Source organism: Diaphorina citri, unplaced genomic scaffold (genome assembly GCF_000475195.1).
Source record: "Diaphorina citri unplaced genomic scaffold, Diaci psyllid genome assembly version 1.1 scaffold798, whole genome shotgun sequence".
Classification (NCBI taxonomy): domain Eukaryota; kingdom Metazoa; phylum Arthropoda; class Insecta; order Hemiptera; family Psyllidae; genus Diaphorina; species Diaphorina citri.
In genome coordinates this window covers 18,067-90,155 of record NW_007378230.1, presented here as the reverse complement: position 1 = coordinate 90,155, position 72,089 = coordinate 18,067, and the positions used below count along the sequence as shown (strand labels likewise).

At 33.5% G+C, this 72,089-nt stretch overlaps 3 protein-coding genes across 4 annotated transcripts in view; 2 read left to right on the top strand and 1 right to left on the bottom strand.

The window, feature by feature from the left end:
• Positions 1–577, top strand: part of LOC113468632 — a 2,757-nt gene extending 2,180 nt beyond the window's left edge. For both annotated transcript variants that reach the window (XM_026825713.1, XM_026825714.1), the window contains exon 2: positions 1–577. This exon is cut by the window's left edge. In XM_026825713.1, the coding sequence (XP_026681514.1) occupies positions 1–192 (192 nt within the window). In that variant the 3' untranslated portion in view covers positions 193–577.
• A 16,902-nt stretch (positions 578–17,479) lies between these two features.
• On the bottom strand, positions 17,480–28,683 carry LOC103512152. The gene is made up of 2 exons (XM_008476906.2): positions 27,951–28,683; positions 17,480–17,761 (listed from the first exon to the last, which is right to left on the bottom strand). The coding sequence occupies exons 1-2, from the start codon at positions 28,678–28,680 to the stop codon at positions 17,736–17,738; spliced, it is 756 nt and encodes a 251-aa protein (XP_008475128.2). The 5' UTR covers positions 28,681–28,683; the 3' UTR covers positions 17,480–17,735.
• A 9,487-nt stretch (positions 28,684–38,170) lies between these two features.
• On the top strand, positions 38,171–67,131 carry LOC113468631. The gene is made up of 6 exons (XM_026825709.1): positions 38,171–38,258; positions 39,320–39,525; positions 41,627–41,789; positions 41,902–41,939; positions 46,967–47,129; positions 67,112–67,131. Exons 1-6 carry the CDS (start codon positions 38,171–38,173, stop codon positions 67,129–67,131), a joined length of 678 nt encoding a protein of 225 aa, XP_026681510.1.
• Positions 67,132–72,089: the final 4,958 nt, after the last annotated feature.

Below are 72,089 nucleotides of genomic sequence, written 5' to 3'. Positions count from 1 at the left end.
TTTCAATCGGTTAAAGATGTATTTGAAACACCTATAAAGTCATCACGACTTCTTGAGTTTGTGGTTGATGAGATAAATGAAAACTTAGAAGTTTGGAAACTATCAGATTTGCTTGCCAAGTGTATAGTGTTTACAGTACAGGGCAAGAAGTTTGCAATTGGGTTGGCTCACACAATTAGTGTACCTACATGAAAATTTTTAGTAGATGTCTATAGGTATCCCTATTTTTAGGTTTATGTATTTCATTTGTTAATTCTGTTCATACCAAACTGTATAATTTTCTGTATGATACTATAGGTCTGTCTATATATTTTTTTTTTTTTTTTTAACATAGGTGAATATTATTGTTATACAAGAGGCCCAGCTTAACCAGACAGTTTTGAAATTTAAACATCATGAAGGGCAAACATTTCTTAGTCGATATGATACAACGATCTCAAAATCAACAGACAGTAATAATTTATGACTGAGATATTCATATTAAAAACTGTCAGGTTAAGCTGGGCCATCCTGTATATGTTATAAGAAGTAGCTTCAAAATAAAAATAAAAACTTAAATTGCATTTTGACTAATAATTTGAATCTCTAAAAAGTACAAAGACTGTATTTATGTCACATCCACTCATTTCACTGAATTACCACGAGGCATTGATGTAAAAGACTGTAGTCAAGTCTCATGCTACGCACATCACATTGAAATGAGGGACTTTTCTAATTAAATTCTTGTGTGCGGAGTCCAGTACGTAGGACTATTTCACCCTATGCTACGCACATACGTACCTAATGTAAACTTAGTGTAGATTTTCTGAATTAATTCACTCGTGGCCAAAACGTTTCTACAGTAAATGACTAGAAGGTGATGAATCCGCGTTATTTCCTTCTCTTCTCGGGAATTCATCTACTGGGGCAACGTGTTGTCCACGAATTAAGTAAGTCAAACATTGTTAGTTGTTAGTAACTCACTGTTGATTATTGTTATTGTTAGGCTGTTAGTATTAGCATCAGGACAAAAAACTAATGTATACCTATCATTTACAGGTGATGTTGACGGGCAAATCCTACTCAACGGGTTGGAGGTGGAGAAGAATCTCATGGTCAAAGTGTCCGGGTTCGTACCCCAGCATGACCTAACTGTCGACACGCTCACGGTTCACGAACACATGACGCTCATGGCGCGACTCAAAATGGATCGCAACCTACATCATGTAGAGAGGGCACGCACAGTGGATGCACTACTCAAAGAGTTGGGACTGTTGAAGTGTAAGAACTCCGTACTCAATGTTTTGTCGGGAGGAGAGAGGAAACGAGTCGCATTGGCCGTACAGGTGAGTCAGGACTGTAGCCGAGTGGTTAAGATCACCGACTCTCAACCTAGAGGTAGTGGGTTCGAATCCCGGCCAGGGCGGAAATTTTCTAACCAGACTTTTCCGTTCTTAGATAGGCATGGATGTAAAAGAATGCGCCTTGAAGTAATGAGAAAGCGGAACCGAGGAACAATCATAAAAAAAGGTGAGTCAGGAACTTTGGAACAAATCAACTTTGTGACATAATATTTGCATCTAATGAAAAATACAGGAACGAAAAAGAGGAAAATAAAGAAGATATGGAGAGGAATGTGTTGAAATGACGACAGAGGGAATTTCAACGCATGCCTATGATGATCTAATGTCATTTCATTAAACATATAGGGAGAATGTATTCCTCAGAGATAAGTTTCTGATTTCACTATAGAAATACAATGCCAGAACCTAGAACCAAATAGTAGTCTTATGTTTGTGACAGCTAAGAATTTGGTATACTTTCATCAGAAATATTTTTCCATTAACTGTTGAGCCCAATAAAAAGGATTGAATTTCATTAGAAAAGAGTGACTTTATTATGGATCATTTCATAAAATGGTTTTGGTTGAGTAACTTTTTCATCATGGTTCAGAAACCTCCATATCGGATTACTTTTCATTCTTCGCACATGTCAACACGCTATTTTATGTATCTAGACGAAACTGATATGATATCAATGACCAACACATCAGGTACTTATTAAACACTTGAGTTCATAAAACCTAGGTGCAATGTAATTTCAACATGCAACTTTCAGTCAAACCAAGTAGAATCAAATTGCACGTTTAATTTACAAGATTTTGATTTATTAAGTTAAAAAAAAGCAACATGTACTTCACATAACAGAAAGAATTAAGTTAAGTATCTAATTAAATAAATAAAAAAAAACACTCAATTGGATTAAAAAAAAATCAAAATTTCGAATTTCCCGCCAACTTTACACGCTCATGAAGGCTCTGTGTTAAGTTACCACATCATTTTCTACTTGCCAAGAACATCTTCAGAATGGCCTATCTCAGCCCTGTTCATAACCACGGCCTCTTCTGTAGAGGAGGAGAACTAAATGTCAGTACTTCAGTAGTTCAGTACTTCAGTAGTCAGTAGTGAGTAGTGACAGAACTGTACTGATTGACTTTCTGCATGTTGAAGTTGAAGGATTATAAAGTTCCTTCTGAAATAAAATTGTTTTTTTACAATTACAATTTACAATTTAGGTACAATTTTACAATTACATAGTTCGTTTTTACTTTTTTAAGTGCTAATCATTAAAATATGTGACTTTTTGACTTTAAAATTGCTATTTTTAAAACTTCATAAGAAACACTCACTCCTAAAGCAAGTATCTTCCCTCTTATAGAAGGATTTTTACAATTTTTCACAGTCGTGCGTTCTAGACAAGTACCTACCGTGAATATACTATCTCAGGGGTTCCCACTGTGTACTGTGTACCACCTGACACCTCAAGGTTCTTTTGCCATACCACCAGATATCAATTTTGGGTACTTGTGCAGAAGTCACGGTACTTGTGCAGAAGTCACGTCCATGGAATATTGCCACCAAAGGAACTGGCTTAAACAAGCAGTGTCCAGTGTTATTGGGTGAGTTTGAATACTCGTTGCATAGTCGAATCAGTTAGGGTTTGCAGTGATGACATCATTCATTAAACAATTAACCTCGCAATGAGTATTAAAACTGTTGCGGTTGATCATATGTTAGGGGTATAAAAAAAAATAATCTGAAAATATTGAAGAAAAAGTAAAAAAGACAAGTTTTTATAAGATTTCCTTCCATTCAAATTTCTGAAAAAAAAAAAAAAAACAAACAAAACAAAAAAATGTAAACAAACCGTATCAATTGCAAAATTTGAAGGTTGATCTGGTGAGCTGAATGGTTATAACCGGTTAGAATGAGTATTCAAACTCATACGGTGAAATGAATGACATCACACATGTAAACAATGAGTATTCAAAATTTCAAACGACATTATTGGACCAAACGGTTCCAACCGGTTGGATAAAATTAGTAAAAAAACTTGCCCATTATAGGGTTAGGTTAAACACAAGAAGGAGTTTTCATAGTGTTATTATAGGGTTAGGTTAAATACAAAAAGAAGCTTTTATTTTCCACAGATGTGACTTCTGCATAATTACTTACCACATTTTTTCTTTCTTTGACCCCACTGGGAGTTGAACCTGGGTCTCCCACATGCAAGATGAGTGCAGTGACCACTACACCATGGGAGCTGACTATAATATCTTTGTTTAAACTCCAAACTAAACAAAGAAAAGCTCCTTTTTGTATTTAACCTAACCCTATAATAACATTAATAACACTATGAAAACTCCTTCTTGCATTTAACCTAACCCTATAATGTAAATGTAAATTACCCTATAATAACACTGGGCACGTGAGAGGTTGGTTACTCGGAGGGGAACCCCCACCCCCCCCCCCCCCAAAAAAAAAAAAAATTAGGCAAGAACCGCCTATGGTAGTAATATGCATGGTGTTGGTGATGGAAATTAGTGCCCTACACTTGAATTTAGACTATGCTATCACACTAAAGATTGGCCTCACACATTTGGAAACACCTTCCCTCCAACACAACCAGATGCTTGAGAAAAAGATTTCTTGTATCTATTAATTTAAAAACTACCATTTTTTCAATTCAATTTTTCTTCAACTTTCCACTGAAACCCATTGAATTTCTCCTGATAGAAAAGTACCCCTTATTTTTACATGGTTTTACTTAACTTGAGATCTCTGTTTGTTTTTGTACTCCATACTTTCATTATAGTAGAACCTCGATTATTTCAACTAAGTAATTGTGAGTAAGAATTAACTAAAATAGGTACTTACCTGCCAGAGCTATATTGATTTTTTCGCATAAAAGTTGGTTTATTAATTATTGCTGAGAACTAAAACTAAAGTTACCTATTAAAACTAAAGGGAAATAATGAAATATACGTACGATGTAGGTACAATAAAAAACAAAAACATAAATTCGATTTAATAAAAACAAAATCTAGGCGCACGCCGCGCACCGCACGGCAGTGGCCAGCCAAGTTCAAGTTCCGGCCTGACATTCGATTTAATAAAAACAAAATCTAGGCGCACGCCGCGCACCGCACGGCAGTGGCCAGCCAAGTTCAAGTTCCGGCCTGACTGTCTGTAGATGTTGACGATCGAAAGATTGTCAAATTCAAAAATGTATCTATCTTTTTCCAACAAATTCAAAAGGGAATAGCTAAAAAGGATTCCTAATTTTATCATTTTCATACGAGGTATAAATTTATAGCTGATTTTTCAAGCAGACTATGCCTTTCCAATTGTTTAAGGACTTCATTAAAATTTAGCAAATCCTATAAGTATAAATACCATCAGATACCTATTAAACAAGATTTTATTACCATACAAATTGGCTGACTTCTAATATTACTTTCATAGCAGATTAAGACATTATCAATCAATTTTTTCTTATTTGCTTGGGGTATCACAGTATATTACTTTTTAATTAAATCAGCTGCTGAGAACTTCATATAAAAAATCGACTTTAAAATGAATTTAATCTGTTTTACATTGTGAACGTGTTCCAGGAGATGTCATGGGTGTATTGATATAGTGTAAGCGCTGCTTTAGTCTTCATACAGGACTCCCAAACACCTAAAACTCAATATTCAATCGAGATTTGCTAGTTCCGGAACTGCGCTTATAGCCCAAATGTATCCAAATTATGAACACGACGCAACAAGATGTATCTAATGCAGAAGAAGCGGAAGTAAAGCATTATCTATTTTCCCGTTCATCTTCAATCCGTTCCCTATAAAATTGGGGGTTAAATAACGTAACCCAAGCTGAATAGACAGAACAAAGGAGCACCGACCAAAAAAAAATCCACTATTTAAGACGATCTGGCCCTGTATTTAGGGAGATTTTTTTGTGTAAAAAAACACTTGAAATCTCTATTTACTGAAAAATTGATAGAATAATTTACAATGGGATTTTTATTGTCTATGTGTGAAGTACAATATCACGGAAATTTGAGAAAAAAAAATCTATATGACACTATGTCCCCAGATCCCACAATGCTCTGCAACGGACGGTTATTTCTCTTCAAATTATTGCAGTATTGCTATGACTATTCTGAAATTTAAATATAGCTGATACCGTTCAAATGTTAAAATTACAAGGTATCCAAAGGAGTCATCACAGTAAATCACTTTAGTAAGTGGGGTACTAGATGTTGACGATCGAAAGATTGTCAAATTCAAAAATGTATCTATCTTTTTCCAACAAATTCAAAAGGGAATAGCTAAAAAGGATTTATATAAGATGATTGTGTAGGTAGACGTTGTGCTCATAATAGTATGTAAACAATGTGATTGGTACTAGTACTTCTAACTAGTTACTAAAGACCAAGCGCCTATTTAACAAATAACGAAAATTTTCCAAAAAGTTGCCAAACACCGTCGTCCCCTCAAAAGAGTAAGCAGTAAAGAGATTAGGGATCACAGATATGTAATAGCCCCGCAGAACTTGAGAATATTCCTTTATTTCCTTCCTTATTTTGGGGTGAAAAACGGGGTTAAATCATCGCGAAAAAAATGAGATCAATTTTCAAAATAGTATAGGTTATACGATGATTATTTTGTTATATGTTCCGCTCGTTTGATTTTGAATGCTAATTTGATCAGACATACCTATTATGTATGTAGATAGTGTGTAACTATACAATGTATGTACATATTACGTCTGCGTCCAAGTTCTCAAGCCTGTGTTTTTATCCAACCTGAAATTCATAATTCAACAATTTCAAGACTGAAAAGCCTCCTATGTAATTAGCAAGAGTGCAATGATATTGCAGGAATATGAAACACATTGATCATAATGCAATGATACTTCTGCTAGCACCCGTGTTGCAGCTATTATTGTTGCACCTTTCAGTCCGAACAGGTCAGACTTCGTCTTATCTGGCCATATTCCAAGTTCCAATAGCTATTTATACTCTAGTGGGGTAAATAAACATGTCATATGGAGAGATTGGCACTTATTCTAGATGTTTTGATTTGAGTGAATACTAGTCAGGCCATGTCAATTGTCAATAATGCCACAAACCTAGCTGACCTATAATGGGGAATGGTAAAAAAAAGGTAATCATTGACGGAGCACCTACTCAAAGTGAACGAAAGATCATGCCTACCTTCATAGGGAGTGGATATGTTATTATGTTGGCAAAATGTGTAATCATGTTGTTTAGCACGTCATCGTTATAAGTATTGTGGATTTCCATTGGTACTAAGAAGAGTGTCAATGTCGCATGAAGTTTGCTGCGAACATTGTTTGTGCTAGTGAACTAGATTTTTGGAAAGCCAGCACTGAGGGCTGCACATAATTTACTCTTATTTTTACAAGGTCAGATATTCGATAGTGAAGTATGCAGACAATTATATTTTCTAATTTCCAACTTAATAATTACTTTACTTTCTATTGCATCATGTATTGCAAAGTATGGTTTTTGGTAGGACAAAAACAATTGAGGGAAATCAATGCGCCACAATTTTTATTGAAGCACCAAGATTCAAGTATTGCGGAGAGCGAGTATTTTTTAGTGACCCCTTTTTTTCTCACTTTCCCTATTACTATTGCAAATACTTTAAAAAAGGGTGAAAAAATAGGACAATACTAATGATGGAGTTTTTTTTTTATGTGAAAATAAAATCCATCTTTACACTCCGAAATTCTACGTTCCGAAATAATTAGAAAACGAAAGTAGAAATTGTTATGAAAGCTCACGTTCCATTTGTGAAACATCTCTGTTTTATTATCAGACTTTTTAGATTTTTTATTAGTTCTGCTCAGTCCTCGTATCATCAGTCTAACTAGGAATAAAGATTTGATATCCCAAGAACTGGGAGAAGGGAGGAACGTCCAGGATTTGAAGAGGTTGCCCTCTACGAAGAGTAATAAAAAACATCTTTGGTAGTTTTTTTCCACAATCAATGCTTCCTAATTAATAATTACCTACTCGTAGGTACCCTACATCTAGGGTCAAATTATGAAAAAAGACCATTTTGGAGTCAACATATCAACATGCCCAAGGTAAATTTTCGCACGTTGAAAGTGTTCAATAGACGCACTTTAAGTTAAATACCGAATTATTGCAATCCTGTGCTCAGCACTTGCTCGACTGCAAAGGACATCCTTATATTTGTTCATAAATACGGGTGTGAGGGTTTAGGAGTTAGGACAATAAATTCTTCTTGGATATTATTTGCTGTTGCTACCTAATTTTAAGGTAGCGGAAATAGAAAATAATCATACAAAAATAATGTCTCAACAATTCTATGGTAGTTTCTCCTAGGATATCAGGAACTTCCAATACTTCCCTATGCAGTAGGGGGTTTAGGAGTTAGGACAATAAATTCTTCTTGGATATTATTTGCTGTTGCTACCTAATTTTAAGGTAGCGGAAATAGAAAATAATCACACAAAAATAATGTCTCACCAATTCTATGGTGGTTTCTCCTAGCCTAGGATATCAGGAACTTCCAATACTTCCCTATGCAGTAGGTATAGACTATAGAGTATACAATCCCATAAATCAAATATAATTACAAACAGTCCTAATACGTGATATTTTATTCCATAAAGATATAAAGAACGTGAACCCAATTCATACACACAAGATTAGGAGAAAAATAGAAGTATCCAAATCCACGTACCTATAACAAATCTAAGAATACGTAAGTCTTTTTTGATTCAGCTTGATTTTTAATAACGGGATATCAACATAAAAAATCTATTATTAGCTTTAAACTTATTTAATTAATTAAAAAACAGAGAGCTATAAAACCACGTCCGTTCACTGAAAGGCGACGTTGCCAACCGTCTGTTTTTTGATTCAGCTTGATTTTTAATAACGGGATATCAACATAAAAAATAAAAAAAAATTGTTTTGTCGTTTTCCTTTTTTGCAAAAATTACCTTCTTCCCTCTTTCAAGCTATTCTTTAATTCTCTCGATGTTATCCATTTTAAATTGTTTTTAATAGAGGCACTGGGACGTGCTTTCCTCTTGGCAGTGAAGTTGAGATTTATAAGTAGCGGAGTGTTGTGGAGTGCAACATCACATCTTTTTAGAGTGTGAATATGATGGAGAGACACAATTGCATATTAAATATTAATTTACAATTTCCTCCGACAGGGTCGTGTGTGAAGACCTGGTCAACTAGAGGCTGAGTGGATATATTGGCAAAATGTGTAATCATGTTGTTTAGCACGTCATCGTCATATGTATTGTGGATTTCCATTGGTACTAAGAAGAGTGTCAATGTCGCATGAAGTTTGCTGCGAACATTGTTTGTGCTAGTACAGGCTAGAGACGTGATGGAGAGACACAATTGCATATTAAATATTAATTTACAATTTCCTCCGACAGGGTCGTGTGTGAAGACCTGGTCAACTAGAGGCTGATTGGATATGTTGGCAAAATGTGTAATCATGTTGTTTAGCACGTCATCGTCATAAGTAGGTATTGTGGATTTCCATTGGTACTAAGAAGAGTGTCAATGTCGCATGAAATTTGCTGCGAACATTGTTTGTGCTAGTACAGGCTAGAGACGTAGGCAGGCAGGCACTTACAACAAAATCAATAAATTGTCGAAGCTATTGAGTTTTTCCCGTAAATTGTTGACAATACTTTACTTTAATGAGGGCCCACAGTGGCAAAGAGTAATTACCAGTGGAGTTAAGAATGATGGTGTGCGTATGGTATGATCCAGGTTCTACACTGGTGGCATGCAATCAGTTTCCGCCAGGCTTTCTTCCATTTCCCTGTATGTCTATGACCACCGCCACCAATCAATCAAATGCAATCTGATGCAAATTTTCTGCTAGCAAAGATATTGTAATACGATTGCGACACAAAAATGAGCTAAAGAAATTATTATTGCCAACTCAGGATATCACGTCATTCTCAGATTCAGCGTCGATTTTTAAATCTTTTATATAAAAAAAATCAAACATGGTAACAACAGCATATGTACGCGGAATATTGTATCAGTATAATCAGTTTCCGCCAAGCTTTCTTCCATTTCCCTGTATGTCTATGACCACCGCCACCGATCAATCAAATGCAATCTGATGCAAATTTTCTGCTAGCAAAGATATTGTAATACGATTGCAACACAAAAATCAGCTAAAGAAATTATTATTGCCAACTCAGGATATCACGTCATTCTCAGATCCAGAGTCGATTTTTAAATCTTTTATATAAAAAAAAAATCAAACATGGTAACAACAGCATATGTACGCGGAATATTGTATCAGTAAAATCTATAGCGACGATTTTTATCAAATAAAACAATAATTTGTATGCTTCTGTTCATTGTTTCTATTTATTGATTCTGGAAAACAAAACTACCTACAACATTCAGCATACAGCTAACTATTACGTTTATCATATAACTATTGGTCATTTCCAGGGGAAGTGCTCATGTTATATTATGGCAAGTATTAGTCATGTTGGTACTATCGTGTAATAAATCACAATAAAATCGACTCTATTATCACCATTGTACGTATACGAGTACAATATCAATATCTTCTATTTCCAGGAAATTGGTTTCTGAGGAATTTGCTGGTGTATTGCTTACTAATAGTTTTCTTTTTAGCTCACGAGTGTTTACACATGTAACTTGTTATCTTCATCTGAAAACTGCTTATGTTAACATTCATATTGATCACATTGTAACTAGGACGATGCGGCTAGCGGCTACTGACAAACAAGATAAAGAACAAAAGATACCCCGAGAGATAGAGACAAGGCTCTTGCTGAATGACAAAATGTTCTCTGATACACAAGTTAATAGTCTCTACACATGTGTCAGTATTGATTTCATTGTATTAGCGATTTAGCGACAAAGCGGTGTACATCAGAATTGACATGGTAGCTTATGTTAACATTCATATTGATCACATTGTAACTAGGACGATGCGGCTAGCGGCTACTGACAAACAAGATAAAGAACCAAAGATACCTCGAGAGATAGAGACAAGGCTCTTGCTGAATGACAAAATGTCCTATGATACACAAGTTAATGGTCTCTACACATGTGTCAGTATATATTTCATTGTATTAGCGACAAAGCGGTGTACATCAGAATTGACATGTTAGTGGACATGGACATCGTGACTTTGTTGACAAATTAATGACAACAACCTTTTAGAAGACTGGTGAGCTTTGACTTTACAAATGGGACATTTATAACCTATTACTCCAAATGAATAAGCGTTTACCAACTTTTTACGAAGCATGTGAGTTGCTGTATCACAATTTTAAGAAGGTACGGTAGGTATTTTTATCCTGTTGGTTAAGTCTGTCAGTTAAAATTTCAGGCAATCTACACAAGAATTGTGATTGATTCATGAGGATCACAAACATAAACTTGATCCTGATTTTCCATCTCTAAGCTTAGCTTCGTGTGAGTTGCTGTATCACAATTTTAAGAAGGTACGGTAGGTATTTTTATCCTGTTGGTTAAGTCTGTCAGTTAAAATTTCAGGCAATCCACACAAGAATTGTGATTGATTCATGAGGATCACAAACATAAACTTCATCCTGATTTTCCATCTCTAAGCTTAGCTTCAGAGATAATCAAGATCCACATGTCAAAACTGACACATAAGCTGGAGTTTTATGTGGTGTAAAGCCACGAGGCACTCCCATACCTAGTTTACCAACCTAATTACGCGATTAATTATTATGCATAGAATAAAACAAATATTTGCTTTAACCATTAGAATGGAGCTTGTTCCCAAGTTAATAGACTTGTTAGTTATTAGAATTACCGACATCCATATTAAAACAAATATTTGCTTTAACCATTAGAATGGAGCTTGTTCCCAAGTTAATAGACTTGTTAGTTATTAGAATTACCGACATCCATATACAGGTTGAACAAGCTGGTAAGATAGATAAAGATATCTCTACTGTACCTAACAAGTATTGTTAAGAAAATGAAATGAGCAGAAGTTATGAATTCTATGTTAAACCGTTAGTTGAGTGTACTTAAAAACACCATCATGAAGTGTGTTAAATACCGAAGGATGTAATGAATAAATTAAATGATCTTTTACTTGATTGTGAATTCCATCATGGATTTGATTATAATCGGCATGGTCCGATTCTCAAAGTAAATGCTCATTTTGAAAGGCTTGAAAATGAAATTCTTATTGGTTATAAAATCCTTCACTTTATTAATATTTTTCAATCATATGCAGGGCGAGTGAAAGAATAAAATTTAAATGAAGGAACAGGAACCTTCTTGTTTCATTAAAATAAATCAAAAAGATCAGAAGAAGAAATTTAAACAATTACTAATTGATTTTAATCACAGTTTGCTCATTAGTTTAAATAAGCATTTGATTCAAGGAGGGGTCCATCGGTTATAGGGGACGGCTGAATTAAAGCAATGCTGGAGATGTTGAATGGGAATGTGGAAAGATATTATGGTACTCAGGGAGACATGGACCCGCATCCTCCGATGAAATCAACGCATCTGATTAATTTTGATTGATAAAAAAGTTTATATCAATGAAAACTATTTGTCCCTATTTGTGTGAAAGTTTGAAAGGGCATTTGGCCTTGTGATAACAAATTCAGACGTTAGGAAGGTAGTTTCAGTACAGGTATATGTCAAATCATTTCCTTCAATGAAAAGGCGGCAGATAAAACGATGCTATACCGCAATTACCTTCTAAATGACGATGACAATTTTTTTTTTTTCATTTCTTACAAGTGAGTATCGATAAATAAATCGATATAAATAGTGCCACTCCACACTCCATCAGTACCTACCATTGCCTGATCTGACTTTACTACAGACGATCACGTAAAGGACATTTCAACGAAGGTAGAAATACTTGAAGATATGAACGCACGATCTTGAGAAATTATCTAAATCCAAAGTCTACTTAGCGTTTATTTTCCCTTAGTGAAATATGTCAAGTGTCTTTAACATCTCTTCTATATGATCTTGATAGCTTATAGATTCAATACTGTCCTACTACTATAGACCTTCACTTTTGCACCTAATACCAAAATAACTAAGTGGATATTTTGCCTCTAATAGCACTTATTACATGTTGAGTTTCAGGCACTAAATCACTAGATTCTCATCGTGAGTATGAGTGTTGTGTACTTTTGTGATTGATTCTGACATCACTATGACTTGTCTGTTTCCAATCATTTACATGCCATATTAATTAGGGTGAAACAATTTAGGGAATAAGTTCCTGAAAATCTTCATGTTTCAATATGTAAAGTTGTTGAAGGCAAGACAAAATCTCGTTAAGTGGAGAACACAGAATCCAAGATTCTCTACAATTCCATTTTGAATTGGTTCACAAGGAGTTGGGTTAATATCCAAGGATCTTATGAAATATAAAAGAGTTATACCTAGTGAGTGCTGCAGACGAAACTGTTTAAAGGACTACTTTCAATATGTAAAGTTGTTGAAGGCAAGACAAAATCTCGTTAAGTGGAGAACACAGAATCCAAGATTCTCTACAATTCCATTTTGAACGGGTTCACAAGGAGTTGGGTTAATATTCAAGGATCTTGTGAAATATGAAAGAGTTATAGTGAGTGCTGCAGACGAAACTGTTTAAAGGACTATGTATCGAACATTCTCAGATACATGCGTTTATACAAAATGTTCCAGAGTTCCAGACACAAATTGAAAGACTAAATAAAAATCAAATAAAGAAAAGAGTTCAGAAAAAAAGTACATTTCAGATATTGTAGTGAAACATTTTGATGTGTAATGTAATGTACTTAGAACTGGGGCTCTTGAAAATGGAATGATCATTCTCTCCAGAAACTTTACAAGAATACAGGGTCATGTATAGATGGGGGGAATTTTAGGTGTAGATAATAACTCAGAGAGAGATCTGAAATGTGGGAAGGTATCAAAAACGGAAGGGGTGATCTCAGAAGATGATCTGAACAAAGGGAGTTTACTGTCTCATCCTGGAAGTATAAATGGGGTAAATGAATGAAGTAATTATCAATCTTACCTATAGGTATGTTGTTTATTTTTATCTTCGGTGACAAATTTCCATCTTAGAGACGAATAGAATCCGTTATCTTTATTTGAATACTGCTGAACTGTTCCTCAGTATGAAGGTTTAACAGAGTTTCTATAAAAGAACTCGTTTCGGATCTATTCACACCCTGTACTTATGAAACATTTTGACGCTCAGAACTCATAATGTTCAAGTACGTTGCGTTCTTATTATTATCATATTTTTTAATATTTCAATAACGAAGCAGAAGAAGAAAAAATACTGAATCAATAGTTAAATAGTTTTGACAAAAAAGCACTTGAAATCCTTTTTTAAACAAATAAAACGAAATGTTGAAATGTTCCCAAGCTTCAGACTTCAGATCTTTTCAGTAATGAGTGAATTCCAAACACTAGGTATTATATAGTTAAATAGTTTTGACAAAAAAGCACTTGAAATCCTTTTTTAAACAAATAAAACGAAATGTTGAAATGTTCCCAAGCTTCAGACTTTAGATCTTTTCAGTAATGAGTGAATTCCAAACATTAGGTATTATTAGGTATATGTATTTTAACCCTTCTGCAGCTCAAATCACCATTTTTTAACTGTTAAAAGTGATCAACTTTGATTCTAGTGTGAATCTAAGGCACAATTTATACGCAGGTATTATATGTATTTTAACCCTTCTGCAGCTCAAATCACCATTTTTTAACTGTTAAAAGTGATCAACTTTGATTCTAATGTGAATCTAAGGCACAATTTATACGTACGTAGTTTCCTAGTTATTGAGATATCAACATTGAAAATGAAGTTAATAGGTACTAGGTAGGTAGTTTTAAGTTTGTAGATAGGTAAGTTTCTTTTTTTACGAGTTAGGTAAGTTTATCTTAATTAATTAGATTTTAGGTAAATAAACTTGTAATTAAGCCTAATTAAATTGGACATTAAATGAATCACCTGTGAAGGCAAAGCACCATTTTTCACTGAATTAAGACATTCACATAAAAAATTGTGAAAGAGAAAATTATAAAAATAAGTAATATTCCTCAAATAGGAAATTACTCTGGGTTTGCCTTATAATTGCCTCACAGATTAAGGCAATAAAAAAGCAAACTTAGAACTGGGGCTCTTGAAAATGGAATGATCATTCTCTCCAGAAACTTTACAAGAATACAGGGTCATGTATAGATGGGGGGATTTTAGGTGTAGATAATAACTCAGAGAGAGATCTAAAATGTAGGAAGGTACCAAAAACGGAAGGGGTGATGGTATGTTGTTTATTTTTATCTTCGGTGACAAATTTCCATCTTAGAGACGAATAGAATCTGCTCATCTCTTTCACCTAGCCCTGTATTTCTACGTAGCTACCCGGTTCATATAGCAGATTTTCTTATGTGAAATTTATTTATTTTTCATTTTCAATATTCAATTGCAGGAAAAAAATAATTTTCCATTTTGATAAAAGTACATTTTCTTTCTTTTTATAAAGAAAACACAACACACATTTTTTTTCCTCAAAGATTTATTTTAAAATTATAATGAATCTATTAAAGATCAGCCTGGTGGAAAATTCTCCCTTTTTTATTGGATTTTCCAATCATATACGTTTTACCTGGTTTCTGAGTAGGTAGAGAAGGAGTTACCTACTTATGGGTCATACAGAATAATAGAAGCTGGATTCTTTAGCTAAAAAGTTAACTTTGGAAAGTTCAGGGTGAAATTTTATCGTTAATATAGGTCGAAACATAATGTATATATTTAAAGCTTGAGTACCTACCTATACATACGAGTATATCTACGATCTTTGGAAAGCCATCTGAATGAAATCAGCGGGAGCTCTGCAGCGGCTATGGGAACACTGCCAATGGGCTCGTCGTTAGATGAGATGTTTTATTGTATATTGAGTTGATTGTTTAAATACATATTTTTCCTGATATGGGGGTCGAAACATAATGTATTTATTTAAAGCTTGAGTACCTACCTATACATACGAGTATATCTACGATTTTCTTGATTACTTTTAATTATAAACCTACCTTTACACCTAAGTGATCTATCATTCTATCAACTACACAGCAAATACACGTACCCAAGTACACGTATAAAGTATACAGAAATGTATTTAATCGGTTGTAAATTACATTCTTCGCAAATGTCCTTATGTACGTAAATGACATCTCATTCCGTTTAATTCTTACCTAGGTACCTACATAAGAAATATTGTTGTACCTTCATGTACATAGCAATAAAAGTCCTGGCTATGTGTAGCCAAAGGTTTTCAATGTTCATTTGTACACACACAACATATGGGTAGGTAAGAGTCTGCTCAGTACTAGAGTGTGAGACATTGGGTAGGTGAATTCAGTTTTGAGTAATTCGTAGATAAAGCGATGAAAGAAATGCTGAAAGAATTAGAAGAAAAATTAGTGGATGTGCCAAAATAACCAAATTTCAAAACACGTCATGTTGACTAAAATAGCGGGGAATAACATAGGATGAGTGTAATAGAGATAAAAAATTAGTGGATCTGCTAACCAAATTTCCTGACACATCACGAGTGAGATACAGAGGAAAGAGTAGTGGATGTGCTAAAAAAACACCAAATTTCCAACACAAGATGAGTGAGCTACAGAGAGGACAAATTAGTGGATGTGTTAAAACCACAAAATTTCTCAGCACATAATAAAGTAGTGTTGGAGGGAGAGAGAATTGAGGAGTGGATAAAATTAGGAAGGATTTGTGGTTATTCAATGACCTTTGTAATGGATTCAGACAAGCAGAAGAAAAAGTCTTGGAAACACAAAAGTTCTGGTACTGAAGAGGAATGTGTTTCTATGCATTTAATATTGACATTTTTTACGCAATATAAAAAAAAGCTTAAAAAACTGGTTGTGTTGATTATTCCAATTTTTTTTTTTCTACAAGACGCGTCTTTGTACGCGTCTCAGCCTGAGTTCAAGACGTAAGAAATATCGAGGAACAGAAAAACCGATGGAAATTTGTTTATTCTAATCAGACGCCTACCCTACATAAATTTACAGAAAACTTCAAACTGTGGGAAGAAAAATTGTTTCCCATTTGAACATTTCTTACTGCATTCGTCTGAATTGGAGAACCAAAAGTTCTTAATTCCCTCATTTTTTTATCCCTTTTATAGAATTCCAAAGAGGGTTTGTTTTCCGAAAGTTGTAGTTTTAAGTTTGTAGATAGGTAAGTTTCTTTTTTTACGAGTTAGGTAAGTTTATCTTAATTAATTAGATTTTAGGTAAATAAACTTGGAATTAAGCCTAATTAAATTGGACATTAAATGAATCAACTGTGAAGGCAAAGCACCATTTTCACTGAATTAAGACATTCACATAAAAAATTGTGAAAGAGAAAATTATAAAAATAAGTAATATTCCTCAAATAGGAAATTACTCTGGGTTTGCCTTATAATTGCCTCACAGATTAAGGCAATAAAAAAAGCAAACATTTTTATGATGCTCGCAGTGTTCATCTTAGTTTAGACACTTATCACTGAGACTCACATATTCATAATTCGCAAGGAATTCAAACACCTATTACAACCCTAATTAATGGTGAAGTAATTAAAAAAAGATAATAAAATATTACCTAGATAGGAAAAGGAATAGTAGGTAAGGTAAATAAATACCATGTTTACGCAATGAATCTTCACAATTAAAAGTTAAACACACAACTAGTGATTTAATTTAACTGCTATTTACCACATATGTAAAATACCCACTTATGGCATTTCAAATATGATTCTAACGAATGGTAAATATTCAGGCTATTAGAATCATACCTAATTACCCATTTTAGATAAATCAATTCCACTTTTCTTCACACGTGGATTCCCCTTTTCTTCTGTATATATGCAGAACTTCTTGTGAAGACAATCAATTGAAGCAAATAGTAAGCAACTACTTCTGACAGAAGAGCCCTGAAAATATTTCCTCGTTAACCTTTACATTGAAAAGAACTACACAGAACATTCTGAAGCCCATGATGACATGTAAGTACCTTCAATGTACTAATCTTTATTTCAAAACCATAGGAACTCACGACTTTATGCGAACAAAAGATTTAACGAATAGCAGCAGATTTCCATTATCATCTTTTCGAATAAAATTCTCAATAGCAGATAAAACATACAATTCCAGCTACCTATAACTATATCAACAAAACCTTCATCGCAATGTACGCATCTGAAAGAGTCTTTACAACTCATTGAGAATGGCATATCCTTGAAATTTTGAAAACTCTTTGGAATTCACACCTATTTCATTTGTTGTCGAGATCAAACTTGCTGCCAGGACACTCATCATTGTCATGAATATGTAATGTGCAAATCCTCTGGAACACAAACATCATGTTTACTTTATCAGTCAAGTAGAGTTTCAATTGAGAAGATATAAGAATAACAGTCGAGCATATCAGTCACAACAAATATTAAGGTTTTTTGTGTTGTTCAGATTTTTCAAGGCTAAAAAAACTTGAAATCACGTACGTTATTCGACCAAAGCAAACCACATGCCACACAGCGTATGGTTTTTACCAAAAAGTAACGTAATTTTTTTTTCTCATCAGCATTCTTTCACACCACATGTGTGCCTGCGATTATGTTTCTTCAAATGTGTTTTCTTTATAAAAAGAAAGAAAATGTACTTTTATCAAAATGGAAAATTATTTTTTTCCTGCAATTGAATATTGAAAAATAAATAAATTTCACATAAGAAAATCTGCTATATGAACCGGGTAGCTACGTAGAAATACAGGGCTAGGTGAAAGAGATGAGCTTTTTTGCTTTGCTTCTTGGAACAGCCATGACCATAGCTTGAAGGTCATCTTGTATTCTTATGTGCCGAGGAAATATTGTAAATGATTCAATTGTGTTAAAAATAAATAAATTTCACATAAGAAAATCTGCTATATGAACCGGGTAGCTACGTAGAAATACAGGGCTAGGTGAAAGAGATGAGCTTTCAAAAGATCTTTTGCTTTGCTTCTTGGAACAGCTATGACCATAGCTTGAAGGTCATCTTGTATTCTTATGTGCCGAGGAAATATTGTAAATGATTCAATTGTGTTGTTGAAATGAAGATACAATGTTGGTACATGTACATATCTGCAATTTCCTAAAATTCTACGTAAAGAAAAAACACACGACCTTGAGGAATGGTTGGGAAAGTGGTTTGAGGAAATCCAGGAGCTGGCAAGACAGAACATTATATTCCAAAGTGAGATCTTCTCAGCATTAGCCACCAGGAATCGTGCTGACACCACATATGAATGAACCTCAGAAGAATGAAGAAGTCGAAGGTGCCAATGCCAATAGAGATATCATACCTTCTAATACCGACTTTGGTTAAACACTGGATAAAATATTGTATGCTTTATTCACAATCCATGCACACATTAGAAGAAAAGTACGTACGTATATGGTATGAGAAAAAATTCTATTCAATAAAAAGTGGAAGGAGCCATGTGGAAAAAAATCTTTTATTTTTCATTATTTTTCTTTGATTTATTATTTCCATATTATAACATTCGATGTTAAAAATGAATACGTTCCTATAAAAGTAGGTACTAAGTGGTGTAGGTATTTTTTCCTTTGCCTCCCATAAGAAGAAAGAAATCGCGAAAACACTTGACTGAAGAAAGAAAATTGGGTTTGGTAAAATTAAGTTGGTATCGAGCACCGGTCCCCCAAAAAAGAGTAGGTACTTAATTTTCTAAACTCAGTGAACTGGGAATCTGGCACATAGAAGCCCCCTCAGAAATATCGAAGTACAATATTTCTTTCACCAAGAGGCTAGGTATGTACCTACATACAAAATTTTGATGCTAATATCTTTATCAAGTGCCTAATTTTATTTATTTAATGATAATAATAATAAGATCCCAAGTTATCCACCATCAAAGAATTTCATGTATCTATTCCCTTTGTTGATAAGGGAGTTGGTCCAAATTACCAAAGTACTCGTACACCAGAACTAGAAATTGATAATATCTTTATCAAGTGCCTAATTTTATTTATTTAATGATAATAATAATAAGATCCCAAGTTATCCACCATCAAAGAATTTCATGTATTCATATATTCCCTTTGATGTTGATAAGGGAGTTGGTCCAAATTACCAAAGTACTCGTACACCAGAACTAGAAATTAACCAGACATACCTATTATGTATGTAGATAGTGTGTAACTATACAATGTATGTACATATTACGTCTGCGTCCAAGTTCTCAAGCCTGTGTTTTTATCCAACCTGAAATTCATAATTCAACAATTTCAAGACTGAAAAGCCTCCTATGTAATTAGCAAGAGTGCAATGATATTGCAGGAATATGAAACACATTGATCATAATGCAATGATACTTCTGCTAGCACCCGTGTTCTCCACTTAACGAGATTTTGTCTTGCCTTCAACAACTTTACATATTGAAACATGAAGATTTTCAGGAACTTATTCCCTAAATTGTTCCACCCTAATTAATGTGGCATGTAAATGATTGAAAACAGACAAGTCATAGTGATGTCAGAATCAATCACAAAAGTACACAACACTCATACTCACGATGGGAATCTAGTGATTTAGTGCCTGAAACTCAACATGTAATAAGTGCTATTAGAGGCAAAATACCCACTTAGTTATTCTGGTATTAGGTGCAAAAGTGAAGGTCTATAGTAGTAGGACAGTATTGAATCTATAAGCTATCAAGATCATAAAGCAGAGATGTTAAAGACACTTGACATATTTCACTAAGGGAAAATAAACGCTAAGTATAGACTTTGGATTTAGATAATTTCTCAAGATCGTGCGTTCATATCTTCAAGTATTTCTACCTTCGTCGAAATGTCCTTTACGTGATCGTCTGTAGTAAAGTCAGATCAGGCAATGGTAGGTACTGATGGAGTGGCACTATTTATATTGATTTATTTATCGATACTCACTTGTAAGAAATTAAAAAAAAAAAATTGTCATCGTCATTTAGAAGGTAATTGCGGTATAGCATCGTTTTATCTGCCGCTTTTTCATTGAAGGAAATGAACTGTCATATATCTGCTCTGAAACTACCTTACTAACGTCTGAATTTGTTATCACAAGGCCAAATGCCCTTTCGAACTTTCACACAAATAGGGACAAATAGTTTTTCATTGATATAAACTTTTTTATCAATCAAAATTAATCAGATGCGTTGATTTCATCGGAGGATGCGGGTCCATGTCTCCCTGAGTACCATAATATCTTTCCACATTCCCATTCAACATCTCCAGCATTGCTTTAATTCAGTCATCGGAGGATGCGGGTCCATGTCTCCCTGAGTACCATAATATCTTTCCACATTCCCATTCAACATCTCCAGCATTGCTTTAATTCAGCCGTCCCCTATAACCGATGGACCCCTCCTTGAATCAAATGCTTATTTAAACTAATGAGCAGACTGTGATTAAAATCAATTAGTAATTATTTAAATTTCTTCTTCTGATCTTTTTGATTTATTTTAATGAAACAAGAAGGTTCCTGTTCCTTCATTTAAATTTTATTCTTTCACTCGCCCTGCATGTGATTGAAAAAAAAATATTAACAAAGTGAAGGATTTTATAACCAATGAGAATCTATTCATACCTAATTATTATTGAGCAAATAACCGTCATCATCAATGTTACCTTCTATCAATATGAAAAAACTTCAAATTTGGAATAATCCTCACATAAAAGAAACAATATCTTCATATTTCAGAAAATGCAGTGTTCGCTCAAATAACCGTCATCATCAATGTTACCTTCTATCAATATGAAAAAACTTCAAATTTGGAATAATCCCCACATAAAAGAAACAATATCTTCATATTTCAGGAAATGCAGTGTTCGCTCACTGGTAGCCACAGTCTGCTCTTCTCTATTCCATATTCATAATGGTATCTCTGCAACAAGCTAATACTTATTATTTATTGCAGTGCAAACAACGTCTTTAATACGCACGCAGATAACAATTTACAAGTTCTAATAGTAATAAAACTAAATTGAATAAAAAATCTAATTAATTTTATCTTAAACCATTCGGAAAATTGCATAGTTCAGACATTTCGAACATGTTCTGGCGCACCGGATACTTCTGGAAAACTGATGGAAGTCAGTTAACCCTCCACCGTATTATTATCGCTATTATAGAGCAGACAGAAAATTGCCCAGAAGAGAAATGAAATCTTTATCTTTTTAAAATCTTTATATGAAAGTCCATACCTACCTATGAGAATCTAATTTTCAAGCCTTTCAAAATGAGCATTTACTTTGAGAATCGGACCATGCCGATTATAATCAAATCCATGATGGAATTCACAATCAAGTAAAAGATCATTTAATTTATTCATTACATCCTTCGGTATTTAACACACTTCATGATGGTGTTTTTAAGTACACTCAACTAACGGTTTAACATAGAATTCATAACTTCTACCTACCTAAATGTACTACCTGTGAACAAGGTAGACCCATATGAAGTTGCTGAGGCAGTGAATCTTTTCAAAAGTCCGCGTTTCACACCAGAAATGAGCCACTGTCTGTAGGTTCAAAGAAGAGCAAAGCTCTTGTGAACAAAGCAAGACGAATGAGAATAGACAGAAAATTGCCCAGAAGAGAAATGAAATCTTTATCTTTTTAAAATCTTTATATGAAAGTCCATACCTACCTAAATGTTACCTGTGAACAAGGTAGACCCATATGAAGTTGCTGAGGCAGTGAATCTTTTCAAAAGTCCGCGTTACATAGCAGAAATGATCCACTGTCTGTAGGTTGAAAGAAGAAGAACTTTTTTCCTGTGAGCAAAGCAAGACGAATGAGAACAATATCTAAAGTTTGAGAACAATATTTACACATAGAACGTTCTTGAACGAAAATTTTGTTCCTTTATAATTTGACATGATTGTTGCTCTGTTAAGGGAATGCTAATGGTCGAAAGACGTTGAATGTGACAGATTACACATGTCTGTATTAGCTCTGTTAAGGGAATGCTAATGGTCGAAAGACGTTGAGTGTGACAGATTACACATGTCTGTATTTGGATTAAATAACAAAAAAAAAATCCAAAACCATATTCTCAATTTTTTACTCGTTTCCTTTCATAAATTTGAGAGAACGAGATTCAACTTATCATGTTTAAGGCTTCTTTCATACGAGGATAAACCATGTTTGATAGTCGAAGCTAATGTCGAACCACAAACAACTAATCTGTTGGTTTCCAAGTAAAACAAACACATCAGTAACACAGTGGAAGAAAAGGATCTTTATTGAAGTACTATAAGTGGATCCATTCCCGGAGAAAAAATCAGGATAAACTATTCAAAATATCTTTGCTAGCAGAAAATTTGCATCAGATTGCATTTGATTGATCGGTGGCGGTGGTCATAGACATACAGGGAAATGGAAGAAAGCTTGGCGGAAACTGATTGCATGCCACCAGTGTAGAACCTGGATCATACCATACGCACACCATCATTCTTAACTCCACTGAAACTATTCAAACGTTATAAGGATATGGATCATTTTTCTGCTAATAAAATAAAAGAAAACGGAGGAGCAAAACGTTGAGATGGTTAAATTACTACTCCCTTCTAAAAGAGCAATAATTTTATTGTTTTAGTGAGATTCGCGATTCGTTCTAAAATCAAAATTTGAAGAAACATAATCGCAGGCACACATGTGGTGTGAAAGAATGCTGATGAGAGTTGTAAGTGCCTGCCTGCCTACGTCTCTAGCCTGTACTAGCACAAACAATGTTCGCAGCAAACTTCATGCGACATTGACACTCTTCTCAGTACCAATGGAAATCCACAATACTTATAACGATGACGTGCTAAACAACATGATTACACATTTTGCCAACATAATAACATATCCACTCATCCTCTAGTTGACCAGTATTCGCGATTCGTTCTAAAATCAAAATTTGAAGAAACATAATCGCAGGCACACATGTGGTGTGAAAGAATGCTGATGAGTTCTTCAAAGATTTTCTTGGACCGCTTCAACTATTTATTTTAATCGTTGACACTTCTGTTTTATTTCTTTATCAGCATCTAGAGCTTTTGAATTTTCATATGGAAGGACCTCACAATATAGAACAAGTCGTGTTCTTCAAAGATTTTCTTGGACCGCTTCAACTATTTATTTTAATCGTTGACACTTCTGTTTTATTTCTTTATCAGCATCTAGAGCTTTGAATTTTCATATGTAAGGACCTCACAATATAGAACAAGTCGTATAAATGGTTTAAACATGGATTGAAAGGGGTTGAATGTGGAATATGAATTCATTAAGTTTTTAGTCGGCTCTAGGGGTAAAACGCCCAAAAGTTTAAATCAACAACAATTAAACTTTACACAAAAGCTCAATGCTAATATGAATAAAATATATACAGGGTGGGTGGCGTGGTCAGAAGCTTAGACATGTTGGGTGACTTTTGTCACACATTGCTGATGTTTTGAAAAACATTGAATTTTACTGTCGACCATACCTAATTATTTATTTTACACTGATAATTACAAAAGAATCAATATTTGCTCCGACAAATTATAGGATAGGAAACTATTAGATCTATTGAATTTTTCAGTAGATAGGTGCCAAATTCTCGTATTTACCTAATTAGGTGTCCGTTATGTATCAAGTCAGATGATTTATAGGTGTAGAGCTTATTTACCTAAAATCTAATTAATTAAGATAAACTTACCTAACTCGTAAAAAAAGAAACTTACCTATCTACAAACTTAAAACTACCTAGTACCTATTAACTTCATTTTCAATGTTGATATCTCAATAACTAGGAAACTACGTACATATAAATTGTGCCTTTGTTTTACCTGGTTTCTGAGTAGGTAGAGAAGGAGTTACCTACTTATGGGTCATACAGAATAATAGAAGCTGGATTCTTTAGCTAAAAATTTAACTTTGGAAAGTTCAGGGTGGAATTTTATCGTCAATATAGGTCGAAACATAATGTATATATTTAAAGCTTGAGTACCTACCTATACCTACATACGAGTATAACTACGATTTTCTTGATTACTCTTAATTATAAACCTACCTTTACACCTAAGTGATCTATCATTCTATCAAGTACACAGCAAATACACGTACCCAAGTACACGTATAAAGTATACAGAAATGTATTTAATCGGTTGTAAATTACATTCTTCGCAAATGTCCTTATGTACGTAAATGACATCTCATTCCGTTTAATTCTTACCTAGGTACCTACATAAGAAATATTGTTGTACCTTCATGTACATAGCAATAAAAGTCCTGGCTATGTGTAGCCAAAGGTTTTCAATGTTCATTTGTACACACACAACATATGGGTAGGTAAGAGTCTGCTCAGTACTAGAGTGTGAGACATTGGGTAGGTGAATTCAGTTTTGAGTAATTCGTAGATAAAGCAATGAAAGAAATGCTGAAAGAATTTGAAGAAAAATTAGTGGATGTGCCAAAATAACAAAATTTCAAAACACGGCATGTTGACTAAAATAGCGGGGAATAACATAGGATGAGTGTAATAGAGATAAAAAAATAGTGGATCTGCTAAAACCACCAAATTTCCTGACACATCACGAGTGAGATACAGAGGAAATATTAGTGGATGTGCTGAAATATTGTTGTACCTTCATGTACATAGCAATAAAAGTCCTGGCTATGTGTAGCCAAAGGTTTTCAATGTTCATTTGTACACACACACAACATATGGGTAGGGAAGAGTCTGCTCAGTACTAGAGTGTGAGACATTGGGTAGGTGAATTCAGTTTTGAGTAATTCGTAGATAAAGCGATGAAAGAAATGCTGAAAGAATTAGAAGAAAAATTAGTGGATGTGCCAAAATAACCAAATTTCAAAACACGTCATGTTGACTAAAATAGCGGGGAATAACATAGGATGAGTGTAATAGAGATAAAAAATTAGTGGATCTGCTAACCAAATTTCCTGACACATCACGAGTGAGATACAGAGGAAAGAGTAGTGGATGTGCTAAAAAAACACCAAATTTCCAACACAAGATGAGTGAGCTACAGAGAGGACAAATTAGTGGATGTGCTAAAACCACCAAATTTCTCAGCACATAATAAAGTAGTGTTGGAGGGAGAGAGAATTGAGGAGTGGATAAAATTAGGATTTGTGGTTATTCAATGACCTTTGTAATGGATTCAGACAACTAGAAGAAAAAGTCTTGGAAACACAAAAGTTCTGGTACTGAAGAGGAATGTGTTTCTATGCATTTGATATTGACATTTTTTACGCAATATATAAAAAGCTTAAAAAACTGGTTGTGTTGATTATTTTTCTTATTGAATACAAAAATCCCATTTCAAAAGTTTAAATCAACAACAATTAAACTTTACACAAAAGCTCAATGCTAATATGAATAAAATATATACAGGGTGGGTGGCGTGGTCAGGAGCTTAGACATGCTGGGTGACTTTTGTCACACATTGCTGATGTTTGAAAAACATTGAATTTTATTGTCGACCATACCTAATTATTTATTTTACACTATAATAATTACAAAAGAACAATATTTGCTCCAACAAATTATAGGATAGGAAACTAGATCTATTGAATTTTTCAGTAGATAGGTGCCAAATTCTCGTATTTACCTCATTAGGTGTCCGTTATGTATCAAGTCAGATGATTTATAGGTGTAGGGTACTGTGGGGGTAGGTACCACAACACAGAATCTTTGTCTAAAGATTTAGACCTACAGTAAATAATCCACAGGAACTCTGCTCGACCCCGTATAAGCGCTTTTATTTATTTAACCTATCAAAACAGTTGTGTTAGTGTTGATCATAGATTGAAATATTGGATCGACCGAACAATGTTGTAATTATATGCACAGACACGGGGCAAAGCCACTTTTATGTCATTATCAGTGGCGCAGTTACCCAAAGGATTTATGTCACTACAAACAGGAGGACGGTATCATTAGGACTTCCCATGGGCAATTATTTCAACAACTTCTCCAGCTATCTGAGTTTCAAGATAACATGGAAACAAGCTGGGAACATCCATTACAATGAGAAAGTGTGTGTGTTAAGATAGCGAAGAGATTTTTACGACGTTTGTATCTTTTTAAATGAACATGGAGATACCTCGCAGGAATTTAGAATACGTACGAGATGTACATATTACAAGACATTGAAGACAACTACATAACAATAGCGAAGAGATTTTTACGACGTTTGTATCTTTTTAAATGAACATGGAGATACCTCGCAGGAATTTAGAATAGGTACGAGATGTACACATTACAAGACATTGAAGACAACTACATAACATACCATTCATCCTTGTTTACCTTTTCTTATGCTGTACCTACCTAATTTGTTAGGTGTAGCTTTCCTACATTAACGGAGTAGGTATCTATTACCTACTTTTAGGTAGACTATCCGTAATGATTAATGATAGCAATCTAATAAAAGATGTAAACTATACTGTTTGCAACCTCTGTAGCTTTCGATATGAGGACATAGTACGATAGAAACGTATAAATACACTGATTCAAAGACCAATAAATGACAGGCTGAAAAGCAATTTGAAAAGAGAAGAAAAATAGACATCTAACAACACTAGTTCCAATAATATTTACATGTCTGTCTATCCCAGTCGTTTCCATCTGAATGAAACCAGCAAAACCTTTTATCACGAACTTTATTCAAAGCCATTAGATTTATATTAGGTTATTGCAAATTACAATAATAGCGAAGAGATTTTTACGACGTTTGTATCTTTTTAAATGAACATGGAGATACCTCGCAGGAATTTAGAATAGGTACGAGATGTACATATTACAAGACATTCAAGACAACTACATAGCATAGGTACCATTCATCCTTGTTTACCTTTTCTTATGCTATAGGTACCTACTTTTAGGTACCTAGGCTATAATAATAGCAATCTAATAAAAGATGTCAACTATACCTACTATTTACTGTTTGTAACCTCTCTGTACCTAGCTTTCGATATGAGGACATAGTACGATAGAAACGTATAAACACACTGATTCAAAGACCAATAAATGACAGGCTGAAAAGCAATTTGAAAAGAGAAGAAAAATAGACATATCTAACAACACTAGTTCCAATAATATTTACATGTCTGTCTATCCCAGTCGTTTCCATCTGAATGAAATCAGCAAAACCTTTTATCACGAACTTTATTCAAAGCCATTAGATTTATATTAGGTTATTGCAAATTACAATATTGTAAGATTTGTAAGGCAGACCTCAGCCCTGTCCCTATGTACAATTTACATAAACATTGCATGTGGCAAACAATTCAAATTGTGTAGGACTGGAATTTTATAAAATTTCAATAGCTCTAGTCTTGAGTCAAGCAATTGTTTTCATAAATATGTTAGGATATGGGAGAGTCAATATGATTGATGTGGGCATATAAATGGAGATAGACTCAGTGGTGGAGAGTCTAGACATTGAGTTTTTATCAAACTTCTAGTAAAATGAAAAACAAGATGAGGTTTTACCAAGGTCTTACCTGAGGAGAAGTTAGATATAGGCACATTCTTGGTGATTGATTCTGCGACATCAGTGACTACATCACTGTTGAGTCCGTAGATCTCCAGAAGTTCTTTCACTGTTTTTTGAGCATATTCTTTTAAATCGGAGGCATCGGTGGGTTGATTTAAAAAGGGAGGAAACAAATAAGATCTAGAAGGTTCTGGAGAATATTTGGAGTTTTGGTACCCGTTGACTGGTGTGTCTGCATCAGGATTTGATTCAGAATCACTGCAGTATGATTCGGAGTCTTTTCTTTCTCTTGAGATCGATTTGGAATGTGGACGACTACAACTAAGATCCATGGGGGCAGCTAGACTATCTCTTTCTACGGGGGATGCTGTCCTTTGTCTTTTAGCACCTTTCTTGATCATATCACTATTACTGAGATCTAAAGCGTAATCAGAATTATCAAAACTATCACGTGAATGTTCACTCGAATCATTCTCTCGTTCTTCTTCATTCATATTCTTGCCTAGCATGGGATTGGTTTCTATGTTCCTAGGTTTGAAATTCTTTCTTTTGTTCCGTTTCGTTTCTCCCCCAGCACCATACGCTTGGATCATGTTTAGCATGGTGGGGGCTTCCTCTGGATCCGAATCCATATCATCTGACATCATGTCAGCATCTCCTCCATTATGTTGCTGGTGCTGATGCTGGGATACCGCCATCAGCATGGCTCCAGCGTCACTATCCGACATGTTGACCATTAGATCATCTGCAACAAAAAACACAAAATCTGATGTTAGCTCTAGAGCTTATAGCATTCCAATAAAAATTCCCAAGATCTGGTAAGTAGGTCATATTTTAGATCGATTTCGTATGAATCTAGCTAGGTATAACCATAATTTTACAGCAACGCTATTGACACATATCTACCTACCTACTGACATATCTACTTGATTACCAAAATATTTGGAGGGAAAAAATACTACTTTTTTCCTTGATTTTTTTTCCTCGCAAAACATGGGCAATCAATTAAACTGAAAGTTTGTACCAAAAAATCTACTACCTTCTTGAGAGAACCAAAGAAATCGTCATATTTTGGCACTGTCACCTACCTACTGGTACAAACAGATTCCTACATAAAAGAGTGAAATATTTCTGCGAATTCCATTAAGTTAACATTCCCAACACACTATAAAGGTAGGTTGTTATGGATTTTAAACAATTATAATATCTAATTACGACCAAGTGTTCTGAAGATAAAAATACTCGACCAGTGGCCGTTAACATAAATCTACGTAAATAAAGAAGAACAAAGGTGAAAATCAGAACTTTTTTTTATTCCAGCTGTGAACAAAAACCGACAAAATATCAACTAGTAATAAATGACTTTATGAATCTTGAAAAGACCTTGTTAGCCGGAATGATACGTTCAATATGACACGGATAATATTTTTACCTACGTCTGATAAATGATATTTTTTGTTCATTGATAAAAAATGTTTCTTTTTATATTTTTCGTAAAATATTTTAACTTTGTCATCAAACGGTAATACCTACTCTAAGCAGTAGGTACCAGAATTTAGTTTTTTTACTCTTCAAAATCAAATTATTCATCGGTGTTGAAACAGGTTTCCACTTGTCTTCCAAATCCACATAATAATGTAGAATGTTCTTTTTCAAAATTATGGAAAAATACTCGCGCTGTTTGAATTTATGACAAATTTCATTTTAAATTTGACTTTTTTCATTCGAATTCGGTAATACCTACTCTAAGCAGTAGGTACCAGAATTTAGTTTTTTTACTCTTCAAAATCAAATTATTCATCGGTGTTGAAACAGGTTTTCACTTGTCTTCCAAATCCACATATTAATGTAGAATGTTCTTTTTCAAAATTATGGAAAAATACTCGCGCTGTTTGAATTTATGACAAATTTTATTTTAAATTTGACTTTTTTCATTCGAATCCACAAATGGAACGTGAGCTTTCATTACAATTTCTACTTTCGTTTTCTAATTATTTCGAACTTAGAATTTCGGAGTGTAAAGATGGATTTTATTTTCACATAAAAAAAAACTCCATCATGAGTATTGTCCTATTTTTTCACCCTTTTTTAAAGTATTTGCAATAGTAATAGGGAAAGTGAGAAAAAAGGGGTCGCTAAAAAATACTCACTCTTCTTAAGCAATACTCTTGAATCTTGGTGCTTCAACAAAAGTTGTGGCTCATTAATTTCCCTCAATTGTTTTTATCCTACCAAAAACCATACTTTGCAATACATGATGCAATAGAAAGCAAAGTAATTATTAAGTTGGAAATTAGAAAATATAATTGTCTACATACTTCACTATCGAATATCTGACCTTGTAAAAATAAGAGTAAATTATGTGCAGCCCTCAGTGCTGGCTTTCCAAAAATCTAGTTCATTTTAAGTTCAGTGTAGGTGCAGTGTGCCGAGAGAGTAAAAAGTTCTCCCCCTCCCTGTTATATTTTGAAAGTTATTAACACATTGACGTTGGTCATTGTTTTGTAACCCTTTTTTTATGCCCCCTCTTAGTTTCTGAGAAAAGGACCATTTTGCTTACGTTTTAAGCCAGTTTTGTTACAAAGAGAGCCGGAAAAATATTGAAAAGAGAGATTTGAGAATAACGAAATTCGATACTGTGAAATGGTTCTTTGTGATTTAATGTAACACTTTAGAATTTATATTGCAAATATTGAGCATTACGCCAACATGATGGTGTCGAATGAGTAGTATGATTTATTGCTCGTTGATTTTTGACCTTTAAAATAAGAAATCAAGTAAATGCACAAACTTTATCCAACAGAGACGTATATCATCATGGCAGGAAGTTGGAGGAATAAAATTTGAAGAAAGTATTCAAGGTCCTCAATTTTTTCTCTGATATTGCCTGATAATCTACTTAGGTATTCCCAGATGAAACATTCTCAATTTTCCAATCTTCAGATTTAACCAAAGAATCAAATTGAACAATGTTCCAACTTCCAACATACTGCACACTCAACATACTGCACACTAAATGATGCATTAGTTAGTCACATTGAAAAAAAAAATGCCCTAAGAAAAGAAAAAATAGTGTGTTGCCAGTTTTGCATCCTTTTTCTTTTGCAAAACATTGTTAAACAAATAGCTTACTTGGAACAACAATGGAGCATTTTCCCAGCTCAACAAACGCCGCAGCCACAATTATCTACGCTCAGTCTATTATGCACTCAATTGCATCTCTCCCTCCCATAAACACTTTTGCATAAAGGGCCTCTGAAAAAGTCCATTAATAACGAAATATGTATGAAAATTATTCGTACTTTTTATTTACCATCATTTTGTTGTGTTTGTATCAAAACAGAGAGGAAAGGGGTTCATAATGAAGTTGGTTTTCTTTCTTCCCTAACTGCTCGTTCTGTAGTATTTACGTCCTTCCTACATAACACTCGTATTTTGGCTATGAGTCAAGACAACACCAGGTTTTTCAGATTCTTAAGAACGGATTTACATCAGGAGATCCTGTGGTCTTTCTTCAAAAAGTATACACTATACAGATATTATCGAGAAAAATATGAGGTTGAATCACTGGATTCAAGTGGGAAAATTATTGTTTTCTTTTTAGAAACCGGAAAAACTCTCCTCACAAGAGCGTCTCAATCTTCTCATCTTCAGACTTAACCAAAGAATCAAATTGAACAACGTCCCAACAACTGCACACTAAGTAGGTACTGCATTAGTCCAGTCACATTGAAAGAAAAATGTCCTAAGAAAAGAATAATGTGTTGCCAGCTTTGCATCCTTTTTCTTTTGCATAACATTGTTAAACAAATAGCTTACTTGGAACAACAATGGAGCATTTTCCCAGCTCAACAAACGCCGCAGCCACAATTATCTACGCTCAGTCTATTATGCACTCAATTGCATCTCTCCCTCCCATAAACACTTTTGCATAAAGAGCCTCTGAAAAAGTCCATTAATAACGAAAAATGTATGAAAATTATTCGTACTTTTTATTTACCATCTTTTTGTGTTTGTATCAAAACAGAGAGGAAAGGGGTTGATAATGAAGTTGGTTTTCTTTCTTCTCTAACTGCTCGTTCTGTAGTATTTATGTCCTTCCTACATAACACTCGTATTTTGGCTATGAGTCAAGACAACACCAGATTTTTCAGATTCTCAAAAACGGATTTACCTACAGGAGATCCTGTGGTCTTTCTTCAAAAAGTATACACTATACAGATATTATCGAGAAAAATATGAGGTTGAATTACTGGATTCAAGTGGGAAAATTATTGTTTTTTTTAGAAACCGGAAAAACTCTCCTCACAAGAACAACATTCCTTCTGAAGATGTTTTTGCAAAGGTCGCTTCAAATGTGACAACAATTAATCTTTGTCAAGAAGTGGACAAGTCAGTGTCACTCATTTTCACACGGATTTTTCACTTAGGAGTTATGAAAAGATCATTTGAAGAATTTTGGAGCTCGTGAAAAAGATCATTTGATGATTTGTTTGTTCAAAACTGTCTGCAGAAAATTTCAGCTGATTTTGTGCAGACAGGCGACAGGAAAAGATCATTTGATGATCTGTTTGTTCAAAACTGCCTGCAGAAAATTTCAGCTGATTTTGTGCAGACAGGCGACAGGTCTTGGAAGAAACTATGTCGTTATTTTACCTAGTTTTACCTTTATCACATATCCGAAGCTTTCAGTTTTTGTTCTCAATTAATAGAGAGCTAGACCTCTTATAAGTATGTATTATTGGCGCGTCCAATTTCATGAGGTCTGTTGTTTATCTGATTTCTCCGCTTTTAAATCCAAGGTTCCTCAGTCTGAGTTTCAATCCAAGGGAATAATTAACAACTGCCTATTAATTAGACGTACCTAGGAGTATGTTCATGCAGTGAAGTAAGGTGTGTAATGTATTCACGACCGATGAAACAATCACAAGTTCAATGATTTCCAATTTCAGTCTGAGAACAATCATCTCAGTCTCTTGTTAATTTCAGACCATAAACCTCTGCCATAATCTTATTAAAATACTTGGCATCTTGTTCATCTAGCATAGAACGTCTGCAGCATAATCTAGATAAAGTCATAAGAAGTCGAAGGCAAGAAGTTAACTACCAACTCCCGGTGAGCCATTTTCCAATCTCGAGCTTTTAGTTTTAGTGCTTTTTATTATTTTCAACTCTTCAGCACCTTCGTTGATATTATCCATGCATTGCGTTGGAAAGACGTACCTTTACATTTTTACAATCACAGTATCTGTACGTATCTATTTTTACCTAGTGTAGGTACCGTTTTATTTACAATATTTCAAATTCAACTAACATTGAATCTTCACGCAATATTGCGGTTGCCTTTTCAATTTACTTGGCTGCATGGGTAGGTAGCAGTTGTAGCTATCACAAATATTGTATTGGTAATCTACAATAAGCTTGATAGTCTTTGGTATTTCCTTCATGTTTCTCTCTATGCTGATAACTTTATTGACAATAGTATTCAGAATATTCAGTCGGACTGAACAGGCATCCTCGTGATTTCAGTCTAGGGTTTTTAAGTCCAGTGTTTCTGATTCTGGTATTATCTAGGAGCTTCGCAGCTTCGTTTTTTATAAGCACTTGTGAACTTGCGGTTACTATGCTGGTGGCATGCGCCATGACTGCATCGCTTCTGAGCTTACTATTCCTATTCTTAATATTCTTATTGATGCTTTAAAAAGAATACTCATTTTCTCATTGCCCTCTTTTCCTTGTTTTCTCTTTTCACTACCTGTTGGGAGACAAACAACGTCAATCTGATCTCACAAGGAGACTTGTCCATAGTTCCATACTATCCCTTCGATCAATCTGACATCTGAACGTTACAAACTGAAATAAACAAAAGATGTAGAAAGATAAACAACATGATGAACTGATTATGACAAGATCATCAATGTGAGCGAAAGCCTTGCCAATAAAATTTGTTTATATTATTGTCTGGGTCACAAGCAAACCCCATATCCGTATCAAATTAGCATTCAAAATCAAACGAGCGGAACATATAACAAAATAATCATCGTATAACCTATACTATTTTGAAAATTGATCTCATTTTTTTCGCGATGATTTAACCCCGTTTTTCACCCCAAAATAAGGAAGGAAATAAAGGAATATTCTCAAGTTCTGCGGGGCTATTACATATCTGTGATCCCTAATCTCTTTACTGCTTACTCTTTTGAGGGGACGACGGTGTTTGGCAACTTTTTGGAAAATTTTCGTTATTTGTTAAATAGGCGCTTGGTCTTTAGTAACTAGTTAGAAGTACTAGTACCAATCACATTGTTTACATACTATTATGAGCACAACGTCTACCTACACAATCATCTTATATACCTAAATCCTTTTTAGCTATTCCCTTTTGAATTTGTTGGAAAAAGATAGATACATTTTTGAATTTGACAATCTTTCGATCGTCAACATCTAGTACCCCACTTACTAAAGTGATTTACTGTGATGACTCCTTTGGATACCTTGTAATTTTAACATTTGAACGGTATCAGCTATATTTAAATTTCAGAATAGTCATAGCAATACTGCAATAATTTGAAGAGAAATAACCGTCCGTTGCAGAGCATTGTGGGATCTGGGGACAATATAGATATTTAAATTTCAGAATAGTCATAGCAATACTGCAATAATTTGAAGAGAAATAACCGTCCGTTGCAGAGCATTGTGGGATCTGGGGACATAGTGTCATATAGATTTTTTTTTCTCAAATTTCCGTGATATTGTACTTCACACATAGACAATAAAAATCCCATTGTAAATTATTCTATCAATTTTTCAGTAAATAGAGATTTCAAGTGTTTTTTTACACAAAAAAATCTCCCTAAATACAGGGCCAGATCGTCTTAAATAGTGGATTTTTTTTTGGTCGGTGCTCCTTTGTTCTGTCTATTCAGCTTGGGTTACGTTATTTAACCCCCAATTTTATAGGGAACGGATTGAAGATGAACGGGAAAATAGATAATGCTTTACTTCCGCTTCTTCTGCATTAGATACATCTTGTTGCGTCGTGTTCATAATTTGGATACATTTGGGCTATAAGCGCAGTTCCGGAACTAGCAAATCTCGATTGAATATTGAGTTTTAGGTGTTTGGGAGTCCTGTATGAAGACTAAAGCAGCGCTTACACTATATCAATACACCCATGACATCTCCTGGAACACGTTCACAATGTAAAACAGATTAAATTCATTTTAAAGTCGATTTTTTATATGAAGTTCTCAGCAGTTGATTTAATTAAAAAGTAATACTGTGGCTAGCAAATCTCGATTTAATATTGAGTTTTAGGTGTTTGGGAGTCCTGTATGAAGACTAAAGCAGCGCTTACACTATATCAATACACCTATGACATCTCCTGGAACACGTTCACAATGTAAAACAGATTAAATTCATTTTAAAGTCGATTTTTTATATGAAGTTCTCAGCAGCTGATTTAATTAAAAAGTAATATACTGTGATACCCCAAGCAAATAAGAAAAAATTGATTGATAATGTCTTAATCTGCTATGAAAGTAATATTAGAAGTCAGCCAATTTGTATGGTAATAAAATCTTGTTTAATATCTGATGGTATTTATACTTATAGGATTTGCTAAATGAAGTCCTTAAACAATTGGAAAGACATAGTCTGCTTGAAAAATCAGCTATAAATTTATACCTCGTATGAAAATGATAAAATTAGGACATTTTATCATTTTCCAGTCAGCAATACCTAAATGAGTCAAGATACAAAAAATAAGGAACCACTTTGAAAGTACCTATGTACATATATGGTTGGCAGATATTTTAGAAAAGTTTATAAAATATAACTCTATTTTGTGGCAGGATCTCTCAATAAACTATTTAAACCCTCTCTCCTGATTTTTTTCCGTCTAGTTTTTTTCCTATATTTTGGAAAACTACAAGAAAAAAAGCCCTTCAACAGGTATATCTCACTGTACCCCCCTTTTTCTTTTCTTTGAAGATTTCCCAATAAAATAATATATTGTAAATCCCAGGTTAAAAGCCATCTAAATGATATTTTTCGCTATTGTTCGCGTTTTTCTTTTGCCAAAGGGAATAGTATTTCCTCAGGTCTTTTTTCTTCCAGTGGTAATCCTTTGCTATTGTCTGTGCTCCATAACAAAAGACGATGAAACGCGAGATTCCAAATTCCCATCAAAGATAAATCAGATCTTATAAAAAAATATATTTGCTGAAGAACAATCTTGAGAATCTTATCAACTCGATTTTTTTAATCATTTTGAATATGTGCCTACTTGGAGATTTTTTTATCTGTTTTTGGCAGTTAAAGTGTTTTCAACAATTGAGATAAATGATTAAACGGTGAATATGTGCCTACTTGGAGATTTTTTTATCTGTTTTTGGCAGTTAAAGTGTTTTCAACAATTGAGATAAATGATTAAACGGTTTTTTGGAGATCAAATACCAAGTCGAGCATTATTAAAATGGTCCTCAAAATATTGAACCTACTTCTTCATGACGCTCCACAGAATCCACTAAAATACTCTCAAAGCTGAACTTATTTCTTCGAAATTTTATATTGTTCGTTCAGTCTGTCTGTCCATACCTTGTCACCTTAGGTTGACATTGTATGATGTCATTAGCTTTCATCTGAGAAATGCCTCACTGAAAAACAGGAAATCTGAAAACGGCAATTTAGAAATAGGTATCTAGGTATTTTCCATTTTTAGGAATTCCGTAGATGAGAGTAATCCTGTATGCGGTTTGGCACTCCTAAACGGCTTTAACTTGTTCTTTGTTAACTACCCAGCTATGTCTTGTGGTTTCTGAAATAGATAGGTAATTTGAATTTCCTTCCAACTACTAAATATTGGGTATAATGGACACAAATACCACGAATTTGTATGTTTTGGTAACTATTAGATGGGTATTGGTAATAAATGCACGTATAGGTATCTAAGGATAAGTTCACATCCACTCATAAGGAAGAATCTTGTAATTTGAAGGTACCTAAGCATCTACTAACTTCTTCAATCTGATTTCAATAATTCCATAATCCAAATATTATTTTTTCCTTATAGCTACCACGATTAATGGTCTTCATAAAACCAATTAGTTACAAACCACCGAAAACCATTGGGTTGATCAAAGGGTTGAGGGTTCTTACTTAGACCAGGGCGGGCGTATTGTAAGCATTGTTGTTACACAAAAGGGTTGACCATATCATTTAGAATTTTAGATTGGTTTTTAGATCTTTTCTGTTCTAGCTACCACGATTAATGGTCTTCATAAAACCAATTAGTTACAAACCACCGAAAACCATTGGGTTGATCAAAGGGTTGAGGGTTCTTATTTAGACCAGGGCGGGCGTATTGTAAGTATTGTTGTTACACAAAAGGGTTGACCACATCATTTAGAATTTTAGATTGGTTTTTAGATCTTTTCTGTTTTGTTAAAATAAATTTAATTAACACTCTTGGTTACAATTGACAAATGAGTTAGCAGAAGCTGAAAATATCCTGAAGAGAAACAATTAGGATGATCAAATTACTGAAAGGTTGCTCATTAATACAACAGTATAGTCTGGATCTAATTTCATAAAATTCTCATCATCATTTTGATTACCTACCTGTGTATATTATCTATTTGTTTCATCATTATTTTACAGTCTAATTTTCGACAAGAACTCGCAAATAATGTAGGTAATTTCCTCGAAATCAAGATGGACTAATGACTTGTCTAGAGGTACCTATACAAATCTAATAGGTTCATAATGTTTTAGCATTAGTATAGATTTTTTACTTGATTATTTATCGTAATTTGAAGGTACCTAAGCATCTACTAACTTCTTCAATCTGATTTCAATAATTCCATAATCCAAATATTATTTTTTCCTTAAAAAATATGTTTGTGGTTTCACTACGATTAGGAATAATTGATTTCTTAAATCCATACTTATATCTACCTAGGTTTGTAGCAGATTTTTTGAAGTCTTCTTGATAACCATCAATGTTTATATGGTACTCAGTCTAATTTCTTTTCCTCTGCAATTTCACTATCCTTAGGTGGGTACATACGATCTACAAGAGTGAAAATGCCTACAATTCACTTCCTGTGCCCACATTCTCCGTTAAAACAATGATTTAGATTTAGAATGAAATACTTAAAAAAATTACCTACTTCATAAAGTAATAATTATAAAAGCAGATACCCTTTGACCTATGAAATTGATAAAATGGTCCTTAACTTCATTCAATCTGTTAAGCTGAATTATTCTCAAGTGCTGGAGTCTAATTTTCGACAAGAACTCGCAAATAATGTAGGTAATTTCCTCGAAATCAAGATGGACTAATGACTTGTCTAGAGGTACCTATAAGTACAAATCTAATAGGTTTACAATGTTTTAGCATTAGTATAGATTTTTTACTTGATTATTTATCTATGTATGTATGTATGAACATAATGAGCGTCAAATAACAGCAGATTTAATGTTGTCTACAAAACATGTCTCGACTCTTCTTTGACGACACCGAATTAAAATATTTAGGCGTGAGAATTAGAAAAATAATAATAAAAATGTGTATGTGATAAATATTTATTCTTAATTTTCAACTTCTTCGCGTGCTTATAGTGTCTACATTTTTGAACAATAAATCATAAAAATTTGTGTGTGAAAATGATAAAATATTTAGGCGTGAGAATTAGAAAAATAATAATAAAAATGTGTATGTGATAAATATTTATTCTTAATTTTCAACTTCTTCGCGTGATTATAGTGTCTACATTTTTGAACAATAAATCATAAAAATTTGTGTGTGAAAATGACGACAGTTGGAGAAAAAATTCCAAATGACAGAATGTCTGTTAGCCAAATCCCATTAAACATAATGATTATGATGGTATTGTGATTCTTAACACTCGGCCAGAGAAACAATATAAAACAAAATGAAGAAATTTATCACAATTTTTGTAATAATAAATAGGTATCTACTTTTTGTGGTCTTTTATGTCGTTATTTGTTTCAACAACATTAAGAACTTTGTTCACAAAAATCAGTTAAATTACTTACGTGATGTTATTCCCGATAGTTATCATTTTGATATCAATAGCAATTAACAGTTTTAGACCGCTTGTAAAGACATCGTATCCCATCAATTTTTGGGTCATCCACAAAGTTCTGAAATTGGAAAGAGTAGGCATACTAATATCTTAATTTAAACCTTCAATCACTATAACCACACAATCCATATTGTACACAATTATATTAAATGTCATGCTTTCCAAATTTTATTCTAGATACCTACTGAAAAATTAGGTCGGATCATCAAATATCTGATTATCTATTTGGATCGCTAGCTAATTTCTACTTCTTGTCTGATTCCAGGGAAAATTCTAGAATCTTTGTCTACAAAAGCCAAAGAACTTCGTGAATACCGACGTGCCTCATCCCCCACCAACTCCCAGCCCCCCACCCCTCCTAGAACGCCCCTGTCACCAAATAAGTATAAGTCTAGTGTAGAAAATATGGCCGCGAAGTTTGCCGCACTTTCAGCACCGGAGCTACCTGCAGCCACGTCGCCTTCACCACGGGTAAGTTGAACTGCTAAAATACTCTTTGTAATCTGTGGTACTACCTGACAATTGAATTAGATGCAGAACGATGTTTTCATTAATGTAGATATAACTTTCGCAAGATTGCAGACAGCTTTTAGTCACCATATACGTATTATACGTACTATTATACCTGCTAGTTTTGTAGTAAATACTCAAGCCATACTTTCCTTTATTCTTTCATGTTCTTCTCAGTTTGCCCTGCTTATGCGTTCCTTTAATCAGCCTTTATATTATTTAAGAAGATATTCTGTATAATGTAGGTCTCATATTATTAAACATCTCATCCATCAATTGTTGAGTAGATGACGTCTTATACTCCTTCTCATCTGAACTATGTTACACTCATAACCCGGTCAATTTATTCAAGAATTTTATTAGTCTATGTATTTTACTAGATCACTCCTTACTTGTTATTGTAGTCACTATGCACATTTTATTGTTCTTTATTGAAGTAAATTGGAATTTATTGATTTGAAAAGAGACTCCTTACTTGTTATTGTAGTCACTATGCACATTTTATTGTTCTTTATTGAAGTAAATTGGAATTTATTGATTTGAAAAGAGACGTTTTTCACCCCAAAATAAGGAAGGAAATAAAGGAATATTCTCAAGTTCTGCGGGGCTATTACATATCTGTGATCCCTAATCTCTTTGCTGCTTACTCTTTTGAGGGTGAAAAGAGAAAAAATAAGAAAATGATAGCCTTGATTTCTTTCTATGCGGTCCAATTCATGACAATTAGTTATAATTTGTGAGGAAGGAAAGTCCGATACAAATTGAATAAGTGGTTCGAAGACAATCTCAAGTATTTCCTAGGAATGTGTTACCAGTAAGGCCATTTGCCTTGGTAGTAGAGCCAAAAGAAGACTTTTAGTAGCTCTGGAAATGGAGTACCTACTGACGGAGAAACGGTGTGACAGTTTGTATATGAGTTTGGCTGGAAAACAACGTATTAATCAATTTATTCATATTGGACAAATATGTCTCGAGTACCTAACTAATATGACATGACATTGTCGTCAATTCGACGAGACACGGAAAACTTGGAAAAAATTCTTGGCAATAGAACCTATGAGCATATTTCATTCAACAAACAAAACCTAATAAAGCCAAGCCTCTCAAATGCATTGAATATAAATATAAAGCAGCAAACCCAAAGGTTAAAACTATTCAAAAAAGAAAAAAGTATCAAATTAGGGTGGGTTTTATAATTTTGCAAGGATGGTGTGTGTATGTCGTGTGTGTAAACCAGGGACGTTCCCAACACACCAACACTACTGAAATTTTTGCAAGTATATTTTTAGTGAAATGACTACCTAACCAGTCTACTGGTAGGTATATTGGCTGTATTCTCATAAAGGACCAATTCAAACAACAGATGAAACGATGCACAATGACATTGAAAAATAGTAGAGATGAAGAAATGAAAACAAGTCTACGAGTTGTGCAAACATAATTCATTCGTCACATATTCTTCTCTATTTTGTTCAGGTGACTCTTGTTCTTGTCTTTGTTTTGCTGGCTATCATGTAACATTGTTACACATCCAGACTAATTATTTTAGTATCTAGGTACTTATCTAAATGTTCTGAGTAAGTTAGGTGTAAACTTTGTTGTTTTTGTTCAAATTACTCAATCTTACCTACATAGCTGCTAACATCGGCCCTGTGTTTAGGTACATGTGTGAATTGTCAACAGCTTTATCTCCGGGTTTTTTTATTTTATTTTTCTACTCTTCGCATATTTCATTCAACAAACAAAACCTAATAAAGCCAAGCCTCTCAAATGCATTGAATATAAATATAAAGCAGCAAACCCAAAGGTTATTCAAAAAAGAAAAAAAGTATCAAATTAGGGTGGGTTTTATAATTTTGCAAGGATGGTGTGTGTATGTCGTGTGTGTAAATCAGGGACGTTCCCAACACTACTGAAATTTTTGCAAGTATATTTTTAGTGAAATGACTGCCTAACCTGTCTACTGGTAGGTATATTGGCTGTATTCTCATAAAGGACCAATTCAAACAACAAGTTAGCAGTTATTACACAACTTTAACTCCCTTCTTTTCACCTTTTTCAGATCCCCGTCAGTCTTTCTCAGAGTATGTCCATGTTGGGTCTGCCCCCTAGTCATCAGCAGGACCAACACCGGGCATCTCTCAGTGACGACAATGATGTGGCGTCACCCTCGGACATGTCTGAAAACAAAATGTCTCTGGGCTCTGCAGAAAGAAACTCATTGGGTAAGTCAAACTTTTTTCTTTCTTTCTTTCTTCCTCGTGAAGAAATGAAAACAAGTCTACGAGTTGTGCAAACATAATTCATTCGTCACATATTCTTCTCTATTTTGTTCAGGTGACTCTTGTTCCTGTCTTTGTTTTGCTGACTATCATGTTACACTGTTACACATCCAGACTAATTATTTTGGTATCTAGGTACCTATCTAAATGTTGTGAGTAAGTTAGGTGTAAACTTTGTTGTTTTTGTTCAAATTACTCAATCTTACCTACATAGCTGCTAACATCGGCCCTGTATTTAGGTACATGTGTGAATTGTCAACAGCTTTATCTCCGGGTTTTTTTATTTTATTTTTCTACTCTTCTATGTATGTGATCTTTTTCCTCTTCTATAATGTAAAATTCTGTGACGATCTTGTGTCTATTTTGTGACTCAGTTGTGATTGGATGAATGTTTCAACCAATGAGAGGTCGAGTTGATATTTTACAAGGTTATTTTAGTTATTATAGTCATGTACAGAGTGTTGGTGAAGTTGGGAACTCGGAATGTTTTTATCATATCTTTGGGTACCTACACTTGTTCTATGACTTTTATGATTTGGTTAAGTTGAATATTTAAATGCATTAGGCTTTCTTTCTGAGGGCATTTCAATCCCAATATTAAGCTCTTCAATTTCATGTTGAATGAAAGTACCCAATGAACACCATAGCCAAAATTCTTTATAATAGCTACACTTGTTCTATGACTTTTATGATTTGGTTAAGTTGAATATTTAAATGCATTAGGCTTTCTTTCTGAGGGCATTTCAATCCCCATATTAAGCTCTTCAATTTCATGCTGAATGAAAGTACCCAATGAACACCATAGCCAAAATTCTTTATATCTTCATAAACATTTTGGAATTTTTCACCTATACCTTTATAAACATTTTAGGTGTGGGTTGGTAAGCTTCCCTATAACCATAAATGTTGGACAGCTTCTGTTGATAGGTCAGTTCAGTCTATCATTTCTTATTCTGATTCTATCTTTTCCTTAACATGTCATGAGAATATGTCTAACTTTTGAAACTGCTTATAACTATTTCTTCTTTACCACAATGTTCACTCTGTTCTTGTTGTGAATTCTTGCATTATATTATTGTTTTGTTATCAATTTACTTATTAGGATTTGTTCTATTTCTTTACGTATCTTTACTTTCTTATGTACCTATATCTATTCTTATGTTATTGCAGAGGATAATGTAGTTAGACATATAGGTAGGTTTGTATGGTTATGTCTTTTATAAGTCCATTGAAATGTTCCCTATTGTTGAAAAATAGATTTAATTTTTTAATGTTTAAATTACTTATGGTTATGTCTTTTATAAGTCCATTGAAATGTTCCCTATTGTTGAAAAATAGATTTAATTTTTTAATGTTTAAATTACTTTTTTTTACACAATTTGTCCTTCATGTCTCATAGAATTGGAATAGTTTAGTGGGAGGAGACCGAAACACTATTAGGGTTTATTTGTTTGGAAATCGTTGGTAACAAATTTATTGCCTTTTGTATGTTTTTATAAAGAAACCAGTTAGCCGATTCGTTGTCGTTTGTCGTGAATTATTTTATATCTGTCCGATTCAGATCGTATTTTAATTAAAATCGTAATGAACTTGTTTCATTTCGTAGCCTCGATGCACCTATCCCTTATATGCAATTACTTCATTACTTTTAAACTTGAATCTTTCTTTCTGAACCTGTGAGACTGATGAGCTCTGCCAATAAATCCTCTTTGATTTGAACCACCTCCAAACAGTAAATATCTACACCTACTCGTAGATCCCTCTTTTGCTCCTTTTTGTAATGTGTCTCTGAAAAATGAGTTTTCTGACTAGCATATTCCTTTGATAAGTAGATAGGACTACCATTAGCTACCACGATTAATGGTCTTCATAAAACCAATTAGTTACAAACCACCGAAAACCATTGGGTTGATCAAAGGGTTGAGGGTTCTTATTTAGACCAGGGCGGGCGTATTGTAAGTATTGTTGTTACACAAAAGGGTTGACCACATCATTTAGAATTTTAGATTGGTTTTTAGATCTTTTCTGTTTTGTTAAAATAAATTTAATTAACACTCTTGGTTACAATTGACAAATGAGTTAGCAGAAGCTGAAAATATCCTGAAGAGAAACAATTAGGATGATCAAATTACTGAAAGGTTGCTCATTAATACAACAGTATAGTCTGGATCTAATTTCATAAAATTCTCATCATCATTTTGATTACCTACCTGTGTATATTATTTATTTGTTTCATCATTATTTTACAACCCAGCTACGTCTGTCATTTGGTTTGTAGGGAGCTTTTTCAAAAGAATTATCTGAATAGTAGCCCGTAGATACCTGGTCTTTGTTCAAAGATGACATTCTAAATAAAGCACTCACTACTGATACCTATGTACTAAGTGTTTCAAAACATAGATCTTTCAAATTATTGTTACAAAGCAGGATCTTTTCCTCTGCAATTTCACTATCCTTAGGTGGGTACATACGATCTACAAGAGTGAAAATGCCTACAATTCACTTCCTGTGCCCACATCCTCCGTTAAAACAATGATTTAGATTTAGAATAAAATACTTAAAAATTACATCATAAAGTAATAATTATAAAAGCAGATGCCCTTTGACCTATGAAATTGATAAAATGGTCCTTAACTTCATTAAATCTGTTAATCTGAATTATTCTCAAGTGCTGTTGGCTACCCAAGCTCCAGTTGGTATTTACATTATTTTTTTGGGTGGATTCATTAATAAAAAATGTTCTTGAGAAATTTCGTTATCATTATGGGAGCGTATTTATTTCTTTAGCTTTAGGGTAATTTAGTTTTTTTTTTTAATTTTTTTATGGAAAAAACATATTTTTTATAATATCATATTTTGTGATTAATGATAGAATTTCCTCCCACATCCACCCCACTAGTAATTAAAAAAATCAAGGGGTTATTATTGTTTCTCTTTTTTTTTTTTTTCTTTCTCCTCTTAAGAAAAATAGAATTAATTATAGTACGGTGCACAGAGAGAAGTTGTTTTTGAATCAATCCTTATAATTAGAAAGTCGGAAACCCCTCTTACAAAGAATACTGTTCTTTAAAGTCTTTTTTTCCTAACAAAATCACAGGCTTTTTCGATATATGCCTGTCAAACGGGATATAGGAAAGGTGTACAACTTTTAAAAGATGGATAGAATTGGATCAATATTTTTGCAAGAAGTTCATGTTTGCAACCTTCTCAAAAATAGCTGAAGATAGTCAATTTTTAGCCGTGATTATTGTCATATTCATACTCATCTGAAGGGGCTTGTTCACTGCTTCACACATTCACCGACAAGCACGGAAACTTAGGGGTATAGGGGTCTTACCTCTATTGGAAAGAGCCCTTCTTGTAATATCTCGGACTATACAAAAAGTGTAAGTACAATATCTCATCATCATAAGCACCCATTATGTATAGATTTTTTTTCCAGTATTTTAAAAAATATGGAACATTGTTACCATTAATTCTTTCCAGAGATTCTTGAAGATAAGTATTTTTTATCTTTTGTTTTCTGCCTACGTAAGATTAAGATTTTCCTGTGCTGGAAGTTATCTGAGGTTAATTATACCTACCTATACCTATGTAGGTAATGTTAATGTTTGTGTTGAACATTATTGATGTTTGTGAAGGGAAGACTTATAGGGCTGCATAAATTTCTAAAGATTAGATTCCTTTTTGTCCATTAGGTATGTACCTATTTCTAATTTCTGTAAGTTTTTGATTTTTAGATGGATCCTCTGAGAATCTTAGTAATTTCAGAGATGTCTTAATTTGTCTTTTTTATGAAGTTGGAGTAGGTAATGAAGTTGCGGTACTCTTAGGTATTTTTGATCTTTTTCTTTCAATATTGGTCTTGAATGAAAAATATCCTTAAGAGGTTGGAAATTTGTAAATAATTGGAATAAATTATTCACTTTTTTTCTTCAAATTAATTATTCGAGAAAAAGGTAAAGCTCTGTTTTCGACTGGGAAACCTCAATGAAACTGAGAAATGCTTACTCCTCTTTTGCAGAAGTCTGTCTTTTGTTTAGTATTAGTACCTAACACATTATGAAATGCTGATCGTCATCGTCATTAAAATCGTCTTTTGAACCAACCTTGGCTATTTTTATTGACATTTGGCCTTGTTAATAAGACATTTGGCCTTAAAGAAAGAAAATATTGATATTTCGAAGGAATTTTTGGTTGCACATTCGTTTGTATTATCAGTACGAGTATGTGTAGGTAAGGTACATTTATGTACTTCCAATAATGTTTCATGTTGAAATATAATTCAAAACAATCAGATAGGAAATTGGTTACGACATTGTCAATGTTTCCCAAATGTCAAGGAAGCAAATATAAAAAAAGACTATAGATAGCCAAAGCTTTAATTTAAATTTTTATATAAAACATTTTTTTCTTCTGAAATAAAATCCACCCAAATGCAAAAAAGAAAAGAAACCGAATAGTAATAAATATTGAAAAATTCGAATAATTTCATTATTAAAAAAATATATTAATTACTCGAATTTAAGTGACAAAACAATTTTATTAAATGAAAAAGAAAAAAAATAGGGTGACCTTTTAATTTCTCGGCGAAAGAAAAAAAAAATAGGTAGAACGAAAAAAGACAATGGGAGAAATGAAATTAAAGTAATTTCTCAAGATGATAAAAGCAGTAGGCAGGCAAACAGAAATGTCTCAACTTTTTTTTCCTAAAATAAAACAATTAGTTATTTACACAGGTACCTACTAAATATACATATAAATAGAGCTACACTTTTATGGATAATGGAAATTGGTTAAGTTAACAAATAAGTGCTCAGTTGGTGGAGATGTCTCAATTACAAATACTCGCACAGCTTATTAGTGGAGATGCCTGAATTACAAATGTGCTGTTTACTTGTGAATTCCTAATTCACATAAAATATAAAATAACCATCTTATGGGTCAATGAAAATGTTATAAATTATTTTTTCACTTTGTCGTCCTGACGTCGCGTCGTGTTCGCTAAGTCACCTTGACGACGCCGACGACGACTTGACGTCCATTGTAGGTGTGAAATCCGCACTCTTATGTTAGCAGTTATTACACAACTTTAACTCCCTTCTTTTCACCTTTTTCAGATCCCCGTCAGTCTTTCTCAGAGTATGTCCATGTTGGGTTTGCCCCCTAGTCACCAGCAGGACCAACACCGGGCATCTCTCAGTGACGACAATGATGTGGCGTCACCCTCGGACATGTCCGAAAACAAAATGTCTCTGGGATCTGCAGAAAGGAACTCATTGGGTAAGTCAAACTTTTTTCTTTCTTTCTTCCTCCTCCTCTTCTTTTTCTTCTTTATGGGCGCTATAACACCGTGGTTAAAGTGGGTCATTTGCACCGAAACCCAGAGAAGTTAATATTGCGATCGATCTTTCGGATGTCTTTGACTTAGATTACTTAGAAGGTGATATCTACGTTTTCACCGTGGTTAAAGTGGGTCATTTGCACCGAAACCCAGAGAAGTTAATATTGCGATCGATCTTTCGGATGTCTTTGACTTAGATTACTTATTAGAAGGTGATATCTACGTCTTCGCTGTTAAATTCAACTCAATTGTGTATAGGTAACATGAGATAATAATGAGATATAATTATTTTGAGATGACTTTATCAATTTTGTCCGTGTTAACACTTGTAAAAATGTTTATTCAGTTCTTTCCAATGATTTTTCATTTTCCTACTTACTTTGCTTGTCAGTATCTAACAGAGTTCTTTGTTTACACACATGTAAAAATCTATGAAACAATAACCCAATTAGAAGATAGAGGGAGCCAATTTTCTGACGGCCGGCCTAATTAAGAGATTAAAAAGTATTGGAATTTTCGATTTTTATTTTGTCATTTATTAATTGGTGCATATCAACTATCAACTGTTGCTACCTATCTAGTATTTACAAACCGATGTAGACTGTAGGTAAATAAAGCGACATTAACAAGTAAATAATTCCAACCACCTAGATAATTGGTAGGTAAAAGTCATCTTTGTTTCCTGAAATGTACTAATGACTCTGTCAACAACCTCCTTCATAAACAATACCTGATATTATTAATCCTGATCCAGTTTTAATTAAACAACATTCAAATTAGAGTCCCAACTATGTATTAGGTATGTAGATCTTTGGTTCCACAATTTTTATGTTTCTTTGCAAACATCGGACATGAGGGTTTTATGTTCAAGGCTCAAGCTCATTTCCTTCAATATCTTTATTGTTTACCGGCTTGGAGATGTTCTTTTTTTTCTGTACACAAAAAAATTGCTTGTTTTCTGGGGATATAAAAATCCAATTCAAACAAGTCGAATTTTTAATTTTATGGAAATTACAGACCTCTAATGCAAATATGTATTTATCAGAGGTAAACAAAATCAAACATGAACTTATTTATAATTCGAGCTCATGTTTTCCAAGCTGTCTATAATTATTGAGCCTCACATTTATGCAGAATTACGTACCGCTTGTTTTCTGGGGATATAAAAATCCAATTCAAACAAGTCGAATTTTTAATTTTATGGAAATTACAGACCTCTAATGCAAATATGTACCTATTTATCAGAGGTAAACAAAATCAAACATGAACTTATTTATAATTCGAGTTCATGTTTTCCAAGCTGTCTATAATTATTGAGCCTCACATTTCACATTTATGCAGAATTACGTATTTACATACCTAATTACCATTTGGTAGGTGTAGGTATTGTTCCAATTGAACTCTAACAAGGTACCAAATACGTCGTTACCTATACAGACATAATACCTAGGTACCTACTTCATACTAGTTCGGAGATAAGTATTTTGGTATACCTGGGATGAAAACAAGTAAAATAGGTATTAACAAAAAAATATTAACAAAAAAATATGTACCTAATTTGACGATGAATTTACAACTTCTTATCTTTTAGATTTTTGCTCATGTACTTACTTACCTGAACACATCCACTTAGTTCTAAATTTACTGATCTCAGCCCATATAATTATTATGTAGGTATCGCATCCGTAGTATGGGTGAGTATTATATTGAAATCACCTACAATTAAATAAACATTAGAAGATGCATTGGGCAATTAATATAGCGTAACTATTATGTGTATGTAATTAGGTATGTTCTAATTAATCTAATTTATTTTATTTTGATAATCAGCTCTGTCTCTTGGCAACATTATTAACAAATTTGTCAGCTCAAATCGCTTCAAGGTAGGTACTATTATTTCAACAAGATTGTCACAAAATTAGTTTCTCGGTGCAAAATTTATTTATTTTCGCATTTTTGATTGAGACCTAATTTTCATTTGACTACCTATGTGTTTATTCGAATACTTCTATCGAAAAAGAAAATGCTTCACATTGTTTTGTTTCCAAGATGTAGTGGCAAATATCAGTGTTTTGTTTAAGGTATCCATTTAATCTAGAAAGATGCATTGCATATAGGTACTTGTACGCAGAATACGCAGATGCACTTTTCACAAGAATAGCAAGATTAATATTTTGATAGTTATAGTGTAGTAGGTAACTATTAGTTACATACTAAATGTCACTAGTAATAAACAAATAACTTATGTAGAGTACCAGTCTTCGTTAAAGATGTTGGGAAATTTCGTTTTTCCCAAGAACCCTGATTTTGAGGCAAGAGTCTATTTTAAGGGCAATAACAAGAACCAGACAATACTCTGTTCGTCACAATTTTATTAGTTTAGTAGAATTCAGGGAATAGTGCTCTCAGGGGGTCACGGTCTGACAGCATTTTAATGTTTGTGGCATTTTCTTAATCATGTTTGTAGAACAAGAACCAGACAATACTCTGTTCGTCACAATTTTATTAGTTTAATAGAATTCAGGGAATAGTGCTCTCGGGGGGTCACGGTCTGACAGCATTTTAATGTTTGTGGCATTTTCTTAATCATGTTTGTACAGATTTCCCATATCTCCACCACTGATGTCAATGATTTGATATTTAAAATAAATAATTAAAAAGAGATCAACAATCTAAACGTAATATACCTAGATAATGTATGTACTGATGTCGGCCTGGTGCTTGCAGTCCATTCCTATCGACGGCAATACGAAAAAAGAACACGAAAAAATATTCAAAATTTCTTCTGATTGAAATCCAATTAGAAAAAATGTCAGTTGGCGATGAGTCGGAAATTTCGAGCGGAGAAATTCTTTCTTTTTATTTTCGAAATGAAAAAACGATTAGCACAGAGGGATTTTTTTTTATTTCGAAAAGTCATTTTGTCCTCCAAAAATGAATTTGACTTTGCCAATAATAAATTTGACGAAATTGTACCTAATCAATTGATCTGTTATTCTCTTGTTGTCTATTTTGGTGTTGACTGCACTAATTATATCATGTACATAATTGTGTGGGCATATTTAATTCGAATTTATATACTTGATGATTAATTGGCTAATCATGTATGTACATATGTGACAATGTGACACAGGGCACTACCTATATGCTTTATATAGACATTCATATTCAACAGTAAATTTATTATTAACCGATAATTTATTACATACCGTATGTTCTAATTAATCTAATTTATTTTATTTTGATAATCAGCTCTGTCTCTTGGCAACATTATTAACAAATTTGTCAGCTCAAATCGTTTCAAGGTACTATTATTTCAACAAGATTGTCACAAAATCAGTTTCTCGGTGCAAAATTTATTTATTTTCGCATTTTTGATTGAGACCTAATTTTCATTTGACTACCTATGTGTTTATTCGAATACTTCTATCGAAAAAGAAAATGCTTCACATTGTTTTGTTTCCAAGATGTAGTGGCAAATATCGGAGTTTTGTTTAAGGTATCCATTTAATCTAGAAAGATGCATTGCATATATACTTGTACGCAGATGCACTTTTCACAAGAATAGCAAGTTTAATATTTTGATAGTTATAGGGTAGTAGGTAACTATTAGGTACATACTAAATGTCACTAGTAATAAACAAATAACTTATGTAGAGTACCAGTCTTCGTTAAAGATGTTGGGAAATTTCGTTTTTGAGGCAAGAGTCTAATTAATTTAAGGGCAATAACAAGAACTAGACAATACTCTGTTCGTCACAATTTTATTAGTTTAATAGAATTCAGGGAATAGTGCTCTCGGGGGGTCACGGTCTGACAGCATTTTAATGTTTGTGGCATTTTCTTAATCATGTTTGTACAGATTTCCCATATCTCCACCACTGATGTCAATGATTTGATATTTAAAATAAATAATTAAAAAGAGATCAACAATCTAAACGTAATATACCTAGATAATGTATGTACTGATGTCGGCCTGGTGCTTGCAGTCCATTCCTATCGACGGCAATACGAAAAAAGAACACGAAAAAATATTCAAAATTTCTTCTGATTGAAATCCAATTAGAAAAAATGTCAGTTGGCGATGAGTCGGAAATTTCGAGCGGAGAAATTCTTTCTTTTTATTTTCGAAATGAAAAAACGATTAGCACAGAGGGATTTTTTTTTTATTTTGAAAAGTCATTTTGTCCTCCAAAAATGAATTTGACTTTGCCAATAATAAATTTGACGAAATTGTACCTAATCAATTGATCTGTTATTCTCTTGTTGTCTATTTTGGTGTTGACTGCACTAATTATATCATGTACATAATTGTGTGGGCATATTTAATTCGAATTTATATACTTGATGATTAATTGGCTAATCATGTATGTACATATGTGACAATGTGACACAGGGCACTACCTATATGCTTTATATAGACATTCATATTCAACAGTAAATTTATTATTAACCGATAATTTATTACATACCTACCTACCTAGGTAGCAAGTTAGCAACATCAAAATCACTACATGCAAAATTGTCAATCTTGAGAAGCAAAAATATCCTAACGGTTTTTCTCGTCTTTTTTTCTTCTTTTTCCGTAGATAAGCCATAAAAAGTAAACATATAATGTTACCTCTATCTAATTTTAACTCTTTCCCTGAGCAATCCTTTTCATATTTCCCATTTATTAGGGGAAAAAATGATATTACACAACAGCAGGAGAATAAAAAACAATCATAAATTTCTAGGTATGTAGATCTTTGGTTCCACAATTTTTATGTTTTCTTTGTAAACATCGGACATGAGGGTTTTATGTTCAAGGCTCAAGCTCATTTCCTTCAATATCTTTATTGTTTACCGGCTTGGAGATGTTCTTTTTTTTCTGTACACAAAAAAATTGCTTGTTTTCTGGGGATATAAAAATCCAATTCAAACAAGTCGAATTTTTAATTTTATGGAAATTACAGACCTCTAATGCAAATATGTATTTATCAGAGGTAAACAAAATCAAACATGAACTTATTTATAATTCGAGCTCATGTTTTCCAAGCTGTCTATAATTATTGAGCCTCACATTTATGCAGAATTACGTACCTATTTACATACCTAATTACCATTTGGTAGGTGTAGGTATTGTTCCAATTGAACTCTAACAAGGTACCAAATACGTCGTTACCTATACAGACATAATACCTAGGTATTTCATACTAGTTCGGAGATAAGTATTTTGGTATACCTGAGATGAAAACAAGTAAAATAGGTATACCTAATAACAAAAAAATATGTACCTAATTTAACGATGAATTTACAACTTCTTATCTTTTAGATTTTTGCTCATGTACTTGCTTACCTGAACACATCCACTTAGTTCTAAATTTACTGATCTCAGCCCATATAATTATTATGTAGGTATCGCATCCGTAGTATGGGTGAGTATTATATTGAAATCACCTACAATTAAATAAACATTAGAAGATGCATTGGGCAATTAATATAGCGTAACTATTATGTGTATGTAATTAGGTATGTTCTAATTAATCTAATTTATTTTATTTTGATAATCAGCTCTGTCTCTTGGCAACATTATTAACAAATTTGTCAGCTCAAATCGCTTCAAGGTAGGTACTATTATTTCAACAAGATTGTCACAAAATTAGTTTCTCGGTGCAAAATTTATTTATTTTCGCATTTTTGATTGAGACCTAATTTTCATTTGACTATTACCTATGTGTTTATTCGAATACTTCTATCGAAAAAGAAAATGCTTCACATTGTTTTGTTTCCAAGATGTAGTGGCAAATATCGGAGTTTTGTTTAAGGTATCCATTTAATCTAGAAAGATGCATTGCATAATTATACTTGTATGCAGATGCACTTTTCACAAGAATAGCAAGATTAATATTTTGATAGTTATAGGTGGGTGGATTCATTAATAAAAAATGTTCTTGAGAAATTTCGTTATCATTATGGGAGCGTATTTATTTCTTTAGCTTTAGGGTAATTTAGTTTTTTTTTTTAATTTTTTTATGGAAAAAACATATTTTTTATAATATCATATTTTGTGATTAATGATAGAATTTCCTCCCACATCCACCCCACTAGTAATTAAAAAAATCAAGGGGTTATTATTGTTTCTCTTTTTTTTTTTCTTCTCCTCTTAAGAAAAATAGAATTAATTATAGTACGGTGCACAGAGAGAAGTTGTTTTTGAATCAATCCTTATAATTAGAAAGTCGGAAACCAATCTTACAAAGAATACTGTTCTTTAAAGTCCTTTTTTCCACACAAAGTCACGGGCTTTTTCGATATATGCCTGTCAAACGGGATATAGGAAAGGTGTACAACTTTTAAAAGATGGATAGATTTGGATCAATATTTTTGCAAGAAGTTCATGTTTGCAACCTTCTCAAAAATAGCTGAAGACAGTCAATTTTTAGCCGTGATAACTGTGATATTCACAGTTCATACTCATCTGAAGGGGCTTGTTCACTGCTTCACACATTCACCGACAAGCACGGAAAGTTAGGGGTATAGGGGTCTTACCTCTATTGGAAAGATCCCTTCTTGTAATATCTCGGACTATACAAAAAGTGTAAGTACAATATCTCTCATCATCATAAGCACCCATTATGTATAGATTTTTTTCCAGTATTTTAAAAAAATATGGAACATTGTTACCATTAATTCTTTCCAGAGATTCTTGGAGATAAGTATTTTTTATCTTTTGTTTTCTGCCTACGTAAGATTAAGATTTTCCTGTGCTGGAAGTTATCTGAGGTTAATTATACCTATATGTTGGTAATGTTAATGTTTGTGTTGAACATTATTGATGTTTGTGAAGGGAAGACTAGGGCTGCATAAATTTCTTAAGATTAGATTCCTTTTTGTCCATTAGGTATGTATGTATTTCTAATTGCTGTAAGTTTTTGATTTTTACATAGATCCTCTGAGAATCTTAGTAATTTTATTTATTACATACCTACCTAGGTAGCAAGTTAGCAACATCAAAATCACTACATGCAAAATTGTCAATCTTGAGAAGCAAAAATATCCTAACGGTTTTTCTCGTCTTTTTTCTTCTTTTTCCGTAGATAAGCCATAAAAAGTAAACAAATAATGTTGCCTCTATCTAATTTTAACTCTTTCCCTGAGCAATCCTTTTCATATTTCCCATTTATTAGGGAAAAAAATGATATTACACAACAGCAGGAGAATAAAAAACAATAATAAATTTCTTATAAGAAAACATTAATGAAGGCAAACACAAGAAAAAAAATATCACTTTTTTTCTATCGAAATTCTCATGAGAAATTAAGAAAGATTTTTTTAACTCTTCCGTTAATATGAGAAGAAGAAAAAATCCTTTCTGTAAATAAGGAAGAGCCCCAGACTTCTCTCTCAGGCCAGGGGACTGGGGGCATATGAGTATTGTGAAAAAAATAAAACCCTTTACTTTTTATTTCTAAATAAGTATATTTCATTTTTTATAATTTGACATAATTCCTTATTCGCAACCCTTTCTCCAGCTAGGGTTATTTCGATTTTTTTTCCTTTCAATTCTTACCATCAAGTATTAGGTATTTTGTTTGTAGATTAAAATTATAAATACCCGAAGGAAAAAAACTACTTCGATTTTTTACCATTCTTTATTATTATCATAAAAACGGGATATTGAATTTACTTCATGAGAAAGATCCTCAAGTGTTTAAAGGGTTTAAGGAAAGAAATTCGAGTCTTTTTGTTAAAAAAAATATTACTTACATAGATGGGTTTTTCCCAAAATGTGTGTGAAACACGGAAAACATTAGGTAGGTACTTCTGAAGAAAAGTCTTGTCGGTTACTCATTTACATCAGGAAAAATGTCAAGTTTCAACAAAGTTCCTCTAGTACCTACACTAAGTAGGAAGGTACAGAGGTTGACAAGTATAGTTAGTTAGTTAGGTACCTTGGTATTCAAAATTTTATCAAAAATGGATACTCAATTACTCATAGAGTATTTATCGAAAAAGCCCTAAAAGACACAGGGCATTTACAGTCCACCAATTAAGAATAGATACTTATTACTTTAACGCTTTGTAGTGTGCAAACCCTTTTGCAACTTTTTGGCCGTTACTTCAGTTTGACCATACAAGAATATTTTACAATAAAATGGAGCAATTTCTAGGTACGTAAGTACATAATATATTATATCCTGAATTATAGGCTCATACTGCGGTCTCATAGGTACATAACATACATCATGTACATAATTGTGTGGGCATATTTAATTTGAATTTATACTTGATGATTAATTGGCTAATCATGTATGTACATATGTGACAATGTGACACAGACACGATAATTTATTACATATAAATTATCTTATTATTAACCGATAATTTATTACATACCTACCTAGGTAGCAACATCAAAATCACTACATACATGCAAAATTGTCAATCTTGAGAAGCAAAAATATCCTAACGGTTTTTCTCGTCTTTTTTTCTTCTTTTTCCGTAGATAAGCCATAAAAAGTAAACATATAATGTTACCTCTATCTAATTTTAACTCTTTCCCTGAGCAATCCTTTTCATATTTCCCATTTATTAGGGGAAAAAATGATATTACACAACAGCAGGAGAATAAAAAACAATCATAAATTTCTTATAAGAAAACATTAATGAAGGCAAACACAAGAAAAAAAATATCACTTTTTTCTATCGAAATTCTCATGAGAAATTAAGAAAGATTTTTTTAACTCTTCCGTTAATATGAGAAGAAGAAAAAATCCTTTCTGTAAATAAGGAAGAGCCCCAGACTTCTCTCTCAGGCCAGGGGACTGGGGGGCATATGAGTATTGTGAAAAAAATAAAACCCTTTACTTCTTATTTCTAAATATAAGTATATTTCATTTTTTATAATTTGACATAATTCCTTATTCGCAACCCTTTCTCCAGCTAGGGTTATTTCGATTTTTTTTCCTTTCAATTCTTACCATCAAGTATTAGGTATTTTGTTTGTAGATTAAAATTATAAATACCCGAAGGAAAAAAAACTACTTCGATTTTTTACCATTCTTTATTATTATCATTAAAACGGGATATTGAATTTACTTCATGAGAAAGATCCTCAAGTGTTTAAAGGGTTTAAGGAAAGAAATTCGAGTCTTTTTGTTAAAAAATATTACTTACATAAATGGCTTTTTCCCAAAATGTGTGTGAAACACGGAAAACATTACTTCTGAAGAAAAGTCTTGTCGGTTACTCATTTACATCAGGAAAAATGTCAAGTTTCAACAAAGTCTTGTCGGTTACATCAGGAAAAATGTCAAGTTTCAACAAAGTTCCTCTAGTACCTACACTAAGTAGGAAGGTACAGAGGTAGACAAGTAGTTAGGTACCTTGGTATTCAAAATTTTATCGAAAATAGATACTCAATTACTCATAGATTATTTATCGAAAAAGCCCTAAAAGACATAGGGCATTTACAGTCCACCAATTAAGAATAGATACTTATTACTTTAACGCTTTGTAGTGTGCGAACCCTTTTGCAACTTTTTGGCCGTTACTTCAGTTTGACCATACAAGAACATTTTACAATAAAATAGAGCAATTTCTAGGTACATAAGTACATAATATATTATATCCTGAATTATAGGCTCATACTGCGGTCTCATAGGTACATAACATACATACGTCACAAACCGGAAAATCTGTTCCATATTTTGTGTCAAAGAAAACCTATTATATCATATTTAATAGGTACCAACCTAGACATTAGAGAGAAAAAACTATATAATCCTTTCTTACAATAAAAATTACACAATATGATATTCCTTTTATTTATTTTTACGTAAAAATTCACACAATTTAACAGGTAGACGGTCGTGTCTTCCGCGTCGTATATCCGTATTGAATTTCATACAACAAAATCAATCAAGCAGAAGCTATCATATTACTGGGGGTCCTCTTGCCCCCCGTGTAATATATTTCACCTCACATATCCTTCACCCCCTTGTGACCCCTGGAACACCACATAATAGTACACCTGACATGAGATATTATTTTTTTTCCTTGAAAAACAAGAAATTTTGAGGGGAAAAAAAATGTTTTAAGGAAAATGTAAGAAGGATTAGTTATGTGATAGTGTAGTTGTCTACATGCTTTAAACATTTTTTTCCCAAGTCTGACAAAATTCGTCTAATATTTGCACAAAAACATGATTTCCGATCTTCAGTAAGTACTTTTTTGTCAAAGTTCCTTCTTTTATTATTCAAAATTCCCAAAATTCAATTCATTAAACAGAAAGTGTAATTTGACCTGCATACAGAAGGACACAAGGTACACTTCCCTTGTTTAGAGTGTCCCAAGCGTACTGTAATTGATTTTGTTCAGAAACACCCCCGCCGATTGAATTCTAACTCCCTGTATATCTTAATCACTTAATATTATGTATGAATCTTGAACTGATTTTTTTCCGTCTAGTTTTTTTCCTATATTTTGGAAAACTACAAGAAAAAAAGCCCTTCAACAGGTATATCTCACTGTAATTATTTTACAACCCAGCTACGTCTGTCATTTGGTTTGTAGGGAGCTTTTTCAAAAGAATTATCTGAATAGTAGCCCGTAGATACCTGATCTTTGTTCAAAGCTGACATTCTAAATAAAGCACTCACTACTGATACCTATGTACCTACTTAATAGTTACAAGGAGACTGTGCTATGGAGGATGGAGGAGATTGAAATCTCATTACGTCCCATTTCATATCTTCCTGAGTTGTTAAGAATTTGGAAGTTAAAGGAGAGGTTTTCGTATTTCACTTTTGTCCAAATCATTTTGTGATTTCGTTTGAAAATTGGGAGACATATATTCAAATGAACTTGGTGCAACATTGATTTCTTCTGGTCCAAGTTTGGAACATGTCGTGATTTATGTGGGGTCTAGGAGTGCGAGCTCATATCAAAGCTCTTTATTTTGTAGCCCCATTTAGCTTTCTGACTGACTTATCTAACTTATCTTGTTCTTTTGCCTGATTCTCAGTTGTGTGCTCTTTCGATTTTTTACGTTCTTTCAAATATTTTACCTCACACACGTACGACAATAATCCTTGCAGGTAATGGATTATGGATAGTATCGGTAGAATTAATATTCTCAAAATTCACCGAAATAAAAATTAATTAATAGGTAAGCAATACTTGATTTGCAAATTTTATTGGCAAAGCTAAATACAAGCTTGAGGCAATGTTAAGCTAACCTTGTTTTATCTAAATTTTGGATATTCCGGACATGGTTTTACATTAATTTATTATTTGGGAAGAAATGAAACTTTTAGTTGGTCAAATTATTATTTGGCTTCTGGGTATGCAACGTGCATATATTTCATCAGGATGGCCTTGTCGAAAGATTAATTTACACCTACATGAAGTACCTACCTACAGTTTACAACATTTTTACTCTATCTTACTTGAAAGTAAAAGTCCAAAACTGTAAACATTCAAAATGAATATACCTCTAGCTTGCCACCCTACCTAAAATATGACTTACCTTGAAGCGAAACATGCATTTTACTCGCAATATTTGTGTCCAATTTGTTTTTTTTTTTGTCCATGAGACTTGACTCCTAATATTTACGTGATTCAAAAGTGTCTCCCATTTATGAAATCATGGTTTCAAAGGATAATTGGTTGAACAACCAATATTCAGATAAGAACGATTCTGGTGTGACGTGCTCGGACATTTTCAGATTGACCAGAAAGATAAAATGGTAGATACGTACGTAGGTAGGAGGTAGGTACTGTGTTGAAACTATGTGAAAGATTGGAAAGTCTTTTGTAAGGCTAAAAGAAAATAATGGGGGGGGGAATCCTTCCTGGTAACTTTGAGATTCGCCAAAAACGTTTTGTGTGCAAGTCAAGCTTTCAAATTGAAGGTGGATTAGATTTAGTGCTTATGATTTTTGGAAGATAATCGCTTCCTGTGTTAAAAAAAAATATAGTTTTTTTTCAGTAAAGTGCGTTTTTTTCCACTCATAAAATTATTGCTTGCATGTTAAGTGGATACTATGGTGTGAGCTCGCCAAGAATATTAATATTGTAGACACATTTATAACAATAATATTCATCATACAAAGTAGAAAACATGCAAATTTCAGTTTTTTATACTCTTTTTTACTTTTTTCTTTATATTATTTTTTCACACTTTTACTCCATTATCACACGATATGGTTGAAGTTTAAAATACGTTTTGCAAGATTTACTGAGCTGCCTCCTCATCTTGTAACTCAAACTTCTTCCATTTCAAAGCATATCGCCTCCGTTTAAACACTAATTATTACCTATTTGAGGAACTTCATGTCTTTGAATGTTCTTCTTTACAGGGGGTTTCTGTATGATCTAATTACTTAGGCTATCACCATAGGAAATGTAAAGTATCTTCCTACTTATACCTACCACAATAATTAGCTAGCTATCTGAAACAATAACATTTCTACTTTTCAAGTTGACCCGTCAAGGTGTCTCAATACTGCTGGTGAATTATACTCATAATCTAATGAATTCTAATGTAATCTTGAACGATTGGTCGAAACAGGAGAACGGTCAAAATATTGCTACAATTCACAGAGGTCGCAATTTTCTTGGTTCTAAATTATTTCAAGACAAAATAACTGTTAGAGCTTCAACTCTGTTCTAGGTGAAGGTTAACACTCTATGTGCTAGACAAGGGTTAATGATCCTTTTTCCAATTACCACAATCAATTAATCAACCGAACTGAAACTGTTATGGAAATTGAGCATTGTTTATTGTTGAATTGTGCATAGTGGATATACCTACAGATAAACAGATTACAGAAAATATTACTCATATAATAATGGAAAAAAGTTGATGAATTAACAAAAAATAAGACCAACACAACACGATACAGTTTGATAGGGCACTCCCTATCGTCTGATATGGAATTCAATATTGTGTGAGATTGTTATGATGATAATCATTTTATTAAGCTCAGAAGTCTACCGAGTTCACCAGAAATGTTGAAGTTGTTTTGTCTGGAAATAAATTGTTTTGTGACCTGTATTATCAAAATCAGTTCTGGTCATTTTCTAATAGGTTATTAATACCTAGTTAATACATTCTATTCACTAAATTTATTGTTTTGTAGGTAAATGTCATGGAAAAGCAATTTTAGAACTTAGCAATCCACATTTCGCAAAATTTTGGTGTCACAGGACCTAAATTACTCGTTACTCGTGTTAAACTAATGGTCATACCTACAGTTTTCAAATCCCTTTAACATTGCGTCATACCTTTTGTGAAGTGTTAAGTTCTTTATGAAACGTAAAAATTACACAATATGATATTCCTTTTATTTATTTTTACGTAAAAATTCACACAATTTAACAGGTAGACGGTCGTGTCTTCCGCGTAGTATATCCGTATTGAATTTCATACAACAAAATCAATCAAGCAGAAGCTATCATATTACTGGGGGCCCTCTGCCCCCGTGTGATATATTTCACCTCACATATCCTTCACCCCCTTGTGACCCCTGGAACACCACATAATAGTACACCTGACATGAGATATTATTTTTTTCCTTGAAAAACAAGAAATTTTGAGGGGAAAATGTTTTAAGAAAAATGTAAGAAGGATTAGTTAATGTGATAGTGTAGTTACCTACATGCTTTAAACATTTTTTTCTCAAGTCTGACAAAATTCGTCTAATATTTGCACAAAAACATGATTTCCGATCTTCAGTAAGTACTTTTTAGTGCTTGTGACCCCTGGAACACCACATAATAGTACACCTGACATGAGATATTATTTTTTTCCTTGAAAAACAAGAAATTTTGAGGGGAAAAAAAATGTTTTAAGAAAAATGTAAGAAGGATTAGTTATGTGATAGTGTAGTATGTGATATTGTAGTTGAATTGTAAAACCTTATGTTTAGTTGACTCCACAATTATTGTAATTTTTTTGCAGCTTATCTGTAAATGAATGCCCTTGCCCAAGTTGGGTGATTATGGGGCCTATTATTATTATTAGTGTAGTTACATGCTTTAAACCTTTTTTTTCTCAAGTCTGACAAAATTGGTCTAATATTTGCACAAAAGCATGATTTCCGATCTTCAGTAAGTATACTTTTTAGTCAAAGTTCCTTCTTTTATTATTCAAAATTCCCAAAATTCAATTTATTAAACAGAACACAGTGTAATTTGACCTGCATACAGAAGGACACAAGGTACACTTCCCTTGTTTAGAGTGTCCCAAGCGTACTGTAATTTATTTTGTTCAGAAACACCCCCGCCGATTGAATTCTATCTCCCTGTATATCTTAATCACTTAATATTATGTATGAATCTTGAGGTAAATGGTCCATCTCGAAACCTATTAGCACTAATAACGAAAACATGGAGAGCTATTAAACAATTATTTTGAAAATATTCTAACTTATGCAAATAATTTTAATGAGCAATGAACTGCTGCAGTAAAATCTGGGAGTTTTTACTGAAATTTGAAACCTGGGGGAAAAATGGACCCGTGTTTCCGGATTCATTTCACTTCTACTTATAAATCTATAGTCTAGACCAGACTAGACTAGAATAAACTATAGATTACACTAAAATCAGTGAATTAGTCACTTGCTATTTTCGATACATTAACGCATTATACCCCACGGATTCATTTCACTTCTACTTATAAATCTATAGTCTAGACCAGACTAGACTAGAATAAACTATAGATTACACTAAAATCAGTGAATTTAGTCACTTGCTATTTTCGATACATTAACGCATTATACCCCCTATGCCTACTACCACCTTGAGTTCTTAGTCATTCATAAGGCTTTAATATGTAGAACCACCTCTCCATTCTTGATACACAATCCTGCTTCCTCTGTAAAAACGGACATCAATCAGGTAGTTAAATAATCAAACTTTAACTATAAAGTTCCCAGTTCAAATTTTACCTTTAATTGGGAACCAATCCAATTTGAAGTCAACATTGAACGAACCACTTCTTTTTCTTCTTTATGGGCGCTATAACACCGTGGTTAAAGTGGGTCATTTGCACCGAAACCCAGAGAAGTTAATATTGCGATCGACCTTTCGGATGTCTTTGACTTAGATTACTTAGAAGGTGATATCTACGTCTTCGCTGTTAAATTCAACTCAACTGTGTATACGAATGTAGGTAACATGAGATAATAATGAGATATAATTATTTTGAGATGACTTTATCAATTTTGTCCGTGTTAACACTTGTAAAAATGTTTATTCAGTTCTTTCCAATGATTTTTCATTTTCCTGCTTACTTTGCTTGTCTGTATCTAACATGAGAGTTCTTTGTTTACACACATGTAAAAATCTATGAAACAATAACCCACCCAATTAGAAGATAGAGGGAGCCAATTTCCTGACGGCCGGCCTAATTAAGAGATTAAAAAGTATTGGAATTTTCGATTTTTATTTTGTCATTTATTAATTGGTGCATATCAACTATCAACTGTTGCTATCTAGTATTTACAAACCGATGTAGACTGTAGGTAAATAAAGCGACACAAGTGAATAATTCCAAACACCTAGATAATTAGTAGGTAAAAGTCATCTTTGTTTCCTGAAATGTACTAATGACTGTGTCAACAACCTCCTTCATAAACAATACCTGGTATTATTAATCCTGATCCAGTTTTAATTAAACAACATTCAAATTAGAGTCCCAACTATGTAGGTATGTAGATCTTTGGTTCCACAATTTTTATGTTTTCTTTGTTTAATTAAACAACATTCAAATTAGAGTCCCAACTATGTAGGTATGTAGATCTTTGGTTCCACAATTTTTATGTTTTCTTTGTAAACATTGGACATGAGGGTTTTATGTTCAAGGCTCAAGCTCATTTCCTTCAATATCTTTATTCTTTACCGGCTTGGAGATGTTCTTTTTTTTCTGTACACAAAAAAAAATTGCTTGTTTTCTGGGGATATAAAAATCCAATTCAAACAAGTCGAATTTTTAATTTTATGGAAATTACAGACCTCTAATGCAAATATGTATTTATCAGAGGTAAACAAAATCAAACATGAACTTATTTATAATTCGAGTATGTTTTCCAAGCTGTCTATAATTATTGAGCCTCACATTTATGCAGAATTACGTATTTACATACCTAATTACCATTTGGTAGATGTAGGTATTGTTCCAATTGAACTCTAACAAGGTACCAAATACGTCGTTACCTATACAGACATAATACCTAGATATTTCATACTAGTTCGGAGATAAGTATTTTGGTATACCTGGGAACGAAACGGACAAGTAAAGTACAAATTTGTTGAAATTGTAAAGAAAAAGATTAATTGTTCCTGTGAAGGAATATGTCAAGGGCACTACCCATGCTCGAGAGTTGTGCCCAACTTCTTGTTTCCATTATATTGTAATCTATGTGTTGGAACTTTTACTGGGTTCAACCAAACCAACTGGAGTACTAATGACCAAATAATTAGACCTATTGACTGCCAGTCTGCTTTCAGTAGATAAGTTGCTGAAGAACTTCTTGAGAAATATAGGGCAACTATGTATCTAAAAATCTCGACATCAATGTTTCATCTTTCAACTACATCTGCATCACAAATTCACAGCATTAAATGTAGGTAGCTCATACATAGATAAATAGATATCACCTGTACCTTCAAACTTTACATGTGTAGCTCATTTGTATTACCGCAATACCACCACTGATCGTTCCATTATATTGTAATCTATGTGTTGGAACTTTTACTGGGTTCAACCAAACCAACTGGAGTACTAATGACCAAATAATTAGACCTATATAAGTCTGCCTTCACTAGATAAATTGTCGAAGAACTTCTTAAGAAATATAGGGCAACTATCAAAAATTCTCTACATCAATGTTTCAACTACTTTGGCATCACAAATTCACCATATTACTTGTAGGTATAGCTCATACATAGATAAATACCTATAAATCACCCTTTATATGTGTAGCTTGTTTGTAATACCGCAATACCACCACTGATCTTTATTAATTTACTTCTATGAGAACATCAGTAAAGCTCAGGATAGTTCTGGAGGTGAACTGTGGAATTAATCAGGAGTTAGGCTCTTTATAAATGTAAAACATGAAACAGAATCTCCGTGCCAAGAATGATCATACTAATCCTCGAACTTCAAGTTACATTTTTGTTTGATCCACAATCATGTTTTCACTAGAACCCTGTAAATCTGTAGCCACACTTTAATTTTCAAGATCATAATCTTTTCATCTATCAATCAAACGAAATATTACAACAATAGTTACAAGGAGACTGTGCTATGGAGGATGGAGGAGATTGAAATCTCATTACGTCCCATTTCATATCTTCCTGAGTTGTTAAGAACTTGGAAGTTAAAGGAGAGGTTTTCGTATTTCACTTTTGTCCAAATCATTTTGTGATTTTGTTTGAAAAATGAGAGACATATTCAAATGAACTTGGTGCAACATTGATTTCTTCTGGTCCAAGATTGGAACATGTCGTGATGTACGTGGGGTCTAGGAGTTTAGAGCTCATATCAAAGCTCTTTATTTTGTAGCTCCATTGAACTTTCTCACTGCCTTATCTTGAGTTTTCTGTTATCTTGTTCTTTTGCCTGATTCTCATTTGTGTGTGCTTTCGATATTTTACGTTCTTTTTACCTTACCTCACACACGTATTACAACAATAGTTACAAGGAGACTGTGCTATGGAGGATGGAGGAGATTGAAATCTCATTACGTCCCATTTCATATCTTCCTGAGTTAAGAACTTGGAAGTTAAAGGAGAGGTTTTCGTATTTCACTTTTGTCCAAATCATTTTGTGATTTTGTTTGAAAAATGGGAGACATATTCAAATGAACTGGGTGCAACATTGATTTCTTCTGGTCCAAGTTTGGAACATGTCGTGATTTATGTAGGGTCTAGGAGTGCGAGCTCATATCAATAAAGCTCTTTATTTTGTAGCCCCATTGAACTTTCTGACTGACTTATCTAACTTATCTTGTTCTTTTGCCTGATTCTCAGTTGTGTGCTCTTTCGATTTTTTACGTACTTTCAAATATTTTACCTCACACACGTACGACAATAATCCTTGCAGGTAATGGATTATGGATAGAATCGGTAGAATTAATATTCTCAAAATCAATTATCCTTTGAAACCATGATTTCATAAATGGGAGACACTTTTGAATCACGTAAATATTAGGAGTCAAGTCTCATGGACAAAATTCTCAAAATATTCACCGAAATAAAAATTAATTAATAGGTAAGCAATACTTGATTTGCAAATTTTATTGGCAAAGCTAAATACAAGCTTGAGGCAATGTTAAGCTAACCTTGTTTTATCTAAATTTTGGATATTCCGGACATGGTTTTACATTAATTTATTATTTGGGAAGAAATGAAACTTTTAGTTGGTCAAATTATTATTTGGCTTCTGGGTATGCAACGTGCATATATTTCATCAGGATGGCCTTGTCGAAAGATTAATTTACACCTACATGAAGTACCTACCTACAGTTTACAACATTTTTACTCTATCTTACTTGAAAGTAAAAGTCCAAAACTGTAAACATTCAAAATGAATATACCTCTAGCTTGCCACCCTACCTAAAATATGACTTACCTTGAAGCGAAACATGCATTTTACTCGCAATATTTGTGTCCAATTTGCTCTAGCTTGCCACCCTACCTAAAATATGACTTACCTTGAAGCGAAACATGCATTTTACTCGCAATATTTGTGTCCAATTTGTTTTTTGTCCATGAGACTTGACTCCTAATATTTACGTGATTCAAAAGTCTCTCCCATTTGTGAAATCATGGTTTCAAAGGATAATTGGTTGAACAACCAATATTCAGATAAGAATGATTCTGGTGTGACGTGCTCGGACATTTTCAGATTGACCAGAAAGATAAAATGGTAGATACGTATACGTACGTAGGTAGGTACTGTGTTGAAACTATGTGAAAGATTGGAAAGTCTTTTGTAAGGGTAAAAGAGTCTTTTGTAGGGGTAAAAGAAAATAATGGGGGGGGAATCCTTCCTGGTAACTTTGAGATTCGCCAAAAACGTTTTGTGTGCAAGTCAAGCTTTCAAATTGAAGGTGGATTAGATTTAGTGCTTATGATTTTTGGAAGATAATCGCTTCCTGTGTTAAAAAAAAATATAGTTTTTTTTCAGTAAAGTGCGTTTTTTTCCACTCATAAAATTATTGCTTGCATGTTAAGTGGATACTATGGTGTGAGCTCGCCAAGAATATTAATATTGTAGACACATTTATAACAATAATATTCATCATACAAAGTAGAAAACATGCAAATTTCAGTTTTTTATACTCTTTTTTACTTTTTTCTTTATATTATTTTTTCACACTTTTACTCCATTATCACACGATATGGTTGAAGTTTAAAATACGTTTTGCAAGATTTACTGAGCTGCCTCCTCATCTTGTAACTCAAACTTCTTCCATTTCAAAGCATATCGCCTCCGTTTAAACACTAATTATTACCTATTTTTGAGGAACTTCATGTCTTTGAATGTTCTTCTTTACAGGGGGTTTCTGTATGATCTAATTACTTAGGTTATCACCATAGGAAATGTAAAGTATCTTCCTACTTATACCTACCACAATAATTAGCTAGCTAGCTATCTGAAACAATAACATTTCTACTCTTCAAATTGGCCCGTCAAGGTGTCTCAGTACAACTGGTGAATTATGCTTAGGAGAACGGTCAAAATATTGCTACAATTCACAGCGGTCGCAATTATCTTGGTTCGAAAATATTTCAAATTTCAGACAAACGTTCAAACTCTATGCTACTCAAACTTCTTCCATTTCAAAGCATATCGCCTCCGTTTAAACACTAATTATTACCTATTTTTGAGGAACTTCATGTCTTTGAATGTTCCTCTTTACAGGGGGTTTCTGTATGATCTAATTACTTAGGCTATCACCATAGGAAATGTAAAGTATCTTCCTACTTATACCTACCACAATAATTAGCTAGCTATCTGAAACAATAACATTTCTACTTTTCAAGTTGACCCGTCAAGGTGTCTCAATACTGCTGGTGAATTATACTCATAATCTAATGAATTCTAATGTAATCTTGAACGATTGGTCGAAACAGGAGAACGGTCAAAATATTGCTACAATTCACAGAGGTCGCAATTTTCTTGGTTCTAAATTATTTCAAGACAAAATAACTGTTAGAGCTTCAACTCTGTTCTAGGTGAAGGTTAACACTCTATGTGCTAGACAAGGGTTAATGATCCTTTTTCCAATTACCACAATCAATTAATCAACCGAACTGAAACTGTTATGGAAATTGAGCATTGTTTATTGTTGAATTGTGGATAGTGGATATACCTACAGATAAACAGATTACAGAAAATATTACTCATATAATAATGGAAAAAAGTTGATGAATTAACGATGGGCATGCTACGACACAGGCCACAAGCGTCTAATGTAGCAGTTGTTTCATCGCTACGAAATAAAAACGGCGGTGGAACACTCATCTTAAAAAAAAAAAAACATAAGTTCTCATACATTAGTAACATGGTATATATTAGGTTCTGAGTTCTTACACATGGTTATTGAGTGTCACAGACCTACGCACTCTCCCATTGTTATTGGAAAGTTTTGATCTTGCAAAAATCCTACAAGGTAATAAAATAAAACAAGAAGAAGGGAAACAGAAGACTAAATCTGACCATCAAGGTCAAGGAAGAAGAGGAAAGAGAGGAAGAGAAGGAGAAGAGGGAGGAAACGAAGAGGAGGAGGAGAAGAAGAAGAACAAAGAGGAGAGTATTAGAAGAGGCAAGATGAGGAGAAGAAGAAAGATTTGAAGAGATTAGAGAAGAAGAAGAAGAAGAAGAAGAAGAAGAAGAAGACGAAAAAGGAGGAGGAGAAGAAGAAGACGACGAAAAAGGAGGAGAAGAAGAAGAAGAAGAAGAAGAAGAAGAAGAAGAAGAAGAAGAAGAGAGAAGACTGAATGCCCCGAGGGTTTTGACACAACACGATACAGTTTGATAGGGCACTCCCTATCGTCTGATATGGAATTCAATATTGTGTGAGATTGTTATGATGATAATCATTTATAAAATAAGTTCAGATACACAACACGATACAGTTTGATAGGGCACTCCCTATCGTCTGATATGGAATTCAATATTGTGTGAGATTGTTATGATGATAATCATTTTATTAAGCTCAGAAGTCTACCGAGTTCACCAGAAATGTTGAAGTTGTTTTGTCTGGAAATAAATTGTTTTGTGACCTGTATTATCAAAATCAGTTCTGGTCATTTTCTAATAGGTTATTAATACCTAGTTAATACATTCTATTCACTAAATTTATTGTTTTGTAGGTAAATGTCATGTAAAAGCAATTTTAGAACTTAGCAATCCACATTTCGCAAAATTTTGGTGTCACAGGATCTAAATTACTCGTTACTCGTGTTAAACTAATACCTTTTGTGAAGTGTTAAGTCATACCTTTTGTGAAGTGTTAAGTTCTTTATGAAACTAGGACCTGCTCACTAGCTCACTTTTATCGAGATCCGCTTCTGAGATCCTGTAGGTACCCGATTTTTGTTCACTCGATGATTAGTATCAGTGCTGTTAATATTACTATCTATATCTAACTATTAATATACATTACTATCTATCTCTTGATATGACATTCGAGTAGGACCTGCTCACTAGCTCACTTTTATCGAGATCCGCTTCTGAGATCCTGTAGGTACCCGATTTTTGTTCACTCGATGATTAGTATCACTTCTGTTAATATTACTATCTAACTATTAATATACATTACTATCTATCTATTAATATGACATTCGAGCCAGTTCTTCGCACGTCAATTGAATCACATCAGAAATCTCCACAGTCCCCCAGTAATTTTCTATTATAATATCCGCTCCTTGTTTACTCCAAAAAGAGGGAAACCACCAACAGGGGGGAACATCACTTTAACTCCTTTTGACACAGAAGGGGAATGAATTCAATTGGGGGAACGAGTTTTTATGCCCGAGAGAGAATAAAAATGGATATTATGATATACTAAACCGTATTTAACGTAAATAAGTGGTAGTTTCGTACATGAAATGATAATAAGTACGTTTTCAAACCTTGTCAGACATAAATATCGTGGATAATGCATATTTTTGCACTTTTGGAAGGAAGAACTTCTTTTACGAATCAGGATTCAGGATACAGGTACGGTAGGTAACTAGTACCTACATAGTTCCTAAGAGTTGAATGTTTAGAATCATTACGTTATTCCCTGCAGAATCTGCAGTACAGATGTTAGCTCACATGATGGTACTCTGGATTAGGTTCAAAGCAAAACATGAGAAAACAATGAAAGGGTTGACACATCATTTATTGAATGAATTATTCAATATCTTCCTTCTCTCTTCGATTTCGGGACGATAAGACCATAGCAGTTACAGTTCCCTCTGTCAAACCTCTTGAAAAAAAAAAAAAAATATATTTGGAATTAGGTACAAAACACTGGCCTATCTTATCACTCAGTCAAATGCGTAGAAGACTACCCTTATTTCTGGGGTTGTTGAAATACTCTAAAGCTAAAGCAATTGGGGACTTGAAGTTTCAGCCCAAAAAATATCCACGAGCAAAAACCTTTCTTTCGAAAAATTTCCTCTGCTCCTGTCTTCCTTCTCTCTTCGATTTCGGGACGATAAGACCATAGCAGTTACAGTTCCCTCTGTCAAACCTCTTAAAAAAAAAAAAGGTGTAAATCTACTCTCTTCAGGAATGTACCCCCCAGATCGAATCCATAACTGAGGGTACGGTAGTGCACTAGGCTCATTTTCAAGTAGTGTTACGTGTTTTTTTTACACCCAGTACCTATCTGAGGCCAAGTTCCATGTGACACCTTGTATGTACATTAACGGGTGTTATTGGAACGGGTTTTGTTTGGGCGTGAGAGTCATTTAAACAAAACGAATGATGATATGACTGATGTGTAATAAATTGATAATAAAATAATTGTCTTAATTGAATCATTCTCACAATAGATCAGTTGCGCTTACTTGGGTGATGTTTCAAAGTCATAGAGCAGGAAAAATGAGTACCAACGGAATTTTTCTTTTTCTTCTACGACTTCTGGATCCCGAGATGAATCGATTTAAAAAATACCGGTAAATCGTGAACTTTGACGTCACGGCATACGCTCCCGTAGGCGAAGACTGATCAAATGTCCCGAGCAAAGCTCCCTCGCAGGCAATGAAAATTGAATTTTCGACCTTTTACAGTTATTTTTTCGGAGTTTTGACCTCAGATTTAGATTTTTCCCAACTTTTTACATAGGAATCGACCATCTATTTATAATTTTTACCCATTTGCAACTACTCCATTGCCTCTGACTGTCAGTATAGTTTGCAGAACATGATATGTACTTGAATATTTTATACTACCATTCATACAGAGTGGTAATCTTACTTTTTTTTAAGAGGTTTGATAGAGGCAATTGCTGAGGTCTTATCACCCCGAAAGGGAAGAGAGAAGAAAGATAGAGGATGACAGGATAGGAGAAAGTCAGCCTTTCCGAGAGGGAACCTAATCTATTTGGGATAAAGTCTGACCCGGACGGGAATCAAAAACGCCGTGTGAACCTGAGTTTGAAACTAATTCAATATCTGAGTAAACAATGTCTAAGTACTGTAACTAGGTACTCGTACTACGTGTAAGTACCTACTACCTACTGGTCTTACATAGATACGTAGACAGGTACTTGAGTGAAGTTGATAACTTGATACCTACTTACGAGTAAGTCTGACAAAATTTTGATAACAATTTGTTCATTAGGAGTGAATTCAAGTGTGCGAATTGCGAAAAGATCATTTCTAGCGTATGTACTGGTCATTAAGCGGATCTTATTACATATTTGGAGAGAAATTACTTTTTTTTCAATTGAAAATTTGTGAATTTGCGACCCATGTGTGTACTGTATGGCCTAAAGATTCCAATCCTGCCTGGGTATTAAAGGTAGCTGATTTGCACACCGGTAAATTCTAGTCACGATCTTTATATCGTCACTTCCAGATGTATAAATAATGAATTATGAATGATGAATATGAATAAAGATAAAATGAATGACAGCAGGTATTTCAACGGTGTGCGAATTGCGAAAAGATCATTTCTAGCGTATGTACTGGTCATTAAGCGGATCTTATTACATATTTGGAGAGAAATTACTTTTTTTAAATTGAAAATTTGTGAATTTGCGACCCATGTGTGTACTGTATGGCCTAAAGATTCCAATCCTGCCTGGGTACCTATTAAAGGTAGCTGATTTGCACACCGGTAAATTCTAGTCACGATCTTTATATCGTCACTTCCAGATGTATTAATAATGAATGATGAATATAAATAAAGATAAAATGAATGACAGTAGGTACTCGTATTCCAACGGTGTATGGTCAGTAAAGAATCCTGAATGAAATAATTTGCATGTGACATAAATCTCAATGGACATACTCGTTTTAATCCAAAGGAATCTCATTCAATTGAGCGAGAACCTAATATACAAACATGTCTACACCCATAATATTGAAGGAAGTGAGTTCGAAGTTTTATTGGACATTTTTCTTTCTTTGTTTTTGCCTCTTTCATAAATCGACAGTTCACCATATAACTTTTGAACGGTTCGTCAGATTTTAATGAAATTTGGCAGAGATGATCATCACCTAAAGGAAATGCTCTTGTGAGACTTCTTGGGATCAATATTAGGACTGTGGGAATACCAGATCGGAGTTTTATTGGACATTTTCCTTTCTTTGTTTTTGCCTCTTTCATAAATCGACAGTTTCCTTCATGTCTTTCTGTCTGTTTCACCATATAACTTTTGAACGGTTCGTCAGATTTT

Excerpts from the sequence above, each read along its gene's own strand:
- LOC103512152 (XM_008476906.2), bottom strand. The coding sequence starts at position 28,680 with ATGGTCAACATGTCGGATAGTGACGCTGGAGCCATGCTGATGGCGGTA. Across the intron at positions 17,762-27,950 it reads TATATCTAACTTCTCCTCAG|AGGATTTGCACATTACATAT; the intron begins GTAAGACCTTGG and ends TTTGTGTTCCAG.
- LOC113468631 (XM_026825709.1), top strand. The coding sequence starts at position 38,171 with ATGGTCCTTAACTTCATTCAATCTGTTAAGCTGAATTATTCTCAAGTG. Across the intron at positions 38,259-39,319 it reads AGAACTCGCAAATAATGTAG|GGAAAATTCTAGAATCTTTG; the intron begins GTAATTTCCTCG and ends GTCTGATTCCAG. Across the intron at positions 39,526-41,626 it reads CCACGTCGCCTTCACCACGG|ATCCCCGTCAGTCTTTCTCA; the intron begins GTAAGTTGAACT and ends CACCTTTTTCAG.